The sequence below is a fragment of the Rana temporaria genome, chromosome 5, assembly GCF_905171775.1.
Source record: "Rana temporaria chromosome 5, aRanTem1.1, whole genome shotgun sequence".
In the NCBI taxonomy this organism is placed as follows: domain Eukaryota; kingdom Metazoa; phylum Chordata; class Amphibia; order Anura; family Ranidae; genus Rana; species Rana temporaria.
In genome coordinates this window covers 139644141-139716229 of record NC_053493.1, presented here as the reverse complement: position 1 = coordinate 139716229, position 72089 = coordinate 139644141, and the positions used below count along the sequence as shown (strand labels likewise).

The window sequence follows — 72089 nt, the reverse complement described above, 5'->3', positions numbered from 1 at the left end:
AGGGCAGGGGGAGGTAATTGATGAGACAGTGAAGTTCCGCTATACCAAAAGTTTTATGATAACACTAAAACTTAAATCCAACCAATAAATGAACGCGTTGTGTTATGTATGGGGACAGGGTGTTAGATTAATTCATGCCACTGGAGGTATCATCCCTGATACAATAGATAGAAGCAACAATTCACTGAATATTGGACTTTGAATATATCTCCAATGGTGTGATAGAGACAAAAAATAGATAGTGCTATAATATAAAATATATAATTTTATTTCAACATATAAGGGATACATGAGTTAAAAATGTGTTTTTAAAATTAATCATCCATATCAGAAAACTGATGCTACCATTTAATCTGTGGCCCTGAGATCAACATGTTTTGTGGGAACTCCTACTTCATCAGGACCTGGGATCTCAAATTTTCAGGTGCTATAACAAAACATACAATGATTATTATTGTGTCATGTCATACAAAATTTCAAAATACACAAAGGATACAAAAAAGAAAAAGTTCTTCTTAACATTCACATCCTACACCAAATTTGGAATGAAAGTTCTCCTTCCTCCTTTCATTCCAAAGTTGGTGTTGGATGTGAACAACTCACCCTAACAGAAAAGTGACACTAAACAATATCTTTATTGCTAAAAATAATCCATACACATCAGATAGTGACCTTTTTCTGCAAGGAGATGCTGGACAGAGCTAGAACAGCTTTGTGTCAGCTTCTAATCTGGGGAAGGGATGTGACATCACTTGTGACGTTACATCCCTTCGAATGTAGACACAATGCACAATAGTGATCTGCTGCAGGTACTTCTATGGAGAAAAATGAAAAGCACAGGAGCTGATCGCTTCAGCCCCTGGGTGTACCACTGGATCCTGCTGTGACAGACACAGACAAAGTAATGCTTTGGGGCCCCTACAATGGAGACAGTGCAGGTTAACAGACATCAAGTAGGTAGGAGGCAGACAAGCAGAGCTTCCCCCTTTGGTTGGAGCTCCGCATTAACTACATGAACAATCATTCTGTAAAGCAAAGAAACAGTGTGAAAATACTACATACATAAAGTAACAAACCTGTCCTGTACATATAATATATCTGCTATATTGATGCCTCCCAGCACTATGGCCCCTCTACACCCCAGATATTACCTAGCACTCTTACCCCTCTACACCCCAGATATTGCCTAGCACACTGACCCTTCTACATCCCAGATATCCCCCCCGGCACTCTGACCCCTCTACACCCCAGATATCCCCCCCAGCACTCTTACCCCTCTACATCCCAGATATCCCCCCAGCACTCTGACCCCTCTACACCCCAGATACCCCCCCCCCCAGCACACTGACCCCTCTACACCCCAGATATGGTCTAGCACACTGACCCTTCTACATCCCAGATATCCCCCCCAGCACTCTGACCCCGCTACATCCCAGATATCCCCTCCAGCACTCTGACCCCTCTACACCCCAGATATCCCCCAGCACTGTAACCATATACCATAAGATACCCCTTGTATTGTGACCCCACTACATCCCTAAGCCTCTCTGCATCCCCGATACCTCTAGCACTATAGCCACCCAAGCTACCCCAAGCATTGCTACCCCCTATACACCCTTGATATCCCCCAGCACCATTATTCTATCCATGTAGTACCCCCTTTTCCAGTGGAGATACAGTGCATGTAAACTTTTGCCTCTACCGACCTCCAGCACTGCACTTAACTAAACCCTAATCAAGCAGGCAGAAGGAGGGACGGAGGAGGAAGCATCCCTTCAGCCATTCCAAGCCTTTTGGTGCAAACAGTGCTGGACAGCTAGGCTCACCATGACACCATCCACAATGCTACTTCCGCAGGTGGGCTTTCAGTGCTATCGACTCGGCCGCTCCCACTCCAGCTCCTACCCCGCAGCCTTCGAGTCCCGAGCATTCAAGCTGCATGGGGCGGGTCAGAGCAGCACTGGCGCTCCGGCTGTGCCCCTCCCTGCTGGCTGTGAAATAATAGGTATCGTACTGCACTGCACGGTGCACTGCTGCCAGCCTGCCTTCCCTGTGTATCCATCACTCTCAGTGCCATCATAGGGGCCACCAATTTCGGGGCAGCGTGGGCTCAAGTACCAGCTATTTTGGGGAAAGTGCAAGGGCCCCCCATGCAGCTGGGGCCCCTGGGTCGTGCCCAGGTGTGCCCTCTCATTAAGACAGCCCTGGCTGTCAGAATACTCGAACATTGGCTGCATCTAATTAGACATCAGTTGACAATCTTCCACCAGGCTTGTTTGATTTTCCAATTGAAGGATGTTAGGCAAGAGGGTGCCAAAAGGGCCATTCACAAAGCGAATATTAGCTGGTTCATCAGGAATCAGGAGCTAAGTCAAAAGTTTCTGTTTATGCCCATATAGCGCATATTAGGGAAGGTGGCTTAGAAATATTCAGCCTGAGGACTATGTCACATTTTCAGTTTTATAGCAATGATTTGTAGCACCTACTTTCCTTTGCATTCTTATTGATAGGGAAAAAATAATTGCATTCAGTGTAGAGTCTGTGCTGCAGGAATGCCAAAGAGCCTGAAGCAGTTTTTGAAGCCATGGGCGATGACTCGCTTCAATAGCCTCTCATGTTCTCCAATGCAGCTATTGAAGGCTGTGGCACGCCAGCATTTTGTAGCTGCCTAGGTAAGCATTTTAGTTAGTAGTATAACAGCAACTCTGTATCCTGTTTCAAAACTCCTGAGAAAATGAATTACAGTACTACAAATCTTTGGTACAAAGTTGCAATTTGGACAGCTGTCACCGAAAGTCAACATTTTTTGCATACTGTCCCTCCCTCCCCATGGTTAGAAGAATAACAGTTAAAAGAGTTCTAGGTATTGTGTGCAGTGGCGGAACTACCGCCATAGCGACCCACGCGGGCGCTATGGGGCCCGCAGCTGAGTGGGGCCCGGTGAGGATGAAGAGCCCCGCCATGTCGTTCCGCCCGCTCCACTCCCCCTGCATTTATGTGTGACATAAATAATTGTTTGTGATCCTTGCCGCCGCGCAGTCCTGTGGAGGAAGAGGAGGCGGCGCTGGGAGGTTGTCACAACCTCGATCATCCAATTGTTTGGTCAGTAGGTGGTGTGCTCCTCCCCTGGCTCCTCCCCTTCTCCCGCGCTCTGCGAATCTCCTAACAGCTGTACCATGTGCAGAGCGCGGGTAATGCGGAGGAGCTCATTGACCTCACCCAGGATGGACGTTGGCCATAGTGAAGAAGACAGACCTGCCACTGTGATGCTGTGATGCCACCTGCCAGAGCAGCGCGATCATCGGCGAGGTACTGTGCATGATGGTCCGCTGCCTGACACTGCTTGTGATGACCTTACACACAGCCCTAATGCCTAATGCCACCTACTGTCTCCTGTCATCATCATCATGCTTCCTGTCATCCCCCTGTTCCTGGCATCCCAGTGGGATGCCAGGACCAGGGGGATGACGAGGAGCACGATGATCCCACCATCCTACTTCTGAGGCCTGTCATACATATTATCACCCCCTGTCATCTCCATCCTCCCTACCGCCCACCCCTGTCATCTCCATCCTCCCCGTCACCTCCCTACCGCCCACCCCTGTCATCTCCATCCTCCCTGTCACCTCCCTACCGCCCACCCCTGTCATCTCCATCCTCCCCGTCACCTCCCTACCGCCCACCCCTGTCATCTCCATCCTCCCCGTCACCTCCCTACCACCCACCCCTGTCATCTCCATCCTCCCCGTCACCTCCCTACCGCCCACCCCTGTCATCTCCATCCTCCCCGTCACCTCCCTACCGCCCACCCCTGTCATCTCCATCCTCCCCGTCACCTCCCTACCGCCCACCCCTGTCATCTCCATCCTCCCCGTCACCTCCCTACCGCCCACCCCTGTCATCTCCATCCTCCCCGTCACCTCCCTACCGCCCACCCCTGTCATCTCCATCCTCCCCGTCACCTCCCTACCGCCCACCCCTGTCATCTCCATCCTCCCCGTCACCTCCCTACCACCCACCCCTGTCATCTCCATCCTCCCCGTCACCTCCCTACCGCCCACCCCTGTCATCTCCATCCTCCCCGTCACCTCCCTATCGCCCACCCCTGTCATCTCCATCCTCCCCGTCACCTCCCTACCGCCCACCCCTGTCATCTCCATCCTCCCCGTCACCTCCCTACCGCCCACCCCTGTCATCTCCATCCTCCCCGTCACCTCCTTACCGCCCACCCCTGTCATCTCCATCCTCCCCCTCACCTCCCTACCACCCACCCCTGTAATCTCCATCCTCCCCGTCACCTCCCTACCGCCCACCCCTGTCATCTCCATCCTCCCCGTCACCTCCCTACCGCCCACCCCTGTCATCTCCATCCTCCCCGTCACCTCCCTACCGCCCACCCCTGTCATCTCCATCCTCCCCGTCACCTCCCTACCGCCCACCCCTGTCATCTCCATCCTCCCCGTCACCTCCCTACCGCCCACCCCTGTCATCTCCATCCTCCCCGTCACCTCCCTACCACCCACCCCTGTCATCTCCATCCTCCCCGTCACCTCCCTACCGCCCACCCCTGTCATCTCCATCCTCCCCGTCACCTCCCTACCGCCCACCCCTGTCATCTCCATCCTCCCCGTCACCTCCCTACTGCCCACCCCTGTCATCTCCATCCTCCCCGTCCGCAATGTGTGGCAGGTGATGTGGCAAGTGACAATCTGCTACGTGTGGCAGGTGACGTTGTGGCAAGTGACAATGTGTGACAGGTGGCGTCGTGGCAAGTGACAATCCTCAATGTCTGACATTGTGGCAAGTGACAATCTGCATTGTGTGGCAGGTGGCAAGTAACAATCTGCAATGTGTGGCAGGTGACAACCCGCATCTGGTGACGCGGCAAGTGACAATCCGCATCTGAAGGCAGGTGACGTTGGCAAGTGACACGCTCGGGGCTCCTACTGATTCTGCAATATGGTGAGTTGAACTATTTTATATAACAATGTAATAATAGAAATTATGCACTTCAAGCATTTTTATTATTATTATTTTTTTTACTAGTAATGGCAGTGATCTGTTTTTTTGGGTTTTTTTTTTGTGAGACTGCGACATTGCGGTGGACAGGTCAGAAACTTTTGACACATTTTTGGGACCATTCACATTTATACAGCGATCTGTGCTATTAAAATGCACTGATTAATGTGTAAATATCACTGTCAGGGAAGGGATTAAATGTGTTCCCTGGGAGGTGTTTCTAACTGGGGGGGGTGGGACTGACTGGAGGAGAAGAGAAATCTCTGTTCCTAATCACTAGGATAGAGCCATGACAGGTCCTCTTTATACTCCTACATACATGTATAGAGCCATGATAGGTCCTCTTTATACTCCTTTATACATGTATAGAGCCATGACAGGTCCTCTTTAGTTATAATGATATCAAATAAAATCAAATAAAGGATGTGGGGCCTTTTGGTGGGCGTGATTTTTTTTCTGGGGGGGGGGTGGGGGTGGCCCATACAACATTTTGCTATGGGGCCCTGTGATTTCTAGTTACGCCCCTGATTGTGTGCATATGTACCGATTTATAAATTTGCATAATATCATTTAAGAACAGCTGTACTTATATTTAAATTTTCGCTAAGTCGCTCCTCCACCTTCCTAGCTAAACTATATTAACCTCTTCCCTTTCCTTTCCATGCCCACAGCTGCTTACTTATCTTCCAGACCTAGGCCTCCTCTGTTGTTTACAGCCTGTCGGATGTATTCTTCTTGAGCCCCCAAAGATTTTACCCCCTTCATGACCTGTGCATTTTTTGCTATTTAGCACTGCTCTATGTTAACATATAATTGTGTGGTCATGCAATGCTGTACCCAAACAAATTTATATAATTTTTTTCACACAAATAGAGATTTCTTTCGGTGGTATTTGACCATCGCTGTTTTATTTTTATTTTTTGGGGATATAAACAAAAAAATACCAAATTTAAAAATATATAAATAAATAGGGGCAGATCCACAGAGCGAGTACGCCGGCGTGTCTACTGATACGCCGGCGTACTTTCAAATTACCCGCGTCGTATCTTTGGTTTGAATCCTCAAACCAAGATACAACGGCATCTGGGTTAGATCCGACAGGTGTACGTCCTCGTACGCCTTCGGATCTAAGATGCAATACTTCGGTGTCCGCTGGGTGGCGTTCACGTCGTTTTCGCGTCGGGTATGCAAATTAGCTATTTCCGACGATCCACGAACGTATGAGCGGCCGGCGCATTTTTTTACGGCGTCTTTAGACGGCTTTTTCCAGGATATAGTTAAAGCTGGTATTTCGTTGCGTATAGTTAGACCTGCCATGTTAAGTATGGCCGTCGTTCCCGCGTTTATTTTTTATTTTTTTTCGTAAGTCGTCCGTGAATCGGGATGGACGTAATTCACATCTAAGTTAAAAAAAATTAAGTCGCTGCAACGTCATTTAGCGCAATGCACGGAGGGAAATTTAGAAACGGAGCATGCGCAGTTCATTTGGCGCGGGGACGCGCTTCATTTAAATGAAACACGCCCCCCTAATCGCCGATTTGAATTCCGCCGCCAGAGATAGACTACGCCGCCGTAACTTACGGCGCAAATTCTTTGGGGATTCGAACCGGCCAAAAGTAAGTTACAGCGGCGTAGCGTATCTCACATACGCTGCGCCCATCTATTTCTATGTGGATCTGCCCCATATTTTTTATTATTTTCTGCTACAAAACATATCCAATAAAAATATGTCAAATTTTGGCCAAATTGTATTCTGCTATGTCTTTGATAAAAAAAAAAAAAAATCACAATAAGTGTATATTGATTGGTTTGGGTGAAAGTTATAGCCTACAAACTATGGTAGATATACTGCAATGTTTTTTTTTTTTACTACTAATGGCGATGATCAGTGAATAATTATGTGACTGTGATAGTGCAGTGGGAAATCTGACACTAACTGACACTGGGGGGAACTGACTAACTGCCACTGACATCACCAGTGACATTAAAGGTGATGTGTAAAAGTAAAAAATGTTCACCTTAATGCATTATATGCATTAAGGTGAAAAAACATCTGAAAAATAGAGGCCCACCGAACCCCCCCTTTACTTACCTGACCTCTCGAAAGTCCGGCGCCATGAAAGCGCAGGCTTCTCGGTTGTCTTCCCGGCTCATTCATTGGTTGAAATAAAGCAGCGCAGCCATTGGCTCGCGCTGCTGTCAATCGCATCCAATGACGCAGTGCGCCGGGGCGTGGCCAAGTCATACAGTCGGCGGCTATGGCCGCCGGCTGTATCACGGGAGGGTGTCCGCAAGCACTCAACACCATGCTCGCTCACTCGCATTAAGGTGTTGAGTCCTTGGGGGGGGGAGCCGAGACGGCCGCCGAGGGACCCCAGAAGACCAGGTTCGGGGGCAACTCTGTGCAAAACGAGCTGCACAGTGGAGGTAAGTATAACATGTTTGTTATTTAAAAAAAAAAAATTACTTTAGTGATCCTTTAATACTACTTTTATAATACTATACACTCTCATTGTGCTAATGACACTGGCTGGGAATGGGTTGATATCTAGGGCCATCAAGGGGGTAAATGTGTGCCTAACTATGTGTAATTTGTGTAAAGTGTGCTGCTTTTAGTACTAGACCTCTCAGTTTCCGATCCGAGAAATGGACAGGTCACTTCCTCTGTACAGAGCTCTGTGTTTACCAACCGATCAGCAGGTCCTGGCCACGAATCATTGGCTGGGACTTGTTGACAGGCTACCGCTGTGTACAACTACATGTACGCACCCTAAACTCAGAAGTAGGCAGCGACGCACGGGTACGTTGCTTTGCTAATAGCAACCGCTCACCTGTGGTTAACATTGGCAATGCCACTCAGTCACAATAGGACATATTGAAAAAGATGTGGGTGCAGCGCAAAATAGAATACCCAATGTTAAAAAAAATAAAGGGTTAAATTCAGATATAATAGTGAAAAAAACTCTGAAGACTAAAGTGAAAATCAAATAAGTGAATTGACTGAACCAATCAGATTGGATAAAGATAACACAATGAATATGAATAAGTTAGAGCAACGGGTAACGCGGACGTTCGTGGATCACGGTAACTAATCATTTGCATATTCTACGCCGACCGCTATGGCCTCGCCACCTAGCGGCCGGCATAGAATTGCATCCTAAGATCCGACAGTGTAAGTCAATTACACCTGTCGGATCTTAGGGCTATCTATGCGGAACTGATTCTATGAATCAGCCGCATTGTTAGGACGGGCGGATCACAGCGATACGACGGCGTATAAGGAGATACGCCGTCGTATCTCTTTTGTGAATCTGGCCCATAGTTCCCTTTCTGATTTTGACAAAAATGTCCCTAAGTACTTCATAGCCTTCTGTTTTAATGTAAATGGATAAAGGGCCCCAAGATCTCTGCGTTCTTTCAGTCCCATAGATATAATCAGAGTCTCAGTTTTCTCTTTATTAATTTTTAAGTTTGAAATCTCACCATATTTTTCATATTCCTCCATAATTTTTGGTAATGTCTGTCTTGGGTTTGATACATAAAGCATCATGTCGTCCGCGAACGCAGAGATCTTGTGTTCCCTCCCTTCCACCATGATCCCTTTTATCTCCTGGTTGGATCGGATAGTTGCTAATAAAGGTTCTAGTGAGAGGAAAAACAGGAGGGGAGAAAGCAGGCAACCCTGGCGGGTCCCATTGTACAGTGGGAACCTCTCCGACAGGGTGCCATTTACCCGGAGCTGCGCCAAGGGTTTAGAGTATAATGATTCTAGTATCCACCTGAGCATTTTGGGGCCTAATCCTATATATCTTAATGTTGCTATCATAAATTTCCAGTCAAGTCTATTCAACGCTTTTTCGGCATCAAGAGACATAAACATTACCGGTACTTTATTCTTTCTGGCTTTTTGTATTAGGAAAAGTCCTCTCAGCACATTGTCTCGTGTTTCCCTCCCCGGTACAAACCCCGCCTGGTCATTGTCTATCAGGCCTGCCATCAGAGGTCTTATTCTCTCTGCCAAGATCTTCGCATAGATCTTTATGTGCACGTTGATCCGGGAGATAGGCCTATAACTTGTACAGAGCGTGGGATCCTTCTCTTCCTTACCTATGAGAGTTATATGGGCTCCCAGAGTTTCCTCCCGCAATGCCAGGCCTCTCCCAATGGAGTTCATGTACTCCTGGAAATAGGGTATAAGGGTTTCTCCATATCTTTTATAGTAGAGGGAGGTATACCCATCGGGGCCTGGACTCTTTCCCATTTTAATATTTTTAATTGTTTGATTTATTTCTTCTCTTGATATTTCTTTCTCTAAGTTAATGGCATCTTCTACTAACATTCGCAGAGTCTTAGACCCTTCTAGGTATTGTTCCATTTTCCTTCCTCTACCCATAGGGCCAGATTCACACATAACTGCGGCGGCGTAGCGTATCGTCTATACGTTACACCGCCGCAAGTTTTCATCGCAAGTGCCTGATTCACCAAGCACTTGCGTGTAAACTTACGGCAGTGTCACGTAAAGGCGTCCGGCGCAAGCCCGCCTAATTCAAATGGGGCGGGCACCATTTAAATTAGGCGAGCTCCCGCGCCGAAAGTTCTGCGCATGCTCCATTTGGAAATTTCCTGCCGTGCTTTGCGTGAAATTATGGCACCCCGACGTGTTTGTGAATGGCGACGTGCGTAACGTACTTACGAAAAAAAAAAAAAAAAATTAATTCGACGCGGGAACGACGGCCATACTTTAACATGGGCTGTCTAAATTTAAGCCATGTAAAAGCAGGCTTAACTTTGCAACGGGAAAAAACTACTTGCGACGACGTAACGCACGCGAATAGCTTCGTGGATCGCCGTAAAAGCTAATTTGCATACCTGACGCTGGAAAACGACGCGAACTCCACCCAGCGGCCGCCGAAGTATTGCAGCCTAAGATCCGAAGGCGTACGAAGCTGTAAGCCTGTCAGATCTTAGCCAAAAGCCGTCGTATCTTGTTTGTGAATCACAAATTAAGATACGACGCGGCAAATTTGAAAATACACCGGAGTATCAGTAGATACTCCGGCGTATTTCTTCTGTGAATCTGGCCCTGAGTTTCTATTACATCTTGTTCTTTATTTACTTTGTATAAGTTCTGATAATACTCTTGAAGGATTCCTGTTATATCCTTAGTAGAGTGCCTTATATCTCCTTTCTTATCTTTAATTTTTAAGATATAATTCTGTGTATTTTTAGGTTTAATTGTCCTTGCTAGGAGTTTTCCCGGTTTGTTTTCCATGGCATAAAACCTCTTACTTGCGTTATCAAATACCCACTTAGTTTCCTATTCCAGTAGTTACCGTATTTATCGCGGTATATCGCGCTCCCGCGTATACCGCGCACCCCTAAAGTTGCCCCCGAAATTCCTGTAAAAAAAAAAGTTATATGATTTTATTACTTACAGTTTTGGTGTCTTCCCAGCGTCCATCGTCCGGTCCGGCGTCTGTCTGCGGCCTCGGTGGTGTCCTCCCGCCTTCTCCAGCGCGCGCCTCAAGTCGAGTCCCCTCTTCCCGCGCTCAGTTCGAGCGCCTCCGCCGACATATACCGAGTGCAGTAAACTCGGGTACATCCGGCAAGGCTCGGCTTCGCTCGCGCTCACGCTCTGTGACGTTTATGCGTGAGCACGAGCGAAGCCGAGCCTAGCCGAATGTACCCGAGTGTACTGCACTCGGTATATGTCGGCGCATGATTTCAAACTGAGCGCGGGAAACGGCTATTGGCGTATATCGCGCACCCACGATTTCCCCCGTATTTTAAGGGGAAAAAAGTGCGCGATATATGCCGATAAATACGGTAATAACTGGGTACTAACATTTATAGGTAAAGCTTTCGCCTTCCTCTGGATCAACTGTGGGTATAGAATTGGGTATATGGGATTGTATGATATTTTATTTATTTTTATTGTTAAACTAGATGGACTTGTGTCTTTTTTCAACCTGACTAACTATAACTAGTTAAAGGTACTCCAAGATGCAGTTCACAACACATTGTGCTACTTTCTAGAGGCACTGAGAGTTCCTAGCCTGTAAGAGGCTGTTGCTAATCTAACAGATACTGTAAGCATGTACAGAAGAATCAATTGGAGTTGTATATAAGAAGGAAGTTGTCCCTGGTTTTGTCACTTTCAAGTTAGGCATCCCATAATTCATATCCCCATCCAAGTAATCACCCCCTAATAAAAAGAAAAAACACAAAAACAAAGCTCAAGGACTGTTAACTGTGTCTGGATGAAAGCTGAAAATGTTATGTGCCTGGCTGTGCAGCAGTCGGGAACCCTTTGACCTGCAACCCCTACGGAGTAGTGCTATATATCTTTTGTGACTTTTGAGGAATATATTTTTAGCAAAGTTCACCTGCCCAGGGTTCAGCTTAGTGAAATCCTATAAGACTTGTTTTTAAAAATGTAGCAGGCAATGCCTGAACAAGGTTATTTGACATCTGAGCTGAAGATGCCACATTGCCTTTCGGCCTTGAGCTGGGACAGACCTAGGGTTGCCACCTGTCCAGGATTCACCTGGACAGTTCAGGTTTTGAATTATGTGTCCGGGTTCAGTCTGCCTGAAACCTGGACACAATATTCAGACAGAAATGTGGCTGATAGGAGGGTGAGGGGCAGTGTTGCCAACCGTCCGTATTTTTACGGACAGTTCGTAAAAACTGCACTTTTTTCCCCCATTCGTAAATGTCTGTGATTGCGGGAATGTGCCAGTAAAAATAGTCGAGATCGGGTTCGGCTTGGAACTGCGCATGGAGATTGGAGGCAGGGGGTGATGGTGGCTGCGGTGGCACCACAGAGGGGGTTGGAGGCAGGGGGTGTTGGTGGCACCGCAGAGGGGGATGGTGGCACTGCAGAGGGTAGGGGATGGAGACAGGGGTTGCTGGTGGCACCGCAGAGAGTGATGGAGGCAGGGGGCCTGGGGGAGATTGGAGGCAGGGGGAGATTGTGGCACCACAGAGGGGGTTGGTGGCAGAGGGGGATGGAGGCAGGGGGTGATATGACTAAATAATTTTCCCTTATTATATCGAAAATAACAAAAATATGTTTTTTTTTACCTTAATATATACTTTAAATCACATTGCTATTTGCCTAGCATACTTGTTTGTAGCCTAAATACTGAAATTTGCACCTAAAAATTTAATGTAATAACCTTTCTGAAATGCCAGTAAAAACGTGGCTGAGCCAGTAAGTTTCGGGTGTCGTGCCAGTAAATTTCAATCTGGTAGGTTGGCAACACTGGTGAGGGGGCACTATGCACGCCACATTACCACTCTCTTTGGAGGGCCCAAAGTACAATACAGGCCCTCAAGTATAGTGTATAGTAAAAAAATATTTGCTGTGCGCCGCTAAAGTGTTCGGGTTTAGATTGAAGAAAACGGGGCAACCCTAGACAGACCGTGCTTGCATGTCCACATGTACAGTAATTGTTAAGAAGAAAAAAATCAGCATCTAAATAAAAAGTGGAAAGAGAGGAACTATTTAATAGGAAATAATTAGGGCAAATAAGAGTTAATGGGACTGCAAAGTAGCTCAGTGGTTGCCACTTATGCAATACAGCACTGGGGTCCTTCCTTTGAATCTCAGCCAAAACACTATCAAGAAGGTCTAGGGCTAGAATTATTTCTCTCACTCTATCGCAGCGATACCTCACATGTGTTGTTTGAACACCGTTTTCATATGCGGGCGCTGCTCATGTATGCGTTCGCTTATGGACACAGAAAGTGGTTAGTTTCTGCTTTCTGCTGCTCTAATATAATGGCAGCACATACAAATACACACAAGATACCAAATCTCTGTCCCTTCTCTCCTTTCAGTCTTTCTGTTATTTATTACAATAAGTGACCACGTTACTCTGATGAAACATAACACAGCTAATTGTGCAATTTCCCAAATAGCCACGAGATGTCGCTGTGTTCTGTGGAGTCCGGATGTGCTGATGTTTCTCTCTTGCTCTGTTGTGATTGTCTTGAACACGTGTCTTCAATTCCGGAGCCATTTTTATGAAGCCAACTAAACGAAGGTGAATGGATTATGGTCTACACAAAAATGGCAACCACAAGGCAATCTCGGATATGAAGCATGTTTGGTGTCCTCATTGTCCTCTAGTGAAAGCAGTGATGTATTGGGAAGACACGTAAAGATCATCACAATCTTCAGGAAATCTGCAGCTCCATGAACTAAGGAGACGGAAATAGTTTGTAAGACTTTTTCTGTTCATACATTTATCTCAGTGACCATGTGGCTGGACTTTTATGTGTATAGAAATGGTGTGTGGCTGAGACTAGATATCTGCATTTCATCAATGCAACTTTTTCTCTACACGTTCTATCAGACTAATACATGCTGACACCAAATTAAAGGGGACCCTCACTTCCATTTCTATTGTTACTTTATTTTACTGACCCCCCCCCCCTTGAGGAAACGTCCAAAAAAACTTGGGTGGGGTAGATGGAAATTCATTTACTTGTGGAGTGCACCTTGTGCTCCCTGACCCCTGTGTAGACCACACCGCTAGGGTGACCGCATTTTCAAACTACCATTCAGGGACACCCTCCCTTCCCAAAAATCAGCTTGTGCTGTAACGAATCGCAGCACAGTGATTGGACACAAGGCAGGATTTATGATTTCTCCAATCACAAGCAGGGGGTGGGGTTTGTACTCCAGGCATTCCTGGCCAGGACAAGTACTGTCGGTGAGTAAAGGCGGTTTTGTGGGCATCAGATTGGCCCAGGGGGTGGCTGTGTCAGTTTCATTCCAGGACACTGTATTGTCCTGGAATGAAGGTGCCCGGGGCAGTCCGGGGCAATCCGGGACACGTGGTCACCCTACACACTGCCCATGATCAATGGAGTGTTATCAGGGGGCTGGCTGCAAGGAGGGACAGCTGGCCTCCTGATGACCTCGATAACAAAGGTGGGGGTACAGGACCCAGTGTGCAATGGTCTTCAGTGGATTGGTGCAAGACAACAATGGATTTGCTGGGTGCGTGAGTATCTTGTTTGTGCTCAACCCAGAAGACCAAGTAGGAGGGGGTTTAGAGAAACCCTAAACCTATAGGGGGGTGAGGTGCCTCGTTATGCCACATTTACACCTAGCTTTTTTGAAAAGTGCATTTTTTTTATGCAACACACGTAGAGCATCCTGTAGATTTCAGTGGGCTGCCCTACACGTGACGAACATGGAAGATTAGCTGATGGATCATTTTGCTGTGTCCTGGTTTGCTTTTACAGAGCGGCAAAACGTGCTTGCTTCCTGCATTTGGGGTGCCATTAACTGTTAATGGCACCGCAAGCGTGATGTGCATTCTGAGAACACACGTGGAAATACAAATTTTTGCTTGTGTTCCCGGAACACTTGTTAAAAATACTAACAGGAAATCGATGCGCTGTAGAAATAGAAAGAATGAGCCCAGCTGCTGCACTCTGGCCCGAGTAGTTGCCAGGTAAAAGCAGCTTAAGTGTGATTCATTAAGGCCACTCCCCAACATGTTTCGCCCCACCCTCGGGAATCGGCGCACGTTTAAAGAGCTTTAAAAAAAAAATGCGCACCTCCCTGATATTCCATGTGATTTAGGCTATGTTTACACTGGCATTAAAAGCAGGTGTTTGAGGGGTGTTAAAAACGCTCCTCAAACACCTATGCAAATGGTACAATGGACAGCACACAGTGATGTAAAAAAAAATACTTGCAGACGATAAAAAAATTGGAGTGAAAAACAGCATGGCCCCCCCCCCCAAAAGCAGGCCACATGTCCTTAACATGGGGGGGGTGCTTTTGGCGCAGGGAGCTCTGCCCCCCCCCCCCATCTCCATGGGGACAGGGGCCTCTTCCCCACAACTCTGGTCGGTGGTTGTGGGGGTCTGCAGGCAGGGGGCTTATCAGAATCTGGAAGCCCCCCAGATCCCCCCCCCCCTTCATGTGAAGGAGTATGAGGTACATACCGGTTGGTGGATTCACAAGTGACGAGGTGGAGCCCCCCTGCCCCAAAGCGCCCCCCAATGTTGAGGGCATGTGGCCTGGTATATTTCCTGACCTGCCAGGCTGCATGCTCGGATAAGGGTCTGGTATGGATATTGGGGGGGATTTTATTACATTCTTATTTTTTTTACATTTTGGTGTAGGGTCCCCTCAAAATCCATACCTGACCTGAAGGCCTGTTATAGATGGGGGGGGGGGACGACGACCGGACCCTATTTTTTTATTTTTTTCACCCATTCATCTGTCAGCAGGGAAGGCCGCTGATGACTTATCGGTTGTTAAGGATGCGGTGGCCAGCTTCTTGGCCCACTCCTTAACAACCAGTGTAGGCATTTGTGATGTGGTTTCAACAAGCCAAAAAACGTTTGTCAACTGTGCCGCAAACGCGCATAGGGCGTTTGGGGGGAGCATTTTTAGTGTTCATTAAACGCTTATCAACCACACCTTTTAACACGCATTAACGCTGTAGGCACATTTGATAAGTGAGTATTTTGAGCAAGTGTGAACGCGCTGTAAATGCTGCAGGCATGTTTACATCACATTACTATTGACTTGAATGGAAGGAGTTGACAACTTCTCCCAGACTTAACATGTAGCTTCATTTTATGCTGCTCAGCAAACCAAAGCAATGCAAATGCTACATGTTTTTCAAATGTGAACAGCTCTGTCCTCTGTCCATATTATCCATTGTAGGATGTTTTACTAGGCATTTTGAGAAATGCAAAAACGCTTCTCAAACGCTTGTTTCTAATGCCAGTGTGAACATGGCTCACTAAACTCTGGTTTCACAAACTCTAATAAAGTATATATTCTTCACTCAAAATCTCTAAATTCCATATTTTTTTTTTATTTCCTTTTAGAGGGTGGCTACATTCATTCTCTGTAGTCCCACTGTATGGAGGAATGTAGGCACTCTCTCCTGCTCTCTCCTTTAGACTATGGGATTTGTACTGTGCATCAAGCGGGTGTTCACAAAGGTCCTAGCACCAGTACTGGGTATTTTAAGTGGGCCCGGGAATATAGGTGCTCGGATACCTAGACGACCTCCTGCTCAGATCACTCACTACAGGCTCTAGAACAGAGCATAGACTGCACAGTGAGGTAGTTAGAAAGGTTGGGCTGGGTCATAAATACCGAAAAGTCAGAGACCAGCTCAAAGTCTGAAGTATTTAGGTCTGATCCTAGATACGGTCCAGGCAAGAGTATATTGCCCTGCGCCTGCCCATCAACATCCTGGAGTTGCGAGCAATACGTCTAGCCCTACGGTCCTAGACGGTGGAGCTTCAGGACTGCCCTATCAGGGTTTAGTCCGACAATGTCACTGCAGTGGCCTAATAAAACCAAGAGTCGTTCAGAAGGAGGTGAACCACATACTAGCCTGGGCAAAGGGACATGTGCCAGTTCTATCGGTGGTCCATATCCCGGGGGTAGAGAATGGGAAGGCAGATTATCTCCGCCACCAGCAGGTCTGCCTGGGGGAAGGTCCCTACATCCGAGGGTGTTCCAGGAAATTTGAAAGCGTCCCCCCAATCCCTCTCCTTCCACAATTGTTGCGCAATATTCGGAGAGAGGGGGTTCTAGTCATTCTGGTTGCACCAGCCTAGCCTAGCAGAAGGCCCTGGTTCCTGGAGATTGTAAGATTGGCAATACACGGCCCATGGATGCTTCTGTGCCACCCCGATCTACTGTCTCAAGGTTCTAGATTTTTCCCCAATTTACAGTCTCTAAATTTGACTCAAGGCTATTGCTCTGGGATGTTCCAGTAAGTAATGAAAGCCTCGCTTTGTGTCCCATAATGTATGATAAAGAAAATTAGGATTTTTTCGTTTAACTTGCTTGTAAAATCCTTTTCTTTAAATACATCACGGGACACAGAGGTCCCTCCCCTCTTTTGAGGATTCAGTGCTTGCTACAAAACTGAAGTACTTCCTGTATGGGAGGGGTTATATAGGGGATCACTTCCTGTCTAAGACTGTCTACCAGTGTATATTCACCTAGAGATGGCGTATAACCCAGTAGGTAATGAATAATGGCCTAACTGTATTTTACAGGTAAGTATGATGAAACAATCTATCTAGTGACAGTATAAGATACTGTTTACTGTGAAAATTACACTTGCAGTTTAGAAGTTAACCACTAGGGGACGCTGTAGGGGTTAAGTGTGACCTCATATGTGTTTCTAACTGTAGGGGGGCGGGGCTGGACGTGTGACGTCACTGATCGTGTTTCCCTATATCAGGGAACAGACGATCAGTGACATTGCCACACACCTCTCCCAGTTCTTCAGCTTCGGTGACTGATCGCGGGACACTGGCGGCAATCGGGTCCGCGGGCGCGGAGCTTCGAACCGGGTCGGCGCGCTCGCGACCCCACGGCTGGGCTTAAAGGGCCACGTACAGGTACGTGGATGTGCCCAGCCGTGCCATTCTGCCGACGTATATCGGCGTGAAGGGGTCTTAAGTGGTTAATGATGAAGTTGAAAAAAACGTCGTTTTTTTCTAGAGCCTGAAAAACGTTGTTTTTTACAAGCCGAAAAATGATCGTGTGTACGCGGCATTACAGAAGAGAATTTCCCTTCCTAGGGGTAGATTTTCTCTCACTTCCTGTTGTCTCCTTCCTTTTGTAAGTAGGAGTCGTTTGTAAATCGGATGTTTGTAACTAGGAAACCGCCTGTACTGCTATTAAAATAACATCTGAAGTGTTATGGGATGTCCAAATTCTGCTCCGTACAACAAACAGGAGCACCTTTTTTAATATATATATATATATATTTGTTATTGTTTTATAATCTGAAGATCATCTTATGCTTGTGTGTGTGTGTGTGTGTGTTTTTATTTTTGTGTTACATTTCTAATTTTTTGCTTTACGAATTTATTACAGAGGTGTGTCTCAGAAGTCCAGAAATGTCCCATAGAAGAGAAGAAAAGTCCCATAACACACACAGGAGTCGCAAGAGAGAGGATGATGATGCTCAAAGTCCAGAGAGCTGCAGTAGCAGCCATCATCATGAAAAAGACCACAGTGACCGGAAAAGGAGGAGGAGTAGCAGCACTAGTAGTAATCCTAACACACAGGATATTCAGAAGATCAAACATGTTGAGATTTTGTAAGTATGTAGAGTTTGTGAAACACCATTGGACTTTATATATAAAGTTAAATTGTTTTTGTGCAGGAAGGGAAATCCCCTCTTAGACAGTCATTGGAAGTGTCCCCACTATTTCTGTTCTAGTGACAACTCAAAATGTTTGTTTGTTTTCCCTTACTTCTTACAATGATCACTCTAACAATATAGGTGACAAAGCTCACCATCGGGAACACAGATGAAATGAAATCCTGACAGATTACAAAAACATTTTGGCTAGAGTTTAAAAGAGAAGAATGACCAAAGCTTTTTTTTTTTTTAGTTATACTTCTCTTGTGGGTCTCAGGAGTGCATTTACTTGTGTTCTCCTGTGACCCCAAATCAGCCGACAACGGGCTAAAGTCACAGAGCTGCTCCAGGCTCTGGAAGGATCCTGTTGTCCTATTGTCAGGATCCACCCAGATGCCTGACTGACAGCTGGCTCTGTCTCTGCATATGGCTGAGAGCCGAAGCCAACTGCACCCTCCCACTCCTGAGCCCTGCACACCAGTAAATGCTGGAGGGGCATAGAAAAGAGCAGTAACATGTGGAGCTGCGGTGGCTCAACGCGATTGGCACTGCGCTGACAAGCCATTCACCTCTGCAGCTAGGGGATTCGGATCACGCTCTCGGCTACATGTGAATTGAGTTTGGTGGTCTCAGCCTGGCTCCCGGTGGGTGTGCTATGCGAGGTAAGCCTGCGCTTAGTACGCCCACCCCCCTCCCACAAAAACCACCACACTTACACGCACTCGAAATTGGGTTAACATCACGCACTTTGACCACGCGGTCTCTAAAAAGAGAGGCGAAGGACTAACTGGGCTGGTTGAGCGGGCTAATCCTCTCACTCCCTTATAGGGAGTCCCTCTGCCCTGTTGGGCTTCAAAGCGGAGCAGGTAGGGCGGGCTGTGTGGGAGGACCCCCTCACACACCTGCCATTGCCACCCGGGGCATGGAGAAAGGTGGCAGATTGCCTCTGGGGGAGGCCTGCCTACTCCCAACTCCTGCAGTCCGGCTCCTCTCTCGAGTACACGCACAAAATACACTTAAAAAAAAAAAAAGAAAAAAAAAAAAGAAAAGAGCAGTAACCAAAGACTGAGTGATCAGCAGCCATGTGATCTCTCAGCTCTCAGCCAGCAGGCGAAAGCTGCAGCAACAGACCAATGCTGCAACATGGAGGTGAGTACATATGTATGTTTTTTTGTTTATTTTGTTACATGTTCCATCCATTTTTTTTTGGGTGTAACGTGGTCCCACAGTTGCAGCTGCTCACAGATCCCCTCTCTGTCTGTGACGGCAGTACAAGTTCCCGTACCAGTTGCCACTTTTTGAAAAGAGCGCACCAGTGCGGGGCTCTGCCCACTTGGCAATGTCATTCTTTAACACATTTCTGTGAAGGTTACAAGTTTTAATATCCTTTTGTGGCTGTTGGCTTGTTGTTTTCAATGAACTACCACAATGTTGAGCACTCTGGTAGTTCATTAAGTCTTCCTGTCAGGATGAAACTGCCTGTACAATGTACGGGGCAGACAGCTTACACTGACAGTCTGCAGGAGTCCTGAATGACACCAGTGATCTGCTGATTGTTGGTACAAGGCCTCCCAGGATCCTACAGAAAAAAAAATAGTAAATGCACTTTTTTATTTTTCACCTGCAAAAAAATAATTTATCATTTTGAAGGTGAACTTTATCCTTTAAGGCTACTCTAGCTGTAATAAGATTCGCAGATCTGTATGTGCATGTTTATGTTTGAGACCAAACCATTTTGAAAATAATGGCACCTAGCCAAATGTATCCAAAACAGTCGGTCATTTCCTTTAAAAAATGATACGTGGGTGAAGGAGTTTAGAATATTCACTTTTGTTATCCAATGGTGAAAAGCAGATTACTTTTTTGATCATGGCTTCAGTGTACTGGTTTTAAAACTACATTTAGCCCACGTTAACTTCGGGCCGATTTGGCTTGCGATTTCACATGTCAAATTGTATGCCAAATTGGCGACTATCGCCAGCAATGGCACTGTCCAAATCGGTGCGACACTAACTTTGCGGCGCCGCACCGATTCCCGAAAGTAGATCCTGCGCTACTTTTGCCGACTTCGGGGGCAATTTTAATAGACATTTGTGCAGCAATCCGCACAGATATCTCTAAAATCGCTCCCAAAGTCGAACTGACATGCGGGTATGAATATTTGCGAGTTCAGCTGAACGCGCACGATTTCCAACCCACAGTCAACAAGCTCGTCCATAGTTGGCTGCCTAGGTCTATGCAGATTTCCCTGTTGCTTGCAATAGAAAAACATTAACCTAAACCCGTTTATATAGGAGTGCTTAATGTGTAACTTTAAAATGGGAGAAGTGTCATAGGAGGGATAAATAATATTGTAACAATCATTTTAATTTTTCTTACTGAGCCCTCTGTTAATTAAAAGCCTTGTGTTGACTTCTCTGAATCACCACATCACAGTTTTTATACAGCAGCGGTGTGGGTAGAGGTGGTTGCTTTAGTAACAGGGAGTTCTTTATTAAATCGTTATTATGATGAAGGCAATGTAATTATGTTACCAAGCAGAGGTTACATAATTAATATGTTAACGTTTTTGGCTTTCCAAATGTAGATTGCATCACTCTAAAGCCCTGTACACACGATCAGTCCATCCGATGGGAACGGTCTGATGGACCGTTTTCATCGGTTAACCGATGAAGCTGACTGATGGTCCGTCGCGCCTACACACCATCGGTTAAAAAAACAATCATGTCAGAACGCGGTGACGTAAAACACAACGACGTGCTGAAAAAAAACGAAGTTCAATGCTTCCAAGCATGCGTCGACTTCATTGTGAGCATGCGTGGATTTTTAACCGAAGGACGTGCCTACAACCATCGTTTTTTTTCTATCGGTTAGGTATCCATCGGTTAAATTTAAAACAAGATTGCTTTTTTTTTTAACCTATGGATAAATAAACGATGGGCTCCACACACGATCGGTTTGGTCCGATGAAAACGGTCCATCAGACTGTTCTCATCGGTTTGACCGATCGTGTGTACGCAGCATAATACTAAACCTCATTCAGTTTGCACAGTTCCTATTTTTGGCTTAAACAGTAATGTGGAATGGAAGGGAATTATTTGAAACCAGGGCAGCTGTGCATGCCAACCAGTCGGCTTCTATCGTTACTTTTCAAATATTTACTGAAAAAGCTGACATTAGAAGCTGATTAGCTGTCATGAACAGCTGTTCCACTTTTGATAAATCCCCTTTCTATCCCATAGCACCATCTTCATTATTTATTAAACAGTCATTTCTTAGTACAGTGGAACCTTGGATTAAGCGCATAATCCGTTCCAGGAGAATACTTGTAATCCAAAGCACTCGCATATCAAAGCGACTTTTCCCATAGAAGTCAGTGGAAACGGAGATAATTTGTTCCGCATTGACTTCTATTGCATGCATGCAGTACCGCTTGTGGCCAGAGGTGGGGGGTGCCGGAGAGCCTCGGGTACCGCTCGGCTGAACTCAGAAATTGAGTATTTTTGAATGTTTCCAAGTATTTCCGAATGGCTCTGAACCGTTCCGCGTGTCACCTGCGCCCGCTCACCTCTGGCCAAATGCAGTACGGCACATCCCATTGGCTTGAATCCTGCTCGTTTTGCGAGACAACACTCAGGATTAAAAAAAAAAAAAAAGTTGCTCGTCTTTCAAGAAGCTTGTTAACTCCGTTACTCCTTAACCAAGGCCGCAGCCTGTTTGCTGGTGGGCCGCGAAGCCTGCGCTATCTGAGGTGGCGGGCGAGCAGAGAGATCGCCGCCATCACCGCACTTCCGCCCACACAGCCCCGCCGCACTTCCGTCCACACAGTTAGGGGTGAAGCAGGCTCGCCCGCATCACCGCTGTTCAGCCCCCCCCCCCTCCGCGAGTGAAGCCAGGCAGCAGCGGCAGCGCTCGGACAACAGCGGCAGCGCTCGGCTGTGACATCCAGGGCAGGGAGAGCGAGAGGTAAGCTGTGGGGGGGGATCTGCATCTGGTGGCATGTGGCTGGCACTCTGCATCTGGTGGCATGTGGCTGGCACTCTGCATCTGGTGGCATGTGGCTGGCACTCTGCATCTGGTGGCAGATTCAGCATTATGGTGAGTTTAACTATTTAATTTTATATTACAATATAAAAAAAAAATATTATTCTTTCAATCATTCTGATTAACCATGGTGTTGTGATGATTGAAGTGCCATATTGGCCACGAAAAACCGCATCGTCGGCCCACATCATCGGGCCTTGGCACAATTTTCATCCACAATGCCAGTCCCCGGTGCCAAAAAGGTTGGGGACCACTGGTCTAGTGGATAACAGCGCTTTGTACTTGATTGTTTGATATTAGTTTGTGATCTACAAAGACAAGTATAAGCATTGTCTACATTTGACAAATACCGGTACATAAATAGGAAAAAAACTTATAAGGGTTATGTGTAAAAATGAGGGGGTTGTCATGCATATTTTTATGATATCAAAAACTATTTCTAATATTAGAAGGATTGGAAATTTATTGTGCGTTAAAGGCTGAGACTGCCCAAAAATAATTCTGTCCTTGATAGGTGAATAATGGCAATTGGAATGATTCTTTCACTCCCATGTACCTCTCATGGATTCTATTAGTGATCTTAGCAAGGCCCTCTTTGATTCCCTACGTTGGAGTCTCGGTCTACCTATATTGCTGAATGGGGGGAAAACATGAAATATTTAACAGGCAAAGGTAATACTTTCTTTCCATGGCAGTGGCAGGTGGCGCAGGAACTGTGATGCAGAGATTGTATCCAATTTCTGTAATATATAGGTGGATTCAGAAAAGTTTACGCCGGCGTATCAGTAGATAACTCTGAATCTACGCCGTCATAAATTTAAGCGTATTCTGGAAACCAGATACGCTTAAATTAGGCTAAGATACGAGCGGCGTAAGTCTCCTACGCCATCGTATCTTAGGGTGCATATTTACGCTGGCCGCTAGGTGGCGCTTCCGTTGAGTACGGCGTAGAATATGCAAATGACTAGATACGCCGATTCAGAAACGTACGTGCGCCCGTCGCAATTGGTTACGCCGTTTTACGTTAGAGATACGCCGGCGTAAAGATAAAGCTGCTCCCTAGGTGGCGCAGCCCATGCAAGGTATGGACGTCGGAACAGGCCTATCTTTTTACATCGTTTGCGTAAGTCGTACGCGAATCGGGCTGGACGTAATTTACGTTCACGTCGGAACGACGTACTTTGAAGCAATGCACACTGGGATATGTCCACGGACGGCGCATGCGCCGTTCGTAAAAAACCTCAATCACGTCGGGTCACGAGTAATTTACATAAAACACGCCCCCCTCATCCTCATTTGAATTAGGCACACTTACGCCGGACCATTTACGCTACGCCGCCGTAACTTAGGAGGCAAGTGCTTTGTGAATACAGCACTTGCCTCTCTGACTTACGGCGGCGTAGCGTATATGCGATACGCTACGCCGCCTCAAAAGTGAGCCGCCCTACCTGAATCCATATTGGTGTCCCATATCATTCATCAAGTCCTACCAGTTGGGCATATGTTACCTATTCACAGGTAAAGTAATCTTTAACAATGAAGACGATCCACATGAACAGTGAACTGTTGGTGGGACACAAGGACAGATTTGAGAAACTCCGCTCTAATACATAGAAGATTTTGGCAATGCCGTTGTGGCATGTACTTGGGCCAGAAATGTCAGATTTTAGTGGATGAACACTTAAAAATACTTGCATGTATTGGTTTACTATCACTGCATTATTTAGTTGTTCACATATTTAAAAAAACATGATTTCTCTATTTGTCTCTTTTAGCTATGAGAAACCTCCGCCAGGATTTATTAAGGTATTGTTATAATGTGTCTGTAATGGCTCATATGTATATTTACTAATGTTCTTCACATAAGCTGAACATTGCATGTTGATTTTCTTTGCAATGTAATAATGTTTCAGAATAATTATTTTTTTTGGTGAGCAATTCAAAATTCAGCTGCTGACATACAAGCCAGATATTAAGTATGAAAAGGGCAACGTACTAGGCAAGTTAGCACATCTACAGTTCTCCTGCAGCTCATCGGAAGTGATGTAAGCCTGGATTTCTTGCTGTCATTATACAGTATTTATGGTTTAAGTGTTGCCTAAAAAAATAGTTTTTTTCATTAAAGTAAAAATTTCAGTTTCTCTGTACCCCCCCCCCTTTTTCCTGCGCATAGGGGAAGAGATCAGTGCTTTTTGCACGGCTGCATCTTTTCTCCCCTTCCTCTTCACACAGTATTCGAGAAGCAGCAAGAGCCATTGACTCTTGCTGCTGTTACACAATGAGACTGTTCAGTGCATTTGATTAAGCCTATGGAGCACCGCTCCATAGACACACAGGTTGGGAGCGCGCAGACTACGCTCTCCCCATAGCCAGCGGCTATCGTCGTCCCAAAACAAAGAGGAAGAGCCAAGATCGCCGCCAAGGAACCGAGGAGAGGAGGATTTTATATTATACTATATATTATAAATTATATATAATATAATATAATATATTATACTCGCCTGCACAGAGCAGGTGAGTATAACATGTTTGTTGTTTTAATAAAAAAATAATAATAATCTTTGACTTTAACACTTTAACTGCTTGCCGACCAGCCGCCGCAGTTTTACGGTGGAAGGTCGGCTCTGCTGGGCGAGATCACGTACATCTACGTCATCTCTCCCAGCAGCCAATAGGGGCGCGCGCGCCGCCGGAGGCGTGCACGTGCGCCCCCTGCTCGCTCCTGACTCCCGCGCATGCCCGGCGGTCGCGATCACCGCCGGGCACCCTCGATCGCTCGTTACAGAGCGAGAACCGGGAGCTGTGTGTGTAAACACACAGCTCCCGGTCCTGCCAGGGGAGAAATGCCTGACTGTCTGTTCGTACAATGTATGAACAGCGATCAGTTATTTCCCTTAGTGAGGCCACCCCCCCTACAGTTAGAACACACCCAGGGAACATACTTAACCCCTTCCCTGCCCCCTAGTGTTAACCACTTCCCTGCCAGTGGCATTTTTATAGTAATTAATGCATTTTTATAGCACTGATCGCTATAAAAATGCCAATGGTCCCAAAAATGTGTCCGAAGTGTCCGCCATAATGTCGCAGTACCGAAAAAAAACACTGATCGCCGCCATTACTAGTAAAAAAAAAATATTAATAAAAATGCCATAAAACTACCCTCTATTTTGTAAACGCTATAACTTTTGCACAAACCAATCAATAAACGCTTTTTGCGTTTTTTTTACGAAAAATATGTAGAAGAATACGTATCGGCCTAAACTGAGGAAAAAAATAGTTTTTTTATATATTTTTGGGGGATATTTATTATGGTAAAACATATATTTTTTTCAAAATTGTCGCTCTATTTTTGTTTATAGCGCAAATACTAAAAACCGCAGAGGTGATCAAATACCACCAAAAGAAAGCTCTATTTGTGGGGAAAAAAGGACGCCAATTTTGTTTGGGAGCCACGTTGCACGACCGCGCAATTGTCAGTTAAAGCGATGCAGTGCCGAATCGCAAAAAGTGCTCTGGTCTTTGACCAGCAATATGGTCCGGGGCTTAAGTGGTTAAGGCCCCTTTCACACTGAAGCGTTTTAGTGTTAAAAATAGCGCTGTTAAAACGCTCATAAAACGCTCTCCATGCATCTCAATGGACCCTTTCACACTGAGTCCTGCAAGCAGCATCTTTGGAGCAGCTTTTGGGCGCTGAAAAAAACGCTCCAAAAACACCCCTCTCCATTGAAATGAATTGAAAGCGCTGTAAAAACGCCTTACCCTTTCACACTGAGGCACTGCAAAAATGCCCTAAAACGTTAGGGTCTTAGCAGTGCTTTACCAGCACATTGGGATTGCAGATGAGGCTTCGCTCGAAAAACGCCCCAGTGACCTAAATCAAATACATGGGCTGCTTTTCCACCCTACTGAGGACCATACAGTTTGTCCCTGAACTTACCTTTTGTAGCATACCCACTCATTGGGCATTTAACGTCTTTTGGTTGGGCGTTTAATTATCCATTTGCTCATAAAGGATAGGACAGCGTAAAATATTGCATGATATTTAAAACTTTGACATAGGTGAAGATCAGGCAACATTACTGGTTTAACAATCCCTAGTAAAGTTTTATACAGTGCCTTGAAAAAGTATTCATATCCCTTGAAATGCTCCACATTTTGTGTGGCATTTATTTGTATTCAGCCCCCCTGAGTCAATAATTTGTAGGACCATTGTTCACTGCAATTCTAACACATGGATATGCTTTGATCTAGAGCATGGGTCTTTTAAACTATGGCCCTCCAGTTGTTCAGGAACTACAATTCCCATCATGCCTAGTCATGTCTGTGATTGTCAGTGTGTTCCAATGCCTCATGGGATGTGTAGTTCTGCAACAGCTGGAGGGCCGTAGTTTGAGGATCCCTGATCTAAACCATTCCATTGTAGCTCTGGCTGTATGTTTAGGGTCGTTGCCCTGTTGGAAGATGAACCTCCACACCAGTCTACAGTCTTTTGCAAACAGGTTTTATTCTAAGATTGCCCTGTATTTGGCTCCATCCATTAACTCTGACCAGCTTCCCAGTGCCTGCTGAAGAAAAACATCCCCACAACATGATGCGGCCACCACCATGTTATACGGTGGGCATGGGGTGTTCAGGGTGATGTGCCGTGTTAGTTTTCTGCGACACATAGCGTTTTGCTTTTAGGCCACATAGTTCAATTTTGGTCTCATCTGACCAGAGCACCTTCTTCCACGTGTGTTCTTCCCCATGGCTTCTCTCAAACTGCCAATGGGACTTCTTATGGCTTTTTTTCTTTCCACTTTTCCATAAAGGCCAGGGGCCAGATCCACAAAGAAATTACGCCGGCGTATCTATTGATACGCCGCGTAATTTCAAAGTTCCTGCGTCGTATCTTTGTTTTGTATCCACAAAACAAGATACGACGGAATGAGGGATCGATCCGACAGGCGTACGTCTTAGTACGCCGTCAGATCGTAGGTGTATATTTACGCTGGCCGCTAGGTGGCGTTTCCGTCGAATTCCGCGTCGAGTATGCAAATTAGCTAGATACGGCGATCCATGAACGTACGTCCGGCCGGCGCATTTTTTTACGTTGTTTGTGTTCGGCTTTTTCCGGCATATAGTTACCCCTGCTATATGGTGGCGTACTCAATGTTAAGTATGGCCGTCGTTCCCGCGTCAAAATTTTAATTTTTTACATCGTTTGCGTAAGTCATTCGCGAATAGGGATTTGCGTAGAATGACTTTACCGTCGTAAGCATTGGCTTGTTCCGGTTTAATTTCGAGCATGCGCACTGGGATACCCCCACGGACGGCGCATGCGCCGTTAAAAAAACAAACGTTGTTTACGTCGGGTCACGACGTATTTACATAAAACACGCCCCTATCGCATCGATTTGAATTGCGCACCCTTACGCCGCCAAAGATACACTACACCGCCGTAACTTACGGCGCGCATTCTTTGAGGATTCAAAAAAAAAAGTAAGTGTATCTTAGGCTACGCCCGGCGGAAATATGCGCCGATGTACGTGGATCTGCCCCCAGATTTGTGGAGTACAGGACTAATGGCGCGTACACACGACCGTTATTCATGTCATGAAAAAAAAAGTTTTTCTCAACGTGATTTGTCGTGATTCCTCTCAAGCCTGCCTTGCATACACACGTTTGTGAAAAAAAATGCTCGAGCAAAGCGCAGTGACGTACAACACGTACGACAGCACTATAAAGGGGAAGTTCCATTCGAATGGCGCCATCCTTTGGCTAATTTTGCTAATTTCCCCGTCTCATTACTTGCTTCTGAGCATGCATGTTTTTTTTTATTTTTTTTTCTCGTTAAAGCGTACTCATGACCGTTTTTCACGACGTGAAAAACGAGAAAAAATAGAGCAGGTTCTAAAAAAAAATGCAGACATTTTTCGCGTCATGAAAAATGGTCGTGTGTACGCGGCATAATAGTTGTCCTGTGGACAGATTCTCCCACCTGAGCTGTGGATCTCTGCAGCTCCTCCAGAGTTACCATGGGCATCTTGGCTGCTTCTCTGATGAATGCTCTCCCTCGCCTGTCAGTTTAGATGGACGGCCATGTCTTGGTAGGTTTGCAGTTGTGACATACTCTTTCCATTTCCAGATGTTGGATTGAACAGTGCTCTGTGAGATGTTCAAAGCTTGGGATACTTGTTTTTATAACCTAACTCTGCTTTAAACTTTTTCACAATTTTATCCCTGACCTGTCTGATGGGTTCCTTGGCCTTCATGATGCGGTTTGTTCACTAAGGTTCTCTAAAAAAAACTCTGAGGGCTTCACAGAACAGCTGTATTTATACTGAGATTAAATTACACACAGGTGGACTATTTACTAATAAGGTGACTTCTGAAGGCAATAGGTTCCACTTGATTTTGGTTAGGGGTATCAGAGTAAAGATGGCTGAATATAAATGCACGCCACACTTTTCACAAATGTATTTGTAAAAAAATTTGAAAACCATTTATCATTTTCCTTCCAGTTCACAATTATGTGCCACTTTGTGTTGGTCTATCACATAAAATCTCAATAAAATACATTTACGTATTTTTGGTTGTAACATGACAAAATGTGGAAAATGTCAGGGGGTATGAATACTTTTTTAAGGCACTGTATTATCATGATATGCATCACACTGCATTATAATGGTTTCAGTTACAGGCAAATCTTGTATTTCAACCCCCTCAAAACTGGACACTTTCACCCCCTTCCTGCCCAGGCCAATTTTCAACTTTCAGCACTCTCACACTTTAAATGACAATTACTCGATCATGCAACACTGTACCCATCATTTTGTTTTTTTTTACACAAATGGAGCTTTCTTTTGGTTGTATTCCAGCCCTGGAGACTTGGATGTCTGTGTTCCCCCACTGTGTGATGTGGCTCCATTCTCCAACTCCTGTGGGGTGCGGTGAGGACACAGGCGTCAGACCCTTCTGGAAGTGTCAAATACTGAACATTATGAAGGAGGCTGCAGTGCTTGAAAAGGAGGGAAGATAGGAGATTAGGACCACCAGAGAGTTTAGTATCATACCTCTTATTGGGGGAACTTTATCTGGATTATTTTCCGGCTTGACAGTCACTTTAAGGTTTCAAAGTTGGATCTTGTGATCCAAAATTCGATTAGTTGCCTTGCTTCCTTCTTTACCTATAAATGGCAGGATCACTTTCTGTTTTTCATTTTAACTAGGAGGATGAACCTAAACCAGAAGACTGTATACCAGACTTGCCAGGCAATGAATACGCCAGAGATTTCCTGGCTCATGCGCCCACAAAGGGTTTGTGGATGCCATTGGGCAAGGAAGTTAAAGTTATGCAGTGTAAGTTACACCGAGAACTGTTTGGTGACATTTGTTTTTCGTGGATTTTTACTGTACTTGTAGATCTATCCAGTTCCCTGCCTCTGATCCTGAGAACCTGCACAGGGGCACAAATTTTATTGCTGCAGCAATGCTACTTTTCATAGAAGGATGATGAACCATGTCCTGCCTGGTTGTGACTTGGCTTTAGGATGTTTCACTGCTGAAGAGCAGAGGAGGTCACAGGGGACACAGCTGATCAATTAAGTAGTGGGGCTTGTGCTATATACCAAATGGTCTTTTATTTATAGAATGTTATACTTTTATTATATACATTTTTTTGTCAGATATACTTTGGGCATTTTTTTTTTGTTTTGTTTTGCCAGACATTACCCTAGTAGCCTACGAAGTACTTCTGAGTGGCACTTTTAAATAGACCCTGATTTAATTTCAACAAAAATGTTCCCATGAGATTATGTGTGCATTTAACATATTATAAGTATGTTATTTACCTGTAAAAGGTTCAGTTGTGTAGACATACAAAAGTCCTGAGACTTCCTTCTGCTGGGCCTTGCCATCCTGGATGGAATGTTGGCAGTCCCAAAAGGGCTGGAGCACTCAAGTGAAACTCCATAGTATTCCTCTTCGCTCCTTTTTGCTGCAGTCACATAAAAGGTTATGGAAAGAGATGAGGGGCGGAGGAGCTGGGCCAGCAGAGAACGTAATTGGACCCTCCCAGAAGAGGAGAGGCCTGTCACCTGCTGGAAGGGGAGGGGCTGTGCCAGGAAACTGACTCTTTCTGGAGTAGTCACATTTTCTACAAACTCAAAGGTGCATTGTTGGTGAATAAAAATGTTTTTTTGGGAAAGGAAAATGCTGCAAGTAAGCATTTATAATATTAGATTTTTCTGTGATTTACCTGTTACCTTTTTTTTTATTTTTTTTTTTTTTTTTATTTATACATGGTTACAGTCTCTGAATGACAGTAGTGCTTTTTTTATGGCACTGTGGAAACCAGTCTACAACAGGGCATTAAAGTGATTGTAAAGCCTAAACATTTTTTACCTTAATGTATTCCTTGCATTAAGGTAAAAAATGTTTGTCAGCATCCCACCACGCCACCCCATTTACTTGCCCTCCTTCGATCCACTGCCGTGCACGTCCGCAGCTCTTCTCTTTCCTCACTTCCGGGTCTTGCTGGCTTTGCTGTGGCCCTGGCAGACATTGTCTCCTAGTTCTGTCAATCAAAGCTGAGTCCTGCTGTCTGTTAATGGATACAGTAGCAGGGCTGGCTCAGGTGCAAGACTGCACGAGTGAATTCTCATTGGGGCACTGGACAAAGGGAAGGGGCCAGGAGCGCTGGCGGGGGACCTGAATAGAAAATGTTTGGGGCCACTCTGTGCAGTTCTATTGCACGGAGCAGGTAAGTATAGACTATATATATATATATATATATATATATATATATATATATATATATATATATATATATATATATATATATATATATATATATATATATATATATATATATATATATATATATATATATATATATATATATATATTTTACCTTTTACAATCACTTTAAGGGCCAAGTTCACCTTTGAAACATGTTACATGTTCCAGCTCCTGCATACCCTGCCTGAACCCGCGGGGGATCCTCTCCCCAAACCTGCTGTCACAATCAAGCGGGGCTCTGTCCACATAGCCATGTTATTCACTCAGAGTTCTGTGATTGCATGAACTACAAGTACCTTTTGGCCAACGCGGCCGAAATCTTGTAGTTCTCCATGAACTTCAAGGGCTCTGGTGAGTGTCCTCGTAGTTCATTGAGCTTTTTTCTGCAATTAAGTAACTGCTTACTAGTATCGGACTGTGTACTGAGAGTCTGCAGGATCCTGACATTGCATCTGAAATCTAATTGCTGGTGCAATGCTTTACAGCAGCGGCCCTTGGAGCCCTCTGATGTGACCCTCGACCTCAAACCAGGGAAATTCGTGCCCATGCTCTGGGATGGTGGGTCGGCAAGCTCAGATTGCGATCAAGGGGTTGCCAACCCACCACTCCAGAGCATCAGAGTGCATGGAGCCAGTGCCAGCAGTGGAGCAAGCAGGTGGCCGCAGAGGGAGCAGGAGCTGCATAAGCCAATGCTTCTTCTGTAGTGCCGTTTTTCTCCCAGGCAGAGTAATACCAAGTGGGTCCTTTCTAGCAGCTGGGAGAGCGATGACAGCAGAAGCTGGAAGACGAAAAGATCATATTAAATATCAAATACACTGCACTTTTGCAATGGGCATATCAACACTTGGCAAAAAGGGGTATTGGGCTGTTTTCACACTGATCTGTGGGTGCAGCGTAGTGTGCCTGCGGCTTTCCTGTGGGTGAGCTGCACTGAACCATAGACTTTTATTATATCCTGCAGGTTTGTGTGCTTTCAGAACGTGCACCACACCTGTAAGACATATTAGAAGTCTTTGAAAAACCGCAGGAAAGTTGCAGGTGCACTGCGCTGCACCCACGGTGCAGGTAAACCGCAGCACATCTGTGTGAAAGCAGCCTTATAAGGGGCTTGGAACAGTACGGCTTGTTTACATTTGTGGTTCGGGCGGGGGGGGGGTAAAACCCCATAGTTCATTGTGGCCTGCAATCGGTTACCATATCACTTAAGTGGCCCGCGCTCTTCAAAAGGTTGAGCACATGTTTTTACCTGAAAAAATATGTGCATTTATAATTTTTTTTTTTAAAGGTGAACTTATCCTTTAACATTAAAGTCCGAGTCTGCAAAACTACAGTATATCATTATATCACTTTTGTGTGCAAGGGTTTTATTTTGGTCTTTCCTGATTTTTGTCTTTTAGGCTGGAGGTGTAAACAGTATGGGCACAGAACTGGTGATCGCGAGTGTCCCTACTTCATCAAAGGCAATCAGAAGATTGAGCAGTTCAGAGTTGTAAGGCTAGAGTTGATCTTAATAGTTATTTTAATGTTGTGTTTTGTTCGTGGTTTATTTAAAGGGTCATTAAAGGATTTTTTTTTAGCTAAATAGCTTCCTTTACCTTACTGCAGTCCTGGGTTTAATGTTCTCATTGTTCGTTTTTGCTCTGATGTTGCTGTAATTCTTCTCTGTTCTGGACACTTCCTGGTTGTCTGTTTCCTGATGACCACAGTACTGGAGATTCTAGTTTCGTTTTCCAAACCATCACTGCTCTATGGCTCTATACAGCACAGAGGCAGGATAACATGCAAAAACAAAACTAGAAACTACAGGTACATTTATATGATTGATTTTTTATCTATTTTTAATCGTTTTTAAAAGGAATTAGTTAACTATTCTGTCTCTATACCCTTTAAACCAGGCGTCTCAAACTGGCGGCCCTCCAGCTGTTGCAAAACTACAAGTCCAATGAGGCATTGCAAGAATGACAGTTACCAGCATGACTCCCACAGGCAGAGGCATGATGGGACTTGTAGTTTTACAACAGCTGGAGGGCCACCAGTTTGAGACCCTTGCTTTAAACAGTCATTTCAGCAAAAAAAAATGTTTCCTTTACAACTCCTTTAAAGCTTGCCATTCACCAGTAGAGTTTAATTTCAAATGATTTTTTTTTTTAAGAACATTTGTTTGATTTTCTAAGTGGTAATGGGTCAAATTACATTCATTCCAAAATAAAAAAGCAAACAAAAAGTTCTACCACCTCTAATTTGCATAACATGACCTGGACTAGCTTGTAATGGAGACGGTTCACACATGTCTGGGGCGGCTGGGATCCGTTATCGATTTTTGGGCCTGGTTCAGGTGCGAATTCAAGAAAAAAATTGCACTTAAACCGGTGACTAAAACTGCACTGAACAAATGGGACATGTGAGAAGCTAGCCTTATTGTAGATTAAAAAAATATATACATTTTTTATTTTATAATTTATCCTGTTTAAAATGGCACACAAGGCGTGGGAGCTGCGGTGGCTCAACGCGATTGGCACTGCGCTGACAAGCCATTCACCTCTGCAGCTAGGGGTTCGGATCCCGGTCTCGGCTACATGTGAATTGAGTTTGGTGGTCTCAGCCCGGCTCCTGGTGGGTGTGCTATGCGAGGTAAGCCTGCGCTTAGTACGCCCACCCCCCTCCCACAAAAACTACCACACCTACACACGCACTCGAAATTGGGTTAACACACATGCACTTTGACCACGCGGTCTCTAAAAAGAGAGGCGAAGGACTAACTGGGCTGGTTGAGCGGGCTAATCCTCTCACTCCCTTATAGGGAGTCCCTCTGCCCCGTTGGGCTTCAAAGCGGAGCAGGTAGGGCGGGCTGTGTGGGAGGCATTGCAAAGTTATTTACAAATCAAATGAAGGCTTTTTTCACTTTAGAGTGGAGCTCCACCCAAAAGAGGAAGCTTTGCTTGTTTGCTTCCTCCCCCCTCCGCTGCCACATTTGGCACATTTTCGGGGGGAGCGGGCACTTTTTTTTTTTTTTTTTTTGACAGCAGCGGTGCGGACAGGAATCGCACTACAATACTGTTCAAAAACGCATGTGATTTCTTTGCAGTGTGATTTGAGCCCATTCATTTTGTATGGGCTCAAATCGGACTGCAAAGGTATCGGTTTTGGGCATCGCATTTGCGCGAGTACTTGTGTAAATACTCCGTATCGGCGCTGGTGCAACCCTAATATCCACAAATGTGTACTACTTTTCAATCCATAGTGCCTAATGTGAATCCTGTCTTCTGTCTCCTTCCTCTATCTGCATGTGTCACTTCTGACAGTTTGTTCTGACAACAGACAATCCATGGTGACAGCAGTCTTCCACCTCTAGTACACAGACGGTGATTGATTGGCCTCAGATGTGCATACCTACCTGTGAGACTTAGAAGGGGGGGGTATGTCCTTTCCCTTCTCAGATGTCAGAATACACTCAGCTCTGTGTGTGACATCAGATCCCCACCCCCTGCCTCCTGGAAGCTGAGCAATACCACCCCACCTGTGTACTTTAGAGGGCTCTGAAGGAGAGAGGGCTGCAGATAAGCTGTGCCTGTTTATGTGGGAGGATATACTTTATCATTGTTTAGCACCTGAGGCTTCACTTTAGAGGACTTACAGTATGTAAGAGTCTATTATCACTTTAATGTAGTTTCAATTCCCTTTTTTTTTTTTATTGAATGGCATGTATATATTTGCCATGCTTTATCTTAAATGCAATGTTTTTTTATGATGCATTAGAACACTAAGTGTGTATACTGTTTTCTGTAGGCTCATGAAGACCCAATGTATGGCTTATTAAAGGAAAAAGAAAACCAAGAAAAACAACAGAGGTAATGAGAAAATAGAAAGTGGGCCATCTTTCCTGTACCCTGAAACTATATACACCTTTACCACTGATTTATTTTTTATATTTTTCTGCCAGAACAGTTTTTGCATTTTTTTGCACGTATGTTTTAAAATGTTAGGCCTGAAAATTACATAAATCCCCCAAACCATTATATATTATCTGAAAGCAGACATCCTAGAGAAAAAAATGGTGGTAGTTCTCTGATCAGCTAGGTAATGTAGTGACTGTATGTGTGTTTGTCATTTTTGTAGGATTGCACAGCTGAAAAAACTGCTCGAGGATTCAACATCTGAAGAAAGCAGCAATAGCAGTGACAGTTCACAAGAAAAACGTAAGAAGAAGAAAAAGAAGAAGGACAAAAAGAAGAAGAAGAAAAAGCGCAAATCTTCTCACAGAAGCTCTGATTCAGACTAATGTCTAAAAGAATGAGACAAAGTAAATACAATGAAAGAATGACGTTGTTCCAGTATGTGGACAGGATAACTTTAGAGATGGCAGAGCAAGAAACAAGGAAGGTTGCTATTGCAAAAGGTGCAGGCTGCTGGACCATTAATGCTTTAAAGTTTTGGGAGCTACTTGGATATCTTGTGCAATCACAACTCCTGATCTGCATATTTATTCCAGGTCCGTGACTCCCTATATAGGGTAACGCAGGCGAGGATGATGGCTCAAGAGCTTATGCTTTAAAACTGAACTCCATGCAAACAACTAAATACACAGATGAAATGCATATTGTATATTGGTGGTTTTTACCTGCCAATGGATTTGTATTGCTGCTGGTCTCTAAGTCTACTTAATAATAGTAAGTAACTGGACAGTGAATGGGAAGCAGCACACCCATGAGCTAATTTTTCTGTCATTCTGCTCTCTCTGATTCCCAATGTGCTCCTTGTTAACATATGAGCACGTCAGAACAGCTCCTTGTGCCGCTTTTCTCTCTTCTAGTCCGAGCTGTACAAGGGATTGCAAGATGCTGATATGGAAATTAGTTGCGCTGCGGAACTACACTGAATCTGAGCACCACAAAACAAAGATGATATTTAATACATTTTTAATATTCAAAACAAACTCCCCCATCCATGCTTTATTTTGTAGAGAATTCACTTCACTTGAAAAATACCCCCAAGCATTTTCTGACTGTGGCCATCTTGAGTAAGGGCAGATGATTCATGTGGCATTTACTTCCTGGAATGCATCTGGCCTTTGCTCATGCAGGCAGGAGGGTGTGCTTAGCTGAAAAAAAACCTTCTCCCTTCCTGAAGACTCCTGGGATTTATGACATAATTTGCCTAGGCATAGAAATCAGGAAGTAATTGAAAAAAAAATGTAAAAAGAATGTTTAAAACAAGTAACTATGATACACCTTTGTATCTATTTACTAATGCTAGCAGTATAAGAATTAAAAATAGTCAATGTTGATTGGGAGAGTGAAGTTCCACTTTCTTACTAATGACAGATACAGCGCTGTTCTGTTTTTCCAGGAGGGATTCCATGAATGTCCCTCCCCCCCCGAAACCACGGCCCTTGCGCGCCCCCTGGGGTGCATCCGGTGTGCTCTGTGTCCCTCACACAGCCGATCACAAGTTGTGGTAAAGGGACGATCACAGCGGCCCTTTACCACGTGATCAGTTGTGTCTCCAATCACAGCTGATTACAATGTAAACAGGTGTTCTGTCGATATGTGCCTGCTGTCAAAGTGCCCACGCATGCGCAGAACAGAATGGCACTCCAGCTGATTTCCTGATCAGCGAGTGACGTCACCATAGCGCATGGGCACACCGTAGGAGGATTTTTATGACGGACGATACCATTTTTCACGCCCACAGCTATGCAAATACAGTGCCTTGCGAAAGTATTCGGCCCCCTTGAACTTTGCGACCTTTTGCCACATTTCAGGCTTCAAAACATAAAGATATAAAACTGTAATTTTTTTTTTTGAAGAATCAACAACAAGTGGAACGAAATTTATTGGATATTTCAAACTTTTTTAACAAATAAAAAACTGAAAAATTGGGCATGCAAAATTATTCAGCCCCCTTAAGTTAATACTTTGTTACGCCACCTTTTGCTACGATTACAGCTGTAAGTCGCTTGGGGTATGTCTCTATCAGTTTTGCACATCGAGAGACTGACATTTTTGCCCATTCCTCCTTGCAAAAACGCTCGAGCTCAGTGAGGTTGGATGGAGAGCGTTTGTGAACAGCAGTTTTCAGTTCTTGCCACAGATTCTCAATTGGTTTCAGGTCTGGACTTTGACTTAGCCATTCTAACACCTGGATATGTTTATTTGTGAACCATTCCATTGTAGATTTTGCTTTATGTTTTGGATCATTGTCTTGTTGGAAGACAAATCTCCGTCCCAGTCTCAGGTCTTTTACAGACTCCATCAGGTTTTCTTCCAGAATGGTCCTGTATTTGGCTCCATCCATCTTCCCATCAATTTTAACCATCTTCCCTGTCCCTGCTGAAGAAAAGCAGGCCCAAACCATGATGCTGCCACCACCATGTTTGACAGTTGGGACGGTGTGTTCAGGGTGCTTTTACGCCAAACATAAAGTTTTGCATTGTTGCCAAAAAGTTAGATTTTGGTTTCATCTGACCAGAGCACCTTCTTCCACATGTTTGGGGTGTCTCCCAGGTGGCTTGTGGCAAACTTTAAACAACACTTTTTATGGATATCTTTAAGAAATGGCTTTCTTCTTGCCACTCTTCCATAAAGGCCAGATTTGTGCAGTATACGACTGATTGTTGTCCTATGGACAGAGTCTCCCACCTCCGCTGTAGATCTCTGCAGTTCTTGCAGAGTGATCATGGGCCTCTTGGCTGCATCTCTGATCAGTTTTCTCCTTGTATGAGCTGAAAGTTTAGAGGGCCGGCCAGGTCTTTTTAGATTTGCAGTGGTCTGATACTCCCATTTCAATATTATCGCTTGCACAGTACTCCTTGGGATGTTTAAAGCTTGGGAAATATCCAAATCCAGCTTTAAACTTCTCCACAACAGTATGTCGGACCTGCCTGGTGTGTTCCTTGTTCTTCATGATGCTCTCTGCGCTTTAAACGGACCTCACAGTGCAGGTGCATTTATATGGAGACTTGATTACACACAGGTGGATTCTATTTATCCTCATTAGTCATTTAGGTCAACATTGGATCATTCAGAGATCCTCACTGAACTTCTGGAGAGAGTTTGCTGCACTGAAAGTAAAGGGGCTGACTAATTTTGCGCGCCCAATTTTTTATTTGTTAAAAAAGTTTGAAATATCCAATACATTTCGTTCCACTTCATGATTGTGTCCCACTTGTTGATTCTTCAAAAAAAATTACAGTTTTATATCTTTATGTTTGAAGCCTGAAATGTGGCAAAAGGTCGCAAAGTTCAAGGGGGCGAATACTTTCGCAAGGCACTGTAGCAGAGGGGCACCGTATTTGTCATATTGTGCCTCGCTGTTGTGCCACACGTTTACAGTGAGGCACAATCTGACATCTACGGTGTCCATCCGCTCTTTGCATAGCTTTAAAATTGTGCCCGTGAAATGGTATCTCCCATGCGCGGGCACTTTTGGACGGAGGGCACAAATCGATAACCAGTGTTTTATTGGCTCTCCTTTCCTCTAGCGCTGTCACAGAGAGAGAGCTGGTAACCGGCAATCTTGGCAGGGAACATGTACACCGATAATCGGGGCACTGATCATCAATTTTCATCGGCAAACGCCACTGAAGGAGAAAATGTACTTCTTTGCAGAAACTTTGTTTTGTTTAGCAAAAAATTTAAAACCCAGTGGTGATTAAATACCCCCAAAAGAAAGCTCTACTTGTCTCAATAAAATGATAAAAATGTCATATGGGTACAGCATTGCATGACGTGCCCAGTAAGCAAGTGGTTAAAGAATACAGGGCTGTGGTAACTTGTGTGTTTTTTTTTTTTTATATCCACCTGAAGTTCAGCTTAAAAAAAAAAGTCAATTTTTTTCTTATTAGGTTGTGGTTTGGAAGTATGCATATTCTATCATAATCAACATTTTTATTTTTCGAGATTCCAGTTTAAAAATTCTGTACATCTTCATCCCCCCCCTCAACATGTAAGATGCTTATGGCCACATGCAGAATTTTTCAAATAACTGTTTTGATACTCTTGTGTTGTTTACAGTGTAAAATATTCTAAATCGAGGACCAGTCTGTAATACCCCTTCATTACCAGGCCATTTTTAAGTTTCCAGTGCTGTGATACTTTGACCAACAATTACTTCACATGCAACACTGTACCCAAATTAATTTATATAATTCTTCTGAGAAAGATAGAGCCCTTTTTGATGGTATTCAAAGAGGTATTAAAGTGGTTGTAAACACTTACAGACCACTTAGACCTACAAGTAAGCCTATATTAGGGCTTACCTGTAGGTGCTTGAAATATCTCCTAAACCTACACGGGAGATATTTCCAAAAGACATGCACCGATGTCTACGGCGCATGTGCCGTAGAGAACGGCGCGCAGGCGCACTGAGCATGCCGTTACTAGCGGCGATCATGACGTTAGTGGCGGAACATGCGCGGGAGTGACGTCATTGCGGCTCCGGCCAGTCACAGCGCTGGGGCCACATTACGAGGAAGACACTCGGGGAAAGATGGCGGCGATGGAGGAGAGGAACAAGCACTGCTGCGGGGGTTTCGATCTCAGGTAAGTAATACATAATGAGCTAGTATGCTATGTGTACTAGCTCATTATGCCTTTTTCTTGCAGGTTTTTTTTTTTTTTAAAGAGGGTTTACTTCCTCTTTAATCCCAAAATGTTATATATTGAAGCTTACCAATCATTTGATGTAGTGGCTTCATTAGATTGCTCTCCCCCCCCCCCTCCCCCCCCCCCCTTGCTGATCTGGCAGTAACACAACCTCCTATATTAGAGTGCCCCCACTCTAAAGGAAGGAGCACGAAGCTCCCTTATGTGGGTCTGTGGATTACTCACCCTAGGCATATTTTTTGTAATGCGGTTCTCCTTCCATTCCCAGAGCTGTGCTCCAGATATAACCCCCCCCCCCCCATGCACTTCTATTATCTCCAACATGCTATTCGGGTTTGGGGTCCAGCACTTTATTTGTCCAGGCAGTTGATGAGACCAAAGGGTTCATCTCCCGGAGTTCTACCGTGCTCCTTCACTCCTACTTGGAATGATATCCCTGTAGGGCTGAATGAAGGAGCACAGGGGCACCTTTGGACAGCAGCATTGTTAATCTGGGGGAGGTAAGTGTTAGATGTACTAGCTGATTTAGATACACTGACAAATTGAAGCCACACTCTAGCTCACACCAGAAAAAAAAAATCCTTTGATGATGATTTTTTTTTTTACAAAGTAAAAGCTGATCATTGTAAGCACCCGTGACAGTAAAACATGGTTTGTCTCACCCCTCTAACTGCTACATCTGCAAGAGAGCTTGTTCTTTTGAAAAACAGACTTGCAGGCTTGATCACCATGTGGAAATATGGGGAAGAAAGCTTAACAAAGAAAACTAATGCAGCCACCACATCAAAATGAGCCCTAAGGTGATCCCATTTTTTGCCACAGTTTTTTGGAAATAAAGAAACATGCTGTTATTGAGAAGGTTAAAACCTGGTTATTTGCCATACACAAAAGGAAGAGGAGATGAAGGAGTTAAAGTACAGGTCCCAGATGTAAACACACACAGTTTATATAATGCAGTGTTTCTCAATTCCAGTCCTCAGGCCCCCCCCAACATGTCAGGTTTTCAGGATTTCCATTATTTTGCACAGGTGATTTGATCAGTTTCACTGCCTTAGTAATCACCACAGCCTTTTCATCTGAGGGAAATCCTGAAAACCTGACCTGTTGGGGGGGCCTGAGGACTGGAATTGAGAAACACTGATATAATGTGATCTCTGTGATTGGTCTCTCTATGAGCAATCACAGAGATGCCAAGGTAGAGCTGTCCAAGGAGTGACGTTTATAAATCCATCACTTTGCCATTTTGTTTTTTATTTTACAATATGGCAGAAGTGTAGTCATAAAAAAAAAGAGTGAACTGTAAGTCTAGCATGTCATTTACTTAGGTTTTAGCTGGATCTACATCTTAAAAGTCATATTTGGGCCATTTTTGGGATCCTTCAGCTAGTCTGCATCAAGAATGTATAGAGAAAAGGTAATGGTTATATACAGAGTGAATGAACATGTAGACGCAATAATAGCTTATTGGATTGGCTTAGGCCAGTGCTTTAGAGTGACCGCGCATGAAGGTTTGTGTAATGTGTCCTTTTACATTCCCCTCCCCCTGTCACCATCCATTTTTAGAGTTGCCCTTTAAAGTGGAGTTTCCATCCCAAGATTTTTTTGTCATTATTGTGCTCATTAGACCTAAAAAAGAAAATGCCTGTTGCTATGCGGTCCCACGAAATCTGCCTTTGGAATTACCTAGGATTCTGACATTTCCCTCTAATGCTCCTGGGAAATGTGTGTCATCGTTTCCTAGGATGCAGTGCGCTGTCCAATTATCACTCCCCATCCAAGACTTCCAGGAAGTAAGTGCTTGTGGGCTTCACAATGCCCACAAGCAAAATGACAACGGTGTGGACATAGTTTATAAAACTATCTTTTTTTGAATAACTATGCGGAGTGGCGGTGGATTGTAAAATAGTATGTGACCAGATTTATAATATAAAAACACATGATGAAAGGACATACATTTAAAAAATGCTAATTGTGGTTGGAACTCCGCTTTAAGGTACTATCCCAAGGAAAGATCTTACATGAAGTTGATGTGGATGATTGATCACTTTCTTGCTGTTCACTTTTGGTACAGAATTGCTACATTGGAGGTGTTACCCTATTAAATATGAGAAATGAATGGGTATTTCTTTGTTTACTATTTTATTTCTGGATTTGAATTAAGAAAAATCGTCCTTGGGTTCTAAATCCAGCCAACAGGAGTGTTTGACATCACCAGTATGTCAAGTTCTTATCTATTTATTTATTGAAGGTATATTTATAGCGCCATCAATTTACACAGTGCTTTACATATATATTGTACTTTCTCATCGGTCCCTTCCCTCAAGAAGCTTCCAAACTAAGGTTCCTAACTCCCATTCATACATACTAGGGCCAGTTTAGACAGGAGCCAATTATCTTATCAGCATGTCTTTGTAGTGTGGGAGGAAACCGGGATACCCGCAACATGCAAACTCCAAGAAGATAGTGCTGCTAGGCAGAAGTGCTAACCACTTAGCCACTGTCCCTATTAGGTAGATTTCTGTTCCTGTGATGCCTATACATAAAATGGGAGGTGGGGGTCTCATCAGGCCAGCAACATTGCCAACAAAACCATTATAAGTTCTAATGCCTCGTACACACAACCCGTTTTCCCGTCGGGAATACTGCCGTGACAGCTTTTGGCTGGGAAAACTGGTCGTGTGTATGCTCCGTGGCAGTTTTCCCTACAGGAAAACCGCCGGGAAAAATTAGAACATGTTTTCTTTTTTCCCGCTGGGATTCCCGGCGGTTTTTAACCCGGCAGTTTTCCCACGGGGGGCATGCACACAGCCAGGATTCCCGACCAAAGCTCTCATGGCAGTTTTCCTGCCAGGAAAACCAGCCGTGTGTAGGGGGAAATAGCTGCCGAGCCGGTTCTCGGCTTCCCCTCTGGTTTCCCGGCGGTAAAAAGTCCGCCGAAAACCCGGTCGTGTGTGAGGCATAACACTTCAGAAATGTTTGTTTTTAATCTGTTTCCTGTCGTAAAGATTTTCCATCACTTACTGTCTTGAAACCTCCCTAAAAGGAATATAGATTGCAATAAAAAGAGACTCTAACCCTTCCACACTTTCCATAACTTAAAAAAAGTTTTAGCTGGAGTTGGGCTGAGGTTAACTTGATGATTTTTCTGGTGGGTTTCTATTACTGACCACCTAAGAAAAAAAATAAAACTTATAAAACATGCTTTTGACCTGGCTGTTATCCTGACCCATGTCAATACCTGAGTCACTGGCTTTAAACAATTATGTGGTTTAGGACAGTTAGAGAAAGTCAAGTCGTCATCTGCATACTGGCTTATCGAAGCAAGTATGTGCACGTGACAGTTGGGGAAACTAGCATATTAAAAAAGGAGATTTCACCAATTTCAGCCTCCATGTTTCTCTCATGATGGAATTCTTTAAAGATAGTATAAAAATTGGATGCAGCTATTCATTGCACACATACATTTAGGCTGGATTCTGTGCTTATACCTCATCCAATTCGCATAACATTTTAAAATCTATTTGTTTTAATGTCTGGTTGACATATGTGCGTTGCATTTGCTCTCTGCATTGCCCAAAAAACATGTGCGTTTTACAGGCAGTGCGGTGTGAATTGAAGGTATAAATTCTTCTATGGAAACGCATCTGATTCGCAGATGCGTTCAGTTGTGGCATTCTCTCCCCCTCCTCACTACACCTCCTCTTCTCCCTGCTCAGCTGATCCTTGCCTACAATGGAGAGGAACTGCCATACAGCTGTTTTTTTTTCTCTTTGCAGAGAAAACAGAGCTGGAATTCGGACCGCACATGTGTGAATCCAGCCTTAGACATGCAATGGTAGACTCTTCAACCCTACAAAAATGTTTTAATTAAAAAAATAGATTTTTTGTGCACAGGGATGTATATCTTTTAGTTAAAGCACTGCTGCAGATCACTAATTACTAAGTAGTTATGATGCAAATGAAAAGTATGCAGACTCCCCCCCCCCCCCCAACTACTACTACTAGGTTAAAAAAGAGGTTTGCAAATAAAAGTAAAGCCCCACATGAAGGCACCTCTCACTGAAAAGTTTGTTCTTTAACTCAAAATTATGAGTTCTTAACCATAGGACAGTAAAGCCTTGTACAGACGATCGAATGTTCATCGGACAAAGCCACGGAATTGTTGGCCAACAAAAATAAAACTACTTTGTTTTTCAGCTCTTTAGCGCCACCCTTTGGGCAACTTCTGCTAATGTCTTATGGTTAGCATTGGTTCAGAGCATGCGTGTTTGTACTTTGGATTTCTTTTCCGGCGGGCTTCTGTACACTCGTTCGGATAATGCGACATCACACATTTGCTGTGGGAAAATTTTAAAGCATGCTCTCCCACATCAACAATTGTCCGATGGACCATACAAATAGTTGGATTTTCCGACAACATCCTGCCATCACACAATTCTCGTCGGAAAGTCTGATCGTGTGTACGGGCCTATACAGCAATGCACAAACATAGCAGACTTACCTGGAGGAAATCTTTTATTTCTTTCTCGTACATCACGGGACACAGAGCGGCATATTCATTACTATGTGGGTTATATGGAGTACCTTCAGGTGATGGACACTGGCAATCTCAAACAGGAAGTCCCCTCCCTATATAACCCCCTCCCATAGGAGGAGTCCCTCAGTTTTTTCGCCAGTGTCTTAGGTGTTGGTCACAAATTAGTTTGCCTCCATGTCCTTGGGACTAGGTAGACTATACCGGATCTGTCCAAAGTGCCTCAGAGCCAAGGTGGACAGTACCCGGGCCCCAAGTCGTGGGGTTTTGCCTATAATGCCTCTCTTCGGAGGGCTGGACTCTGGGCCCAGAACTTTGAACTTTCTAAAGTCCAAAAGGCGCTGTTGCCAGAGTGCTGTATAGGTCCAGGGCAGTGGGGTTTCTGCCAGGACCCGGGTCCCTGAAGGTCTGGTACAGAACCCACGGAGATGGGGGAAGATTGGGCCTCTTGCTTTTGCAATACCCTGCAGCGTGGAGCAGGTAAGAGAGGGGCCTGCGGAACTTGGTTCGTCGACAGGTCCCTCAGTGTGGGAAATCTAGTTGGGACAGCCTGGGATGCTCTGCATGTGCGACTTTTTCCACTATGTCTGCTAGACAGGATGGTTACCTCCCACATTCTAGTGTATCCCCCACCACTAACTGTGTTTGCCATTATGTGTATATGTTTGCTGCTCCGCATGGCTTTGGGGGGTAGGGGCTCCTTTCCTGGTTCCCTGGGACAAACAAGGATCAGCCCACCCCCGTGTTTCCCTGGCTTAAGCTGTGCTAAAATGGCCAGGGACTTGCCTTTTCAGGTCTTGCATTGCGGCCCAGCGGCTGTGTCCTGTCACGCCGCTGGCGTTGCTGCTCCTCTCCTCGGGTGTGTGTTGTCTCTCGCGCGCGCGTGATATAGGGGCGCGCACGGAACAGGCGGGGACCGTAGCAGCGTCAGCGAGGAGGAAGGGGCGTTCCCCTCGCTATTATCTTCGGCTGACAATCAGTCCACCGGTCAGTGTGAGGAGCATCTGCTGGCTGGAGGGACTCAGAACGGGTCACAGAGCGGCGGTCGAGCGACACCTGGTGGCAGTAAAGAGACCTGTTGGTCTGGAGCTAGGCTCCCCACTGACCTAAAAAAAAAAAAAAAGGAAGCTAAAACCCTTTTGTTTTTTTGTTAAAGCCAAGGGTCTCTAGCAGCAGGTTGGCTACTAACAGTTTTTTTCTTAAAGGAACAGTGCCTGTAAAAAAAAAAGAAAATAAATAAATATATTAAAAAATAAAATAAAAATAAAATATAATATATAAAAGGAAGGGGTGAGCACTGCCTTCCTTGGCGTAAGGGGATATTTTTTCCTGCCTTAAGCTATATACATTTCTTTTTTTCCTCCTTGCTACAACAATCAGTTGTTGCTAGCGGAGTGCCTCAGTATTGTATCATGGGCCCTAAAGGTTCGGGGACTAAGAGTGCTAAAAATGCAAAGAAACAGAAGGGTTCCCCCTCTAGTTCTGAGGATCTTAGTCAGGCCATGCCAGGTTTGTCCTCCCCTGCAAAATTAGCAGACGCCACCTTTGAGGAGCCATCAGGTGTGGTGGGTGCTGCGGCTGGCCCCATTCTACCTGCTCCGGTGTTTGTTACACCCGAGATGCTAGCTGTCTCCCTGGACGGGTTAGAACAGAGATTGACAATGCTTCTTAATAATTTTCTTGCAGGAAAAAAGAGGGCTAGGTCTCCGTCGCCTAAGTTGGTGTCCTCAGAAGTTGAGGTTCTCTCCCCTGAGGAGTTTGAATCCCAGGAAGACCAAACAGAGCAGAACCTAGAAGGTTCAGATATTGAGGAGTCCACTATTGAGGAACCTTTTTCGGTCTCCCAAGCAGAAGGTCTGTGGGTTCAGTATCTAACGGATATGGTCCGTTCAGCTTTTAAGCTGCCATTACCAGAGCCTCAGATTCCTGCTGTATCGTCCTTGGGCTCCTTGAAAGCACCTTTTAGTAACGCAGTCTTTCCGCTTCACCCCTTATTGGAGAACTTGATTTTTCAAGATTGGGTTCGGCCCGATAGAAAAACTCTTTGGAGGCACAAAAATTCTAAGAAATGGGTGCTTCCTGCTGTGGATGCAGCGGTCTCCTGCGTAAATAAATCTTTAACCTGTCCGGTAGAGAACATACAAATGTTCAAGGATCCGGTTGATAAGCGGTTAGAGACCCTTTTGAAAGCATCTTTTTCTACAGCAGGAGCAGTCGTGCAACCGGCAGTTGCTGCTATAGGCGTTTGTCAAGCGTTAAAGGACCAGACAGAACAGATGTTAAGGAAGCTCCCGGCTCAGCAAGCGCAGGATCTGGCTGACCTCCCTAGAGCTCTGTGTTTTGCGGTGGATGCCATAAAGGACTCCATCCAACAAGCTTCCCGTCTGTCGCTGTTTCTGGTACATATGCGGCGGCTCTTGTGGCTAAAGAATTGGTCGGCCGAGACTCCGTGTAAAAAGCTTTTAGCGGGCTTTCCCTTTCACGGAGGTAGGCTTTTTGGGGAAGATCTCGATAAATACATACAGACAATATCAAGTGGCAAGAGTACTCTTTTACCAGTCAAAAAGAGATTTCGAGGCCCTACGTTCAAGCGGCAGCAATCCCCAGCCCCAGGGCCCTCTGGCCCCAGGCAGTATCGACGGCCTCCCGCACGATCAAACTTTGCTAAAAAGTCGCAGGGACAGGCCGCTGGTGGTAAAAGACCATGGTTCCGCAAACCAGCTAAACCGGCTCCCAAGTCAGCCTTATGAAGGGGCGCCCCCACTCAATCAGGTGGGGGGAAGGCTTCGATTCTTTGCAAAAGTTTGGGAAGCCAAGATCCCCGACAAATGGGTTCTTTCCTTAGTGGCGGCTGGCTACAAGATAGAATTTCGGGAGTTCCCCCTCCACATTTTCAGGAATCAAGGATTCCAAGCGATCCGGTAAAGAGGGCTGCCTTGCTAACAGCTTCTAGATCAAAGGGTAATCATAGAGGTACCAGTTCAGGAGCACAAGCTAGGCTTTTACTCCAATCTGTTTATCGTTCCGAAGCCCAACGGCGATGTAAGGCCCATCCTGGATCTAAAGATTTTAAACTCTTACTTGAGGATTCAGTCCTTTCGGATGGAATCCATACGCTCTGCCGCCGCAGCTTTGCAGCAGAACGATTTTTTGGCCTCGATAGACTTAAAGGACGCATATCTTCATGTTCCAATTTTCCAAGGGCATCAAAAGTTCCTACGCTTTGCTATCGCGGGGTGCCACTATCAATTTGTGGCTCTCCCTTTTGGGTTGGCTACGGCACCCCGTGTGTTTACGAAGGTCCTGGCCCCCATCTTGGCCAGTCTGAGGACCCAGGGAGTCTTGATCCTGGCCTATTTGGACGACCTCCTGATCATAGATCACTCTGCTTCAGACCTTAGTCGAGCAGTAACCCTGGCGGTTCAGTACCTCAAGGTATTTGGTTGGGTTCTAAACCAAGAAAAATCGGCTTTGCAGCCTACAAGGCGATTGGAATACCTCGGCATGTTGCTAGACACGAAGCAGCAAAGGGTGTTTCTCCCCTTAGAGAAATTCAGCGGGATCAAACAATTGATCCAGTTAGTGCTAAGCAAAAAGCAGCCCACTATCCGTTTATGCATGAGATTACTAGGAAAGATGGTGGCCACCTTCGAGGCGGTGCCATATGCTCAGGCACACACTCGAATCCTGCAGACAACCATCCTGTCAGCCTGGAACAAAGATCCACAAGCCCTGGATCTTCCATTGACCCTTCCATCAAGGGTCCGGCAAAGTCTCTGCTGGTGGCTAAAGCCTCTGAACCTCCTAAAGGGAAAATCATTCAGTCCCATCATCTGGAAGTTGATAACCACAGATGCCAGCCTGAAGGGCTGGGGAGCGGTCTTGGATGGGCAGATCCAGCAGGGGATTTGGGCAGAGTCGGAAAGACGGCTGCCAATCAATGTCTTGGAGATCAGGGCGGCACGCCTAGCTTTAAAAGCCTGGACATCCAAACTGCAGGGGTCTCCAGTGAGAGTGCAGTCCGACAATGCCACGGCGGTGGCATATATAAACCACCAAGGGGGCACGAAGAGTCGAGCCGCCCAAAGGGAAGTGAGCTTAATTTTTCTATGGGCAGAAGCGCATGTACCATGCATCTCGGCGGTTTTTATCCCAGGGGTGGACAATTTACAGGCAGACTTCTTGAGTCGCCAGCAGCTGATTTCTGGGGAGTGGTCCCTCCATCCCCAAGTCTTTCAGGAAATCTGCCAGAAATGGGGATTTCCGGATGTGGACATCATGGCATCAAGGTTCAACAGGAAGCTGAACAAGTTCGTGTCCCGATCAAGGGACCCTCTGGCCTGTGGAACCGATGCGTTGGTGTGTCCTTGGCATCCGTTTAGTCTGCTGTACGCCTTCCCCCCGTTACAGATGCTGCCCTGCCTGCTGCGCAGGATCAGGGTGGAGAACAAACCTGTCATTCTGATAGCCCCAGCATGGCCCCGGAGGTCGTGGTACTCACTGATCGTGAGAATGTCAGTGGGGGAACCTTGGACCCTCCCACTTCGCCCAGACCTACTCTCTCAGGGTCCGATACTCCACCCTGCCTTACGGCATCTAAATTTGACGGCTTGGCGGCTGAATCCATGATCCTCAGGGGTAGGGGCCTGTCTAGCCAGGTTATTTCTACTCTGATTAAGGCTAGTAAACCAGTCTCCAGAGTAATTTATTACAGGGTCTGGAGGGCCTACGGAAGCTGGTATGTCTCCCAGAGATGGCTTCCACGCAAATACACCATTGTCAGGGTATTGCGTTTTTTTCTCCAGATAAGAGTAGGTAAGGGTCTGACCTTGAAATACTATTAAAGGACAGATTTCTGCCTTGTCAGTATGGGTTTGTTGGTTGTTGGCCACGCACTCTTTGGCTAAAACCTTTTACAGGGGGTCTTATGCATTAATCCCCCCATCTAATCTCCGGTTTGTCCGTGGGATTTGAAATTTTGTGTTGTCAGCTCTGCAAAAGCAGCCCTGTGAGCCTCTGGCAGAGGTTCCGTTGGTATTACTGACTGGGAAGTTGGTATTTTTTGGTTGCTATGGCTTCCGCTAGAACGGTATCAGAGCTGGCAGCCTTGTCTTGTAAGAACCATGCCTCATTTTGCATAAAGACAGAGTGGTTCTCCGGCCACATCCGTCTTTTCTGTCTAAGGTGGTATCCAGTTTTTTTCTGGAATCAGGATTTGATTCTCCCATCCTGTTTTCCAATAGCACACTTCTAGAAGGGAAGGCTTGCTGCACACCTTGGATATTGTCAGGGCCATGAAGGTCTACCTGAAAACTACAGAAGGATTCATAAGACAGATACATTGTTCATCCTGCCGGAAGGACCCTAGAGGGTCAGGCTACGGCAAGAGCTACCATCACTAGATGGAGTAAGCAATTAATTAGTCAGGCCTACGGCTTGAAGGGGTTGCCCCCTCCTTTTTCAGTTAAGGCCCATTCTATTAGGGCCATGAGCGCCTCCTGGGCAGCACACCACCAGATCTCTATGGCTCTGGTTTGCAAGGCGGCAACCTGATCATCGGTCCACACGTTCACAAAATGTTACTAATTGAACGTGAGAAGAAGGGCCGGTGCAGCCTTCGGACAAACAGTGCTGCAGGCTGCGATTTAAGATCCTCGAGAATCCTTTCTGAATTAGATCTCCTGGTTGAGATGTCTCCCTCCCCTCATTGTAAGCATTGCTTTGGGACATCCCACATAGTAATGAATATGCCGCTCTGTGTCCCGTGATGTACGAGAAAGAAAAGGGGATTTTTTTAATACAGCTTACCTGTAAAATCCTTTTCTTGGAGTACATCACGGGACACAGAGCTCCCACCCCTCTTATGGGAAACATTTTGGGAGGCATACTGCTTGCTACAAAACTGAGGGACTTCTCCTATGGGAGGGGGTTATATAGGGAGGGGACTTCCTGTTTGAGATTGCCAGTGTCCATCACCTGAAGGTACTCCATATAACCCACATAGTAATGAATATGCCGCTCTGTGTCCCGTGATGTACTCCAAGAAAAGGATTTTACAGGTAAGCTGTATTAAAAAATCCCCTTTTTTATCCTGGAGTTCTTTATTGGGTCCTTGTGTCATAAAAACTTGATTGCAGTACATGTTCGGCTACCGTTAATTTGTATCACTGAAGTGGGGCATTTTGCTAAATAAGTGTTTCTTTTATGTACAAAAGCATTGACACCATCTTAATTATGGCCAATGGGTTATCTAAGAGAAGCCAAGGGTCAAATACTAGAGAAGGAAGTCGGTCAAGAAAATATGTCAGAATGGTGTGATACAGAGGCCAATAGAAAATAAAATTAAATGTGTCACAGGTAGGTAGCAGGGACTCATGTAGGGCCGAAATTAATCGATTACAATTTTCATAATTGATTAATCGGCCAGTAACATAATGGGGTTTAAAAAACTAAAATTAGCCCTTTATAGTACAAAAAAGAAAATCGCTACTGTAAATATTACTTTCACTGTCCCACAGTAAAAAAAATTAACCCCATACAGTAGCGATTATTTGCTCTTTTTGTACTTAATTTTGTTTTTTTAACCCCATTATGTTACTAAATATCTCAGGCCGGGGGTTACACCTCTGTTTTTTGGTTCTTTTTGCAGAAACACACTACAGTTCATTTATATGTTTTCCTATGGGACATGTTCACATCCATGATTTTTTTTTCAGCTGCTGCGTATTTGGAAAGGGCAAGGACTTTTTAACGCAAAATGGTGCTATTTTTTTTTTTTTTGGTTCAATATACTTCAATGGAGAAGCTGCAGAAAAGCATGTAATGTGTTTTTGCAGCAATTTGTGTTTTGTAATCTGCCCAAAAAAAATTGTCCCCAAAAAAATTTAAAATTCTATTTTTTGTTTTATTAAGGCTATTATCCGATTAATGGAAACAATAATCGGCCAACTAATCGATTATGAAAATAATCGTTGGTTGCAGCCCTAGACTCATGAGAAAGCCGGACTGGTCTTCTCTAGAGCTCCTGGTGGTGGAGTTGTACTCCTTAGGGTTGGGGGTTTGCTTTGCTTTAGAACTGATTAACTTGCCATACACGTGCTGAGGCACCTGCAATGAATTCTGAATGATCTTAGAAGTGTCACAAACTGATCTAAAAAAACACACTGCATAAGGATATACTGCCCAAGGATATACTGCCTATGTAAATCTATCCACTTGCCCCCCCCCCTCCTTTTTCTTTTCTTTCTTCCCACATACTGAATGTACCATTTACAGTGATCTAAACAGTTTGGACTATAATTGGTATCTATGTTTTATGTGCTTTTCTACACATGTTGGAGCAATTTTTCTCTTTCAATGGTTTTTATTGAAATTTTTTAAGACAGAGAATTAGAAAGTATAACCTCATGACAATCAATTACAATACAATTAAAAATAAACTTGCCGAGAAAGGATAGTAACAGCATTCAATTTATATAACTAAAATCTCAGCCCGTCCTAAAGCGGAAACATAAATCAGAAATGGAAACAAATAATTTAAACGGTCTGAGAAGAATACACCATTTCTTGAAAACAATTATGGGGAAGCTGTGGATCCTTCCCTCACCCTCCCCCCTGAAGGAATAAAGGGGAAAGAAAACCTCCTGTGTGACTCTACCAAAAGTTTGGTGCCAATTAACTCGTTTTCCATGAGAATTGAACATTCTGGAGATATCATTATATTGCATAAGCAAATCTCGTCGGATAGAACAAAAAAAAATTAACATTTATTGTATTACAAATTATAGCGTCTCTCTCTCCGATAGTGGTTGGGAGAGGATATGAGAAAAAAATTATTCTGGAAAAATAAAAAAGAAGGAAAAGAAGAAGAGGATAGTAGAAGATGGTAGAAAACCAGAGAAATAAGTACACATTATGTTATGGTTTTATTTCTGAACCCCTGTTATTCACAAAGGGTCAGATAAATATTTGATCCAGGGTTCCCAAATCGCTTTGAAATTAGCTTGTTTATCTAACAGGGTCGCTGATGGGCGTTCATTTACCATAATCCAAGAGAGCTTAGATTTTACTAGATTAAATGGAATTGCGGGAGTTTCCCATGACTTCGCAATCGCTATCCTAGCTGTAGTAAAGATGAAGGCAATGGCCCGGATTCACGTAGCACTTACGCCGCATAAGTGTAAATGTGCGCCGTCGAATCTATGCGCCGTGCCCATAGAACTAGATACGCCTGAAAATAGGCTTCCTCCGACCGACGTAACTTTTCTATCTTGGGCGCATATTTACGCTGGCCGCCTCATTGCAAATATGCAAATGAGTGAGATACGCCGATTCACGGACGTACTTGCGCCCGGCACATTAATATACACGGTTTACGTAAGGCTTACGTCCGGCGTAAAGTTAAGCCTCATAAAGCAGGTGTAAGTCATGTTAAGGTATGGACCAGGGAACAGCCGTCATATTTTACGTTGTTTACGTAGTAGTACGTGAATAGGGCTGGGCGTAGGTTACGTTCACGTCGTAGGCAGTGATTCGACGTATCTTAGGGAGTATTTCTGATTCTGAGCATGCGCACTGGGATGCGCCGTTCGTTCGGCCCATCATTTGCATGGGGTCATGCTTCATTTAAATGGATCACGCCCACTTCCACCTACTTTAAATTAGGCCGGCTTACGCTGAAAAATTTACGTTACGCTGGTGCAACGTTGGGAGCAAGTGCTTTGTGAATACTGTGCTCGCCGCTCTGCGATGCTTAGCGTATATTCGATAACTATGCGCCGAGGTACGAGAATCGGGGCCTATGAGTTTCCCTGTCTGTTTTGGAGTTCCATCTACTGGACGTCCCAGAAGAGCTTGCTGTGGAGCTTTATGTAAGTTCAGTGAGTGAATAAATTAAATTATTTATACGAATCCAAAAATGTTTCACCTTAGGGCAGGACCACTATATACTGTATGTAGTACAGTACCTTCCATCCCACTTCTACGAAAGCAGGAAGAGGAGGGCCCCGGGACAAACGCTGCTATTCTCGTATGGACCATATACCATCTCATTCATACCTTGTAGTTCGCTTCGATCAAGGAAGTGTTTATATATGATCTATACTCACACTGATATTTTGAACCATTCATCTATTTCAAAGGTTTCGTCTATATCTTGTTCCCATTTCATCATATAGAATAATTTTTCTGACTTGGAAACTAGAATTGCATACATTTTAGAAATAAGTCCAGTGTGCTTGTCATAAGTTCTACACAAACATTCCATTGATGTAAAAGTGGTAATGTCGTTTGTATGCTGTAAAAATGTAATAATTTGAACATAATGATAGTTTGGGAGTTGATATTTGTCTCTTAGGGTGTTTTTAGAAAGAATACCTCTGTGATCATAAAAATCAGCAATACGTATTAAGCCTTTGTTGGTCCACCAATCAAATGTGTAGGAATGGATACCTGGAGTGAATGCTGGGTTATGGACTAAAGAGGCCATAGGGTTATGCAGTGATTTGAAACCGTAGGGTTTTACAAGTCTATCCCATAAATGTAGTGAGAATGATAGTGTCGGGCACATTATGACCGGCCTATCTTTTTATTGGAGCCACATTAAATGACTAACCGGTCTTGTGGGATATAAAGAAGATTCTGATTTCATCCAAGTAGGTGGCGGAGATGAGGAATGAAACCGTATGTGTTGGGCCAATTGCGCTGCTCGGTAATACTTAGCTAGATCCGAAACACCCAAGCCACCTCAAGACTTTGGTGTGTATAAGGTATATTTATTTACTCAAGGTCTCTTGTTCCCCTATATAAATTTCAAAAGTTTATTCTGAAATGTGTTCAAGTCAGGCATGGAAATTTGGATGAGTAATGTTCTGAATAAATATAACAATCTAGGTAAAAGGTTCATCTTTAATGCATACAGTCTGTCAAACCATGATGGTGGATTGTGTTCCCAACGTTGAAGGTCTGTTATAATTTTTTGGTATAATGGCGGATAATTTGTTATATACAGTTTGTCTATGGTGGCAGTCAGAGAGATGCCTAAATATGGAAGGGCCTTTTTTTGCCATTTGACGGAAAAATAATTCTGTAGTTGTGTAATCGTGTCTGTTTCTAGGGAGAGATTCAAGGCAACCGATTTAGTATGATTAATAGTGAGGCCCAAGATAATGGAGAAATGCTGCATTATCCGTAGAAGAGACGGGAGTGATGTAATCGGAGAGGTGAGTAATAGGAGGATATCATCGGCAAAAAGTGCACATTTGTGCTCTATGCCTCCTCACTGTATCACTTTGATGTCAGGACGGTTCCTAAGTTTAATAGCCAGAGGCTCTAGGGCCAATATAAATAAAATGGGAGATAAGGGGCATCCTTGTCTAGTTCCCCTATGAACACCTAATTGTTGTGAGCTATAAACTTTCACTAATAAATTCGTAGAAAATTCTGCACAACATTTTTTTGGATTATCACATCACTGATGGCGAACTAGCCAAAAACAGCAGGGTGCCATTTGGAATTAATGGCACTTATAACATAGGTAGTATCTTTATAAACCATCAGTTCTGGATTCACTGTTGGTCACTGGGCCATAAAGGAAGAATAAAATAAAGTTTCATGGCTTTGCCCATTATCCTTACATAATAAACCCCTTCTTTTTTAGATAGAAATACCAATGGTACCATCAAGTAGGCTCTGTTTTTCTCTACCTAGGAGAATTGCAGTCAAGGAAAGAAAAAAAAATTATGCAAAGATCCAGTAGATGTCACTAAAGGCATACTAAAATCTTTTAAATAAATGCAGGATTGGTTTTTCTACCAAAAAACACATGTTTCGGGAACGGTTTGAGTTATGCAGATAATAAAATGTGCTTCTTCAAAAGCATTAATCAGGGGAATTCAAAATCACTCTGACAACAATGGTCAGGCAATAATTCCCTTAAGAACCACCTGCGTATACAGGCAGGCATTTTCACCAGTAACATTACCTGCAATACTATGTGGCTAATTCAGGTAGTGCTTACTACCACCACCACCTTGCTGTTATGGCAGCAACAGATTCTTAAAGAATTACCACCATCTCCTCTCGGGACTACTATCCAAACTGTTCTCGGCTAAGATAGTCTCGACACCCTGGCCCGACCACGACTCTGTAGTTTTGTTCTCTAACTTGACAATTAAATTGGCTAAATCTCATTGGCGATTAACCACTTCACATCCGTGCTGTAGCCAAATGATGGCTACAGCGTGGACCTACTTTGCTGGGAGGCCGTCAATAGACCTCCTCCCTTGCTCGAGCGACTTGCGCGCACGCCTCGCTCTGTGAACAGCGAGTCTATGAGACTCGCTGTATCACAGATCGTTATAAGGGTTCTTTCCCGACTCCTTACTACGTGATCAGCTGTCAGCCAATGACAGTTGATCATGTGATGTAAACAGAGCCAGTAATCGCCTATTTTTTCTCCTCACGCTGATAGCCTATTGCCGCTTACACACGATCAGTTTTCTCGGCGGGAAAACGGTCATGTTTTCTCTTTGACGAGAAAACCGGCCGTGTGTAGGCTCTCCAGCAGTTTTACAGACGAGAAAACCACAGAGAAACACGATGGGAAAATTTAGAACATGTTCTAAATTTTCTCCTCGCGAATCGCAGCTTTTTTTTGATCGGCAGTCTTCCCATAGGGAAACACTGCTAGGGAGCCTACACACGGCCGGGACCAAGAAACCCGATCGTGTGTACGTGGCATATCAGTGCAGCCTATCAATGAAGGAGAAAAATTACCTGTGCAAAATTTTATAACAAAATATGAAACATGATTACTTTTTTCCAAATTTTCCATCTTTTTTTTGTTTGTTTAGCAAAAAATAAAAACCCCAGTGTTGATTAAATACCACCAAAAGAAAGCTCTATTTGTTTGAAAAAAAAATGATAAAAATTTAATTTGGGTAGAGTGTTGTATGACCACGCAATTGTCATTCAAAGTGCATCAGCACTGAAAGCTGAAAATTGGTCTGGGCAGGAGGGGGGTTTAAGGGCCCGGTAAGCAAGTGGTTAAACAACTCTATACTCAGTAACGAATCTTGCTGCTTAGATATCGTTACCCATTTGAAAGCTTATTTTGATATTAATAAGGCAGAGGACACAACTCCTGCCATCAATTGGGTGGCACACAAAGCTTCCCTTCAGGGTTTTCTAATTCAAGGAAAGCCTGCAATGAGGTGATCACTGCCAAAACTAAGGAATATGAAGACCTAGCTACTCAACACAAGTATTCCCCACACCCGGATTTGTTGCACAAACTCGAACAAGCCTGCATGGAACTTAATATTTGCCTTACAATGAAGGCAGAAAAATACTTACGCTGGACCAATCATAAATTGTTTACCTGCCGTGATCGACCGGGTTCTTAGTTAGCACATAAACTTACCCCTAAACATACGCATACAGCCCTTCTGAAAATTAGACTCTCAGGAAGCTCCCTTCTATATTTAGGCCTCTAATTTACACCTTTGATCAACACTCTTTATCGTGCTAATCATCCTCTACTCTTTCGACAACTTCGGGAAGATCTTCAACGATGGGCAGACTATGCCTTATCTTGGTTTGGCAGAATAAACTCAATTAAAATTACATTTCTATCCAGGATACTTTTGTAGCGCCCTGCTCTCCAAAGATGGGGGCGCTAGTTCAAATTTAGGGGATGTCTGGGCCAATAGTTGGGCCCAGACCTGTTGAATTGTGTACAAATTTGCCTCTGATCTGGCTGTGGTACTGCCTGGTAGTATTTTTCCCTTGTTGCCTGTGGGTGGCATTGCCACTTCAGGCACATGTGGAAACGCAGGTGTACCATGGTGTATTGGGTGTCCCTCCTTGGCAGCGGTACAGTGGGAGTGGTGACCCGCTGTGCATGCTGGGAGGGGATACTTAAGGGGCAGACACCGTTTTTCGGGGTCCTTCGCCTCGTGGCCCTCCCGGCGCGAGGTGGGTGTGCGATCTCAGTCTCGGGACCTCGTTGGTCTGAGGCTGTGTTCCTGAAAAGTAGGCCCAGTTATCCTGGCTGGGGCCTATGCATTGGAGGTGATCCTGTGCTGTCTGTCCTGCGGGAGGAAGCCACCCAATGAAGGAAGGCAGGGGAGGACCTGTCCTGGAAAGGACCGAGCAGAAGGCTGGTACTTTGGGAGAGGCCTGGTAACTTATTGAAGGATGCACAGTTAACCTACAACACCTTACAGTCCGCCGGATTGGCTTAAAGGCTTTTTGGCTGTAAGGCAAGAAGTTCGGGACTTTAAATCCTGTGGCAGAGGATTCCTAAATATTCATTCCGTGTTCTTAAACGGTCTGTGGCAGAGACTGTTTCTATACTGTCCGTGCATCATTCCGGCTGCTAGGTAATGTGAGCGGGGTCTATCTGGGTGAGCAATACCCACTCAGGACTGAGTGGCGAATATTGGAACTCTGAATACTATTGTGCATTCTGTACCATGTACCTGAACCTTCCCCCCTCTCTCTATACTCTCTACTTCCTTCACAAGTTTATGCAGCAAAAATAAAACCTACAGTTGACGGTTTTACATCTTGTGTGGACATTCCAATTTCTACAGACTTCTCTCCCTAGACGAACTTAGAGGTAACGTGCAAACTCAAAATCTAAACCAACAGCTCCTTTGGGGGTAGTGCTACACTTTACTATTTTAGAACTTTACCAATTGCTGTTCCAAGAGGAGATCCTACAGTGCTTACAATCAGAAGTCCTTTGCTTTATTTGGGGTAATAAAAAACCCAGAATGAATAAATTGAGGTATGTTTCGTAACCAAGTGGTGGGCTTGGCCTTCCTAATTTACAGGCCTACTATCAAGCGGCTCAAATAACTCAGCTTTCCTATACACCTCTGGGTCTCTATTGAAGCCCTCTCGTGCCACCCTTTTGCCATTGGTTCTCTAATGTCGCTTCCTAGCTGTCTTTGCCCCCCTATTTTGTTTCCTACCCTGTCTCATTTACCAGCGGTTTGGGATGGAGTAAGACATTGAACACCCTGGTCATCTCCACATACCCCGCTGGCCCCCTTGTTCGGCAACCCTGAGTTTTCTTCCGGACCGACTCCGATGCCATTCCTATAGTGGCTTAACAAGGGGCTTTTTAGGATAGGTGACTACCTCAACAGGGATCAACCGTGCTCATTGCAAAATTTTAAGGATACGTTACACATGCCCTATAGTAAAATATTTCGATACAAACAGCTTATCTCTTTTGTATGATCTAAACTTAATTTGCTAGAGGGACCCTTTAAATTTTTAATTATCTTGTCAAACGAAAGGCCTTCTATGGGTACAGGTATCTATGGTGTGCGCCACTCTTACTGACCCAACTACTAAGCTCCATTATATGACTCAATGGGAAAAATACCACTTTTGAATTGTCTGACTGGCAAGATATTGCCTATGCTTTATCCAAATTATCTATTAACACAACACTAATTGAAGCAAACTATAAAAACACTCCTTCATTGGTATTTGGTCCAGCCCAGAGTTGCGAGGATGCACCCGTCTGCATCCCCCATTTGCTTTCGACAGTGTGGCCACATGAGTACAATGTACCATGTTTGGTCACAGTGCCCTGTAGTCACCAGGTGGATTTAAGTCACAAAAGCTAATAATCCATAGGAATGAATACGAAACCCCCCCCCCCCCCCTTCAATAAACGCATAAGCTCATATCAGTTATGTTATCAGTGTGTTGGAGCTTGGTGTAATACAGTAATAGGATAAATACTTTGTATCAATTCTCCTTTGCTGCCTAGGTGTAGTCTTGTTTATGACTGGCAGGCCTAAAATGAGAGGTGAAGGTCCACGCATCTGGCTTTCCTTTTGCAAAGTGGTTAACCACAGTACACATGGGCTGCTACATTAGGTCACTTGACTGTCAACCACCCTTCCCTTTGTGTATGTGCAACTGTAGGGGGGAGAATTTCCTACCCATAGCCAACTGGCCCAGTCCTGACAGCTTCCTTCTGGCTTTTGCCCAAACCCATCTACAACATAGATTACAGCTTTAAAAGCTGAACTCCACCAACAAAATATTTTGGACATCTGCACTGAAAATGAAATCCACAGTAATGAAGTGTGTTTCATGGGTCAAGGTGCAGCATTACAGACAGTTCTGACTTTAAATCATTCCCATACATTACAATCAGCACTGAATGTCCAGTGCTGAGCAGGACAGTCCCGGCTGCGGTACTCTGAAGAACAATGTCACTTAATCGCCATTCAGTAGACATCTCACATTCATTCCAATGAATGCAAGATACTCTGAGATTGTGACAGTAATCCACCCCGCCTTAGAATGTAGCATTAAAAAGAATGGAGGAGCTGGAGTGCAAATGACCACTGTGAGCCAAGTCGATCTGCCCTATAGGCTCACTATGCAAGCCGCTTAGGGCCCCACAAAGCTGCGAAGGGCCCCCCAAATTACTAGAGGCCCCGCCTGGTGAGAAGTCATTTTCGGGCCCCTAACCCTGCTTCTCAACTTGCTGGCTGCATGGGAGAAGAGGTAAGACGTCAGCAACCCCTGCTTCTCACTTTAATGTAAGATGTAATTTCCGACAGCAGAACACCCCCTGCTTCCCAACTGTAATCTTTAATGTGACATGTCGGCAGCGCCCCCCCCCCCCCCCCGCTTCTCAAATTTATGTGACATGTCATTTTGCTTAGGGCCCCAGGGAGGTCAGGATCGGCACTGATCTAAGTACTTCAGCTAGAATTAACTTTGCATTGGACATTGGTGTACGTTTATCAAACAGAGATAATTTATCTGATTGCAGATCTCAGAGAAAATATTCTCCTCTGGCACCCTGTTTATGAAGCGGAGAACATTTGTTATCAGGAGAAGAGAGAAGTTTTTCTTCTGAGAACACCTGAGATCTGTATAGAAGGAGGAGGGCTGCCTGTGATCTCCTGAGACACCTGTATGATTACAGAGCAGCTGAGTTTTAAAAGTGGAACGTTAAGACCGTGTAATTAAGTGGTCTTGCATAGCAAGAGCACTTATTGTTATCTCACATATATATTATTATTAAGTGGTCTTGCATAGCAAGAGCACTTATTGTTATCTCACATATATATTATTATTCTTATTATAGCCAAATTTGCCACCCTAACTCCTCCCACAGTTTTTACACTACATAGACGAGTAATATATCGAATCGTGCGGATTGTTCCCGATCGGTGGGCTATTACCTTGTGGAACGTTTCGCCGAATCGTTCGCGAAATATCGTCATTTTTGCGGCAAAATTTTCCCATAGGAATGAATGGGCAGAGGTACAGTGTAGAATGTCAGAAACTGAAAAATCAAGACATGATTTGTAAACTGCGACCACTCCCTCATTTTCAAGCCGACCTACACAAATCTTATATCAAAACGTTCAGCTATCCCTGCTGCCACCAGATGTGTTCACGGCTACGTGATTGATCAAACCGTTTTCACAATATGATAATTTGTTTGCAACCTACGCCATCCATTATTTCAATGGAAGTCAATGGAGGTCAAGGTTTAGAAAACTAAAATCTGCTTTGGAATTTGTAAACTGCGACTGTGCCTTCAATTTTATTATTTCAGAGACATACTATACATCAAAATGTAGGTCTGGGTCTTGTGATTCGTAAAATATAAAGATATTCGCTGTGCGATTTATAGTTTTTAAAATACAACAATTTGAAGGACAAATATTAAAAAATAAATCCAGGATCTGAGAATCTGCCTAGAGTGTGTTTGCATATGTTTACATTTGGTTTCCTAGGAGACGCTGAGGTAATTAAAAGTCCTCACAGCTGTAAGGGGATTATATAGCTCCTCCCACACAGTTGTGAGGTGTTTTCTGTGAGGTGAGTTCTGTGAGGTAAATACCTTCATACACACAGTTGTGAGGTAGCTGTGAGGCGTTTTCTGTGAGGTAAATACCTTCATACACACAGCTGTGAGGTAGCTGTGAGGCGTTTTCTGTGAGGTAAATACCTTCATACACACAGTTGCGAGGTAGTTGTGAGGCGTTTTCTGTGAGGTAAATACCTTCATACACACAGTTGTGAGGTAGTTGTGAGGTGTTTTCTGTGAGGTAAATACCTTCATACACACAGTTGTGAGGTAGTTGTGAGGTGTTTTCTGTGAGGTAAATACCTTCATACACACAGTTGTGAGGTAGTTGTGAGGTGTTTTCTGTGAGGTAAATACCTTAATTTGAAGGACAAGTATTCAAAAAACATTCCTCAATTTCTGCTGTGTTTACAGAGAGCCTGCAAACCAAACAATTGGTTTCCTAGGAAACGCTGAGGAGTTTAATAACACCTCACAAACAGTTGTGAGGTCAGTTGGCTCCTCCCACACAAGGCTGAGGGAACTTTCCTCTGCTAGCAAGGGTCTCAAACTGGTGGCCCTCCAGCTGTTGTAAAACTACAAGTCCCATCATGCCTCTGCCTGTGGGAGTCATGCTGGTAACTGTCATTCTTGCAATGCCTCATTGGACTTGTAGTTTTGCAACAGCTGGAGGGCCGCCAGTTTGAGACGCCTGGAGAGGCTGCTTGCATATGTTTACATTGGTTTCCTAGGAGACGCTGAGGTAAAATCCTTCATACACACATCTGTGAGGGCTTTCTATAGCTCCTCCCACACACTGTGAGGTGATATGGCTCAGTTTTTTTTGGCTCTGCGTAACTTCTGCATGCTCTGCATATAGCAACCATGCATAGCAACCAGTCCATAGCAACCGTCCATAGCAACCAGTCCATAGCAACCAGTCCATAGCAACCAGTCCCTAGCAACCAGTCCATAGCAACCAGTCCCTAGCAACCAGTCCATAGCAACCAGTCCCTAGCAACCACTCCATAGCAACCAGTCCCTAGCAACCAGTCCCTAGCAACCGTCCATAGCAACCAGTCCATAGCAACCAGTCCATAGCAACCAGTCCATAGCAACCAGTCCATAGCAACCACTCCATAGCAACCACTCCATAGCAACCACTCCATAGCAACCAGTCCCTAGCAACCAGTCCCTAGCAACCAGTCCCTAGCAACCAGTCCATAGCAACCACTCCCTAGCAACCACTCCCTAGCAACCGCAACCAGTCCCTAGCAACCAGTCCCTAGCAACCAATCCCTAGCAACCAGTCCCTAGCAACCGTCCATAGCAACCAGTCCCTAGCAACCAGTCCCTAGCAACCAGTCCATAGCAACCAGTCCATAGCAACCAGTCCATAGCAACCACTCCCTAGCAACCACTCCCTAGCAACCACTCCATAGCAACCAGTCCCTAGCAACCAGTCCCTAGCAACCAGTCCATAGCAACCAGTCCATAGCAACCGTCCATAGCAACCAGTCCATAGCAACCGTCCATAGCAACCAGTCCATAGCAACCAGTCCATAGCAACCAGTCCCTAGCAACCAGTCCCTAGCAACCACTCCCTAGCAACCACTCCCTAGCAACCGTCCATAGCAACCAGTCCATAGAAACCAGTCCATAGCAACCGTCCATAGCAACCAGTCCATAGCAACCAGTCCCTAGCAACCAGTCCCTAGCAACCAGTCCCTAGCAACCAGTCCATAGCAACCCTCCATAGCAACCACTCCATAGCAAACGTCTATAGCAACCAGTCCAAAGCAACCGTCCATACCAACCACTCCATAGCAACCAGTCCATAGCAACTGTCCATAGCAACTGTCCATAGCAACCATTCCATAGCAACCCTCCATAGCAACTCTCCATAGCAACCACTCCATAGCAACCAGTCCATAGCAACCAGTCCATAGCAACCGTCCATAGCAACCCATCCATAGCCATCAGTCCATAGCAACCCTCCATAGCAACCAGTCCATAGCAACCCTCCATAGCAACCAGTCCATAGCAACCAGTCCATAGCAACCCTCCATAGCAACCCTCCATAGCAACCCTCCATAGCAACCACTCCATAGCAACCCTCCATAGCAACCCTCCATAGCAACCGTCTATAGCAACCAGTCTATAGCAACCGTCCATAGCAACCAGTCCATAGGAACCAATCCAGAGCAACCGTCCATACCAACCACTCCATAGCAACCAGTCCATAGCAACCAGTCCATAGCAACCGTCCATAGCCATCAGTCTATAGCAACCAGACCATAGCAACTAGTCCATAGCAACCCTCCATAGCAGCCAGTTTTTGATGGGGCAAATAGGATGGTGCAGTTTTGATGGTGCAGTTTTGATGGGCTAGTTTTTGATGGAGCAGTTTTTGATGGGGCAATGGACCGAATTGGATCGACACACGGTTGGATCACATTTACATCTCCAGGGGCACCGTCTCCAGTCAGGAGTATTGGTGGAGGCAAGACCACGCCACACAATTTCCCCAGAAATTGTATCTTTTCTAGTTATTATTATTATTCTTATAGCCAAATTTGCCCCCCTAACTCCTCCCACAGTTTTTACACTACATAGATGAGTAATATATCGAATTGTGCGGATTGTTCCCGATCGGTGGGCAATTACCTTGTGGGACGTTTCGCCGAATCGTTCGCGAAATATCGTCATTTTTGCGGCAAAATTTTCCCATAGGAATGAATGGGGAGAGCTAGAGTGTGGAATGTCAGAAACGGAAAAATCAGCACATGATTTGTAAACTGCGACCACTCCCTCATTTTCAAGCCGACCTACACAAATCTTATATCAAAACGTTCAGCTATCCCTGCTGCCACCAGATGTGTTCACGGCTACGTGATTGATCAAACCGTTTTCACAATATGATAATTTGTTTGCAACCTACGCCATACATTATTTCAATGGAAGTCAATGGAGGTCAAGGTTTAGAAAACTAAAATCTGCTTTGGAATTTGTAAACTGCGACTGTGCCTTCAATTTTATTATTTCAGAGACATACTATACATCAAAATGTAGGTCTGGGTCTTGTGATTCGTAAAATATAAAGATATTCGCTGTGCGATTTATAGTTTTTAAAATACAACAATTTGAAGGACAAATATTAAAAAATAAATCCAGAATCTGAGAATCTGCCTAGAGTGTGTTTGCATATGTTTACATTTGGTTTCCTAGGAGACGCTGAGGTAATTAAAAGTCCTCACAGCTGTAAGGGGATTATATAGCTCCTCCCACACAGTTGTGAGGTGTTTTCTGTGAGGTGAGTTCTGTGAGGTAAATACTTTCATACACACAGTTGTGAGGTAGTTGTGAGGTGTTTTCTGTGAGGTAAATACCTTCATACACACAGTTGTGAGGCGTTTTCTGTGAGGTAAATACCTTCATACACACAGTTGTGAGGTAGCTGTGAGGCGTTTTCTGTGAGGTAAATACCTTCATACACACAGTTGTGAGGTAGCTGTGAGGCGTTTTCTGTGAGGTAAATACCTTCATACACACAGTTGTGAGGTAGTTGTGAGGCGTTTTCTGTGAGGTAAAAACCTTCATACACACAGTTGTGAGGTAGTTGTGAGGTGTTTTCTGTGAGGTGTTTTTTTGTGAGGTGAGTTCTGTGAGGTAAATACCTTCATACACACAGTTGTGAGGTGTTTTCTGTGAGGTAAATACCTTCATACACACAGTTGTGAGGTAGTTGTGAGGTGTTTTCTGTGAGGTAAATACCTTAATTTGAAGGACAAGTATTCAAAAAACATTCCTCAATTTCTGCTGTGTTTACAGAGAGCCTGCAAACCAAACAATTGGTTTCCTAGGAAACGCTGAGGAGTTTAATAACACCTCACAAACAGTTGTGAGGTGAGTTGGCTCCTCCCACACAAGGCTGAGGGAACTTTCCTCTGCTAGCAAGGGTCTCAAACTGGTGGCCCTCCAGCTGTTGTAAAACTACAAGTCCCATCATGCCTCTGCCTGTGGGAGTCATGCTGGTAACTGTCATTCTTGCAATGCCTCATTGGACTTGTAGTTTTGCAACAGCTGGAGGGCCGCCAGTTTGAGACGCCTGGTTAGAGGCTGCTTGCATATGTTTACATTGGTTTCCTAGGAGACGCTGAGGTAAAATCCTTCATACACACATCTGTGAGGGCTTTCTATAGCTCCTCCCACACACTGTGAGGTGATATGGCTCAGTTTTTTTTGGCTCTGCGTAACTTCTGCATGCTCTGCATATAGCAACCATGCACAGCAACCAGTCCATAGCAACCAGTCCATAGCAACCAGTCCATAGCAACCAGTACATAGCAACCACTCCATAGCAACCACTCCATAGCAACCACTCCATAGCAACCAGTCCCTAGCAACCAGTCCCTAGCAACCGTCCATAGCAACCAGTCCCTAGCAACCAGTCCATAGCAACCAGTCCCTAGCAACCACTCCATAGCAACCACTCCATAGCAACCAGTCCCTAGCAACCAGTCCCTAGCAACCGTCCCTAGCAACCAGTCCCTAGCAACCAGTCCATAGCAACCAGTCCATAGCAACCAGTACCTAGCAACCACTCCATAGCAACCAGTCCATAGCAACCAGTCCATAGCAACCAGTCCCTAGCAACCAGTCCCTAGCAACCAGTCCCTAGCAACCAGTCCCTAGCAACCAGTCCCTAGCAACCGTCCATAGCAACCAGTCCATAGCAACCAGTCCCTAGCAACCACTCCCTAGCAACCGCAACCACTCCATAGCAACCAGTCCCTAGCAACCAATCCCTAGCAACCAGTCCATAGCAACCAGTCCCTAGCAACCAGTCCCTAGCAACCAGTCCATAGCAACCAGTCCATAGCAACCACTCCCTAGCAACCACTCCCTAGCAACCACTCCCTAGCAACCACTCCCTAGCAACCACTCCCTAGCAACCAATCCATAGCAACCAGTCCATAGCAACCAGTCCATAGCAACCGTCCATAGCAACCAGTCCATAGCAACCAGTCCCTAGCAACCAGTCCATAGCAACCAGTCCCTAGCAACCAGTCCCTAGCAACCAGTCCATAGCAACCAGTCCATAGCAACCAGTCCATAGCAACCGTCCTTAGCAACCAGTCCATAGCAACCCGTCCCTAGCAACCAGTCCCTAGCAACCACTCCCTAGCAACCACTCCCTAGCAACCGTCCATAGCAACCAGTCCATAGCAACCAGTCCCTAGCAACCAGTCCATAGCAACCGTCCATAGCAACCAGTCCATAGCAACCAGTCCCTAGCAACCAGTCCATAGCAACCAGTCCCTAGCAACCAGTCCCTAGCAACCAGTCCATAGCAACCCTCCATAGCAACCACTCCATAGCAACTGTCCATAGCAACCAGTCCAAAGCAACCGTCCATACCAACCACTCCATAGCAACCAGTCCATAGCAACTGTCCATAGCAACTGTCCATAGCAACTGTCCATAGCAACCATTCCATAGCAACCCTCCATAGCAACTCTCCATAGCAACCACTCCATAGCAACCAGTCCATAGCAACCAGTCCATAGCAACCGTCCATAGCAACCCATCCATAGCCATCAGTCCATAGCAACCCTCCATAGCAACCAGTCCATAGCAACCAGTCCATAGCAACCAGTCCATAGCAACCAGTCCATAGCAACCAGTCCATAGCAACCCTCCATAGCAACCCTCCATAGCAACCACTCCATAGCAACCCTCCATAGCAACCCTCCATAGCAACCACTCCATAGCAACCGTCTATAGCAACCAGTCTATAGCAACCAGTCCATAGCAACCGTCCATAGCAACCAGTCCATAGGAACCAATCCAGAGCAACCGTCCATAGCAACCACTCCATAGCAACCAGTCCATAGCAACCAGTCCATAGCAACCGTCCATAGCCATCAGTCTATAGCAACCAGTCCAAAGCAACCAGTCCATAGCAACCCTCCATAGCAGCCAGTTTTTGATGGGGCAAATAGGATGGTGCAGTTTTGATGGTGCAGTTTTGATGGGCTAGTTTTTGATGGAGCAGTTTTTGATGGGGCAATGGACCGAATTGGATCGACACACGGTTGGATCACATTTACATCTCCAGGGGCACCGTCTCCAGTCAGGAGTATTGGTGGAGGCAAGACCACGCCGCACAATTTCCCCAGAAATTGTATCTTTTCTAGTTACATGAATAAAATAAGCACTGGCGTTTTTAACCTTTTTTTAACACATTTTGGCACATTTTTTATTGTTCATTATTTACACACATTTTGCCGTTTAGCATGCTGTATTTTTTAATGTGCATCTGGCCATGGTGTTTTTTTATTGTGCATTTTGACGCTTATGTAAAAACACATTTTGGCCCTTTAGCGCACATTTTGGCATAGGTTATTTTAACATGCATTTTGGTGTGGTTTCTAACACACATTTTGGGTCTTCTTTTAGCATGTAGTTTGACACTTTAATGTGCATTTTGATTTGCTTTTTATGTGTATTTAGGCAAACAGCACAGTTTCTAGCAACTTTTGGTGTGCCATTAATAATTAATGGCACCTTGTAGCATATCATGCATTTTGCATGTGTTTCTGGAATGCACACAAAAAAACACAGGTGAAAGTAAGCCAAAATACATGTTAAAAAAGCACACAAATATTTTCTAAAATGCAATTTAAAAATAAAGCCAAAGTGTGTGTTGAAAAAAGGCCCAAAAAGCAGAGTTAGTTCTTACCGGTAACGCTGTTTTCAGTAGTCTTCCAGGGCAGCCCTTGAGAGAAGGAACTCCTCCTTACACACAGGAAACACATTGCCACTAATTTCTTTAAAAGGCGGTCCCTCAGGTCCCTGGTCCGTCATCCAAAAGAACCGAAGTCTGGAATCTGAATAAAACACAACCCCACAAGCCTGGGCGTCCGCTCAAATTTTTTCAGGGGGGGGGCGCTTCGGCAGCGGCAATACATAGTCACATTCAACCCTGTCTTCGACCATTAGCTGGGGTTTAAACCCCCCCCCCAGCAGCCGAATAGGATGGATCGTGTCAGTAGGACAGTGGGCGGTGTTAGAAGAGCAGTGGACGGTGTCATTCGTTTTTTTTTTTTTTTTACAAATTTATTTCTTTTTACATTTTTTACCAGTCTTGTTGGGGGGCTTTGGTGAAATATCAGGGGACTAAACAGACCCCTGATAGCTCAGTTTTGAAAAATAGAAAGGGACTGAGGTGTCCGTTTATGAAGCAGTGAACAGCGGTGATCCCAAGGATCACCACTGATCACAGCCCATAAACAGTTTATGAAACAGAGATAATCGGGGGGAGAAGTGTTTGAATTTGTTCTCCTGCCAATTATCTCCACACACAGAGAATCCTCCTGGACTGACACAGTAACGGCCAGTTTATGAAGCTGTGATCTGAGAGCTTCACTGGTGATCGGTATCAGAATTCACACTCCCCGATTCACCATCTCAGAGCTGGTGAAGCGGGGAGTGAAGAGGGGATCCCGGGGGTTCTGAGGAGGAGGAGGAGGAAGATTTTTAACTTCCTTCTACCTCTGTCATGGTCTTACCTCTTTGCAGGCTCCTCATCACTGACATGTGCTGGCAGCCATCTTGCTTCATGGGGTTCTTGTAACCTGCCACACCCTGCGGCTCCTCCTTTCCACTGGGAGGAGCTGGCTGCTCAGCATATATATAGGACGGCAGCTGCAGCATTTCCTTGCTTGGGCCTCTTCGTCTGACATCCCTTCTGTGCTCGTGCTGCCTGCGCCTGGTTTCCGACCCGGTCTTGGACGTTCCTCCTGGTTCCTGATTCCCGGCTTCGTTTCACCCGTCTCTGGCTACAGACTCCGGGTTGGTTGACTCTCTTCCCTGGCACCGTAGGACGACTCTCCTGGCTGTTTCGATCATCTGTGTGGACTTTGACCTTGTTGTTCGTTTTATCAAATAAATCTTCTTCTTCATTTATCTGGTTTGTACGTCTGATTCATGCTTCCATGACAACCTCGTCCTGACCCCCAAACACTGTAACTATGTCCCCCTGTAATATTTATGTATACACATATATATATAATGTGTGTGTGTGTATATACATGTATATATAATGTGTGTGTGTGTGTGTATATACATATATATATATATATATATATATATATATATTATGAAGGGGGACTCGTTATTTTAATTACATTACCCACACCGTCTGTCAGTGTAATAAACTGACATGGTTTTTCTGTGAATTTCTGGTACTTTAATCTCGTAAAGTCGTATGAGATTCCAGTATCAGGGGCCGTTCTCCAGTGTTTGAAGAGTTGGTAGATCACTTCTCTCCTCCAAGGGTGAAGCGATCTACACTGCTTCATAAACAGGCACACAGAGGAGAAAAAACTCCTCCATGAATGCCGGAGAACGAAGCAGTGAATAGATTTCACTGCTTCATAAAAGGACACCATAGTGTGAATTCTCCAGTTCCTTTCTCTGAGGCATAATAAACATAGTAAATTGGAACAAATATACTCTCTGTGTACCAAACTTTTCCTGATTTCCTTAATCTCTGTGACTGGTCCCCTGCATCTTCTGTGAAAGTTGTGACAGGCTGTGGTAGAACTCCATCATCCTCATTGTACCATACAGGGTTAATGTTCCTGTATGGTATGCAATGATGCTGAGGCTTTGGGTTGAGGAGGAGAGCAGTGTGGCTCGCTGGAACATGGAAACATAGAAGTAAAAGTGGTAATTTCCCCCCAGCAGTGCAAGGGTGGACTTTTCCCTTTCCTGGAGGTGGGCTGTATTCTGTATGTCTCTTTATACTTATGACAATGTCAGGAATATACTGGGACTTTTCAGGTTCTACATAGAAAGTATTCCACATTATTACAAATAATAACTTTTGTTAAGATATGGTGTGTGTGGAATGCATCCATGTGGAGCCTGAAAAGTGCAGTCCACTCTGACTTCCAGGGGGGGGGGCAATTGACCCCCCTTGCCCTATGGAGCAGAGGCCCATGCCCACAAGGTTAAACATTAGGGTGGGATCGTGCTGCCCTGGAAGACTACTGAGTTACCGTAAGATCTAACTCAGTTTTTTCCCCCAGTCATCTAGGTCAGTCCTTGAGAGGATAACCAAGTACTCACCAGACTAGGGTGGAATAACGGCTTGGAGGACTTTCCTACCAAAAGCCTGGTCCTGTAATGCTGAACAAAGGTAGAGAATCTTGACAAAGTTGCTGCCTTTCAAATATGCTCTGGAGTGGCTCCCGTCTTCACTGCCCACGAGGCCCACTGAAGCCCTTGTTGAATGAGCCCTTAGATCTTTTGGCGGTGTTACTTTCATAACTGCATAGCACTCCAGTATCGCTGACTTGATCCATCTAGCTATCGTTTTTTTAGATTCTTGTTTACCTTTTTTTCCAGCATACAGGAAGAACAGAGCGTCTAATGCTCTGAACTCATTTGTGATTTCAAGGTACTGAAGAAGGCATCTTTTAACATCTAGAAGGCTTAGTTCTTGCTCTTTGTTATTAGTGAACTACAAAATGAAGGTAGTATTTTATCCTGGGATTTATGAAAATTTGACATCACTTTTGGTGTAAATCCCGGATGTGTTTGAAGGACGATTCTGTCATTCTGAATCTTGAGAAAAGGCTGTCTGACAGACAGAGCCTGGAGTTCCCCTATCCTACATGCTGTAGTGATAGCCACGAGGAACACAGTTTTGAATGTCAGCAGGCGTAAAGATGTTTCTTCTAGAGGCTCAAAGGGACTTTTGATGTTCCCCCTCAGTACCACTGACAGATCCCATGTGGGACATCTTTGTGTCTTGGGTGGTCTGTACTTGGCCAGCACTCTGCAAAAGCGAGAGACCAATGGGTCTTCTTGTAGTGCCCTTTAGGGGTGAGCTTCGAGTTTGAGTCGACCGTTAGTTCGACTCAAACATCGGCTGTTCACCCGTTCGCCGAACAGCAAATTTTATGGGGAATTTGTGGAAAATTTGAGTGCCGCAGAACACCCCATAATGCACTGCGAGATCGCAGTGCATTGCTGTATGATGGTTGGCCAAAGCATACATCTGACCTGCGTGCTTTGGCCAATCACAGAACGCTCCTCAGAGAGATCCATAATTGGCCAAAGGCAGGGTGCCAATGGTGGGTCACGGGGACTAAGTCCACGCCCCATATTATATAAGGCTACTTACACAGCGCTCGTATAGTGTGTTATAGTGGATGGCGATCGAAAGATTCAGCTAGATTAAGAAGACAAGTTAGTTAGTGGCAGTGTATTTGATATATTTGTGTGTGTGTATATATATATATATATATATATATATATATATATATATATATATATATATACACACATACACACACACACATATATACAGCCAGACTAGTATATATATATATATACTCTGCATTCAGCGTAGCCTATATATACACAGTATAAAAACTCTATATTGAGTCAGTACAGGCAGTGTATTTGATATATTCGGTCAGTACAGGCATTATATTTGATATATATATTGTGTGTGTGTATATATGTATATATATATATATATATATATATATACTCTGCATTAACGTTGGCCTATATATACAGTGGATTTGGCGGTGTACAATTTCAAAAACACTTCAGGCAATGTACACAGTATATAATACAGTGTGTATAGTTTCAAATACACTTCAGAGCAGGGACCATACCTGCACCCAAGAGTAACTGCTCCAGCTAACTGTTGGAGAAGGAGGCTGGATTCCTCCATACCCAAACTGTGTAGCTGCCATTGGGGAGGTGAGCTGGCTGCTTCCTTTTCCATTCCCTCATCTGGCTGCTGGGACAACAGGTCTGTGGTACTGTCTCCCAGATGCACGGATCTTTGCTGGGGAGGAAAGACCACGTTCTCCACCCTGGCCAACTGTTGGGGAGGGACGATGAACACCTCCTCTTCCTTCTCCCCCTGTATCTGCTGCTGGGAAGTGATCGCCACCTTCTAACCCTGAGCCTCCAGAACTGCCACAGGGGTGGGGCAGAGGTCTTGAACCCTCTGTCCGGTGACCAGCGCTTTAGCTGGGGAAGTTCCTTGCAACTCCACAGATACTGCTGTTGGTGAT

At 44.8% G+C, this 72089-nt stretch overlaps 1 protein-coding gene across 1 annotated transcript; it reads left to right on the top strand.

The window, feature by feature from the left end:
- Positions 1–13059: 13059 nt before the first annotated feature.
- RP9 (RP9 pre-mRNA splicing factor) lies at positions 13060–35599 on the top strand. Its single transcript, XM_040353176.1, has 7 exons — positions 13060–13248; positions 17909–18134; positions 23999–24029; positions 29435–29564; positions 32402–32493; positions 34791–34852; positions 35121–35599. The coding sequence occupies exons 2-7, from the start codon at positions 17932–17934 to the stop codon at positions 35281–35283; spliced, it is 681 nt and encodes a 226-aa protein (XP_040209110.1). The 5' UTR covers positions 13060–13248; positions 17909–17931; the 3' UTR covers positions 35284–35599.
- The last annotated feature ends 36490 nt before the right edge of the window (positions 35600–72089 follow it).

Excerpts from the sequence above, each read along its gene's own strand:
- RP9 (XM_040353176.1), top strand. The coding sequence starts at position 17,932 with ATGTCCCATAGAAGAGAAGAAAAGTCCCATAACACACACAGGAGTCGC. Across the intron at positions 29,565-32,401 it reads GGAAGTTAAAGTTATGCAGT|GCTGGAGGTGTAAACAGTAT; the intron begins GTAAGTTACACC and ends TTTGTCTTTTAG. Across the intron at positions 34,853-35,120 it reads AACCAAGAAAAACAACAGAG|GATTGCACAGCTGAAAAAAC; the intron begins GTAATGAGAAAA and ends TCATTTTTGTAG.